The 72,089-nt window shown below is 41.1% G+C and overlaps 2 protein-coding genes and 1 long non-coding RNA gene across 7 annotated transcripts; 2 read left to right on the forward strand and 1 right to left on the reverse strand.

The window, feature by feature from the left end:
• Positions 1–4,772: 4,772 nt before the first annotated feature.
• LOC120954133 (uncharacterized) lies at positions 4,773–54,492 on the forward strand. Of its 5 annotated transcripts, XM_040374624.2 has the most exons (5): positions 4,773–4,942; positions 5,293–5,350; positions 52,201–52,473; positions 52,543–53,317; positions 53,825–54,492. In XM_040374624.2, the coding sequence occupies exons 1-5, from the start codon at positions 4,785–4,787 to the stop codon at positions 54,208–54,210; spliced, it is 1,650 nt and encodes a 549-aa protein (XP_040230558.2). In that variant the 5' UTR covers positions 4,773–4,784; the 3' UTR covers positions 54,211–54,492. The 5 variants fall into 5 exon arrangements, with proteins under 5 accessions (XP_040230558.2, XP_040230555.2, XP_040230556.2 ...); XM_040374621.2 differs by having other exon boundaries at positions 52,543–54,492; XM_040374622.2 differs by having other exon boundaries at positions 4,867–4,942; positions 5,271–5,350; positions 52,543–54,492.
• LOC125906804 (uncharacterized) lies at positions 45,116–50,499 on the reverse strand. The gene is made up of 3 exons (XR_007452156.1): positions 50,111–50,499; positions 49,950–50,044; positions 45,116–49,832 (listed from the first exon to the last, which is right to left on the reverse strand). It is a non-coding gene; the product is annotated as an uncharacterized LOC125906804 (long non-coding RNA).
• Positions 54,493–62,289: 7,797 nt separating the features above from the next.
• LOC120947616 (uncharacterized) lies at positions 62,290–67,225 on the forward strand. Its single transcript, XM_049611230.1, has 2 exons — positions 62,290–62,372; positions 66,215–67,225. The coding sequence occupies exons 1-2, from the start codon at positions 62,290–62,292 to the stop codon at positions 67,212–67,214; spliced, it is 1,083 nt and encodes a 360-aa protein (XP_049467187.1). The 3' UTR covers positions 67,215–67,225.
• Positions 67,226–72,089: the final 4,864 nt, after the last annotated feature.

Raw genomic sequence — 72,089 nt, forward strand, 5'->3', positions numbered from 1 at the left:
GGCAACATACATTGCCCACTACGTACGATTCAACATTTTTTTCGTGAAAAATTAGGTTATCGTACTGTTTTATTTTTTTAACATTATTCGTTATATACTTATAAATGTGCATTACCAAACTATGGAAAAATGAAAAATTTGCTTCAATAAAATAATACTTTTTTCCGAAAATGATTAAAATAACGCTAAAAAACTAATTCGTCCACTTTAATTATTAGAAAGAAAATATGTTTTGAACAAATATAACACCAATATAATAATTTACATGCATTCCTCTGGCATTCCATAGAATTATCTAGATAGCGGACAGGGCAAGCATGTGTTTTGTTATACAAGCATACAAGCATGTGTTTTGTTATGATCATCGTACCACCAGAAGATCTCGTCGACTCAAGGAGTATGTTTTCCTTGAGTATTTTAAGATTGATATTGTTTGCAAACCAGCGTTGGGTACAATACCATGTACGTTGGCTCAAAATTATGATATATTTGTGTTTTTATTCGTTTATGTCTGTAACACCGGGAAATATGAGTTAATGTAGCTTGTGGAAACCAGTTACGTTTACCATAAATTTTAATGAAACAGGTTGAATAGTTATATCGAACCGGTAACAGTGCAAGTGTGCTCCAGCATAACTTGTTTTGAATCATGACTGGTGCCGTCTGGTAGGAGTGTGTGTGAATCTGAGAGAGAGTGTAGAGGAACCTGGGGCATTACGGCCTGCTGGAGCAAAATGGTTACTTGCGATATTGGCAAATCCGCACGCTCAAACGCACTAATATGGGTGATTTTACGATACATAACAGCTTTTTCATACTTTTTTTAATCAAGGGCCTGCAAAACCTTCTCGAAATTGCTTAAATTATGTTATAGATAAAAGTTTACATACAATAAGACTGATAAGGTAAAAACAAACATTCAAATTTCATTAAGTTTCGACGCATTTTGAATATGTATTCAATTCTGCTGGGCTCGTTTTTATATGGATATTGGCCGTTGGCTGTTAAAATCATGTCAACACTGCATAAATAGCCAAACAACCAAATGCACTAAATTCATTAGAAAATTTCAACCTTGATTATTTTAGCTTGAAAGATATGTTTAAAAAAAACTGGCTCGAACAAGTTAGCTCATGACGCGTTGAATTTTTCAGCCCAAGCATGACTATTATATCAAGAATGGCTAAACATTTCGTGAAAAGGTTAACATTTTAAACTTTTAGATTTTGTAATCCGTAAACGTAGAATGTTTCCATTTTGCCAAAAAGCTGAAATCTGCACTTTAGAATTTTGTGTAGGTACGATTTACATTAATCCTGCCCTGGAGCATCATGTTCAGTTTTTTCATTTGATTATAATTATATTTAGGATGGAAAGTTTTTAAACACAGTTAAAATACTACATTTTGAAAATATTTGATTGCTAGAAATAACCGACATACTCATCTTGGGTTTAAGGTACTCAATAGGTCAGCTAATTAGTCAATAGCTTAACCAATTAGTGGTACATCTCGACAACGATTGTCACGCCAAAATTGAAGACGATTACAAGAATAATCAAGAAATGGAAGACCTGAAATTTTGATGCCTTAGGTATGATTCTCAATCACTCGCCTTTTCCTAATTATCTAATTGATGGTCTCCAACCTATGGGGGCCGACCAGTTATGGTCGGTGGCGCAAATAGACGTGGTCTGCGAAAGAATAGATTTTTTTAGAATAATTAAAATTTAAAAGCATTTTAAGAAATGCTCGTTCTTCTTCTATTTGGCGTAACGTCCTACACGGACATGCCGGTCTAAACAGGCTTTCGAGACTTAATTCATTACCACGCAGCCGGATAGTCAGTCCTTGCTACGGGAGGACAGTCCATTCTAGGCTTGAACCCATGACGGGCATGTTATTGAGACGTTCGAGTTGACGACTGTACCACGGGACCGCCCCAACTAGAAATGCTCATTACAAAACTTGTTGTACATATATTGTACAGTCTGCAAAATATACGTGCTAGATATAAGTGGGCCGCGAAAAACATTTATGTGATGCTAAATGGTCCGTGATCCTAAAAAGGTTTGAGAGCAATGCATTAGCACATAACTACAATATTGAATTTTAGATCGGAACCTGATATTCTATTATTATATGTTAATTTGGTGTAGGCAATGTCGACTCTTTCTTTTACTTCCAACGGTAAATTTATTGAAACAAAAATAAAAAAGCAAATAATTCGGATTTTTTATATAAAATAACCATAACAAATGAAAACAAACAGATTTTGGCCTCAGCGAAACATCGACAAAAATGGTCTGGCACTCAACGTGTTAAAACTTGTCCACTTGTATTCTATCAGAGACTTTAAGTTGGGACTCGAACCATGTCCTTTTTGATGGCCATTTTCCTTTTTTGATTGATGGTTCTTATTTTATGTACAGCAATTGTTTATCCGGGAGCTCCGCGAGTTGAAATCTCATCCGAAATCTTTTTGAAAGCAGCACGGAAACTAAAAATTACCGCTTGCTGGTGCTCAAATCGCGGCTACACGACACGAAATCTTTTAGACGTAAAGATTTCAGATTTTTGGGTTTACGCCTCCACTTTTCGGGTCCTGTACCGGTTTCTTAAGAATCGTCCATAATGCTGCTGGCGGAAGTGTTGCTCCGTCGCAGCGCCCAATGCCGGTGCTTTACACCGAGTAGGGTATATTTTTCCTTCGTCGACCGGTAAGTGCCTCCGACTATTAAGAAACGAGCGATTCTGAGGTTTGTGTTCGAATGCCCTTACTTTATTTAGGTTCTCATCTATTATATGCTATGTAGTTGCTGACCGCATATAGATCAGCTAACTGTAATTATAACTATTTTGATAACAAGTTTTATTTATACTTAATGCGACATGTACCTATGGTTTATGAATTGCGTAAAGTTACTTCCTCGTTTGAACCATGAGAACGGTTGACTACCTGTTTATGTTTGTTACGTTTCTGAAGCGCGCGCTATTGCTTGAACTTTGTTTTAACTTGAAGTGTTTTAATTTGAAGTGTTTTACTTCGCTACATCCGCATATATGCTTTTACTTCAAAATGAGGTCGTACGCAACAGCCCAAGTTTTCCTGGTTTTGAACATACCGTTCTGATTCAAATTACGGACCGCTTGATATTCCGGATATTCATCGCGTTATTATTTAATTTCTTTACATTTTGACCCTGGCCATGGTATTTTTACATTTTTAGATGATTACCATGATGTACTAGTTTCAATAAGAATGGTTTTTGACCCCTAGTAGGGCTTGATGACACAGTAAATAAATATATTTTCTCATTCAGTTCATCACTACATCACTTATTATCAGTTTTACTTCAAACCGATGCCATCGTTATTTCTTCGATAAGTCATTGAAAATAAATCCCATGAGTGGTACAGGCAGGCCTTGACCGACAACGGTTGTTGAGCCAGAAGAAAAAGAAGAAGAAGAAGAAGAAAAAGAAGAAGAAGAAGAAGAAGAAGAAGAAGAAGAAGAAAAAGAAGAAGAAGAAGAAGAAGAAGAAGAAGAAGAAGAAGAAGAAGAAGAAGAAGACGAAATTTGGAAGCTGTTTAGAATTTGAATAGACACGTTCGTAATTTGAAACATGAGCTCGATACTGTCCGGAATATGAATCAAAATATCCCTGTAAATTCATGAATTTTTGAAATGTTTGGAGTAAGATTGGAAAGTTTTTTTTTCCTCAAATGAAGAAAGTTTGTATAAATAAAGTTAGTTATATAGGGGTTTGACCGATAAAAATTTAATTAATACGGAAATATTACAGGCCTTAAATCTCTGTTATTTAAAGCAATACGGTTCATGAATTGTGTCATAACATGATTGTTTTTCATAAAAGTTTAATTAATCGATTATAATTTAAGATCAAAGTTAAGTATTTTACACATTTGTTCAATAAGTCAACAACTACAAGTCGCTTACTTTTGGATTTGAAAATATAATGCTCGTTATATTGCCGTGTTTTGCGAGCATTATTCTTACCAACTCTTTCAAATGCACCTTTCCCCCTTCGATTGCGCTCCCCTTTTTTCTATTCGTAGTATGGTTGTTTTTTCCTTTATCCTCTATTTCTTGAATTTAGCGCAACGCACTTGACATGATCCAAGTAGTCATGCTCAGAAAACCATGAACGTTACGTACAATTTCTGGAGATACGTTTAGTAAGCTGAGTCTATTTAACGAAAAACCTAACGTAGTTAAGTATTCAAAAATACGAAAAAAGGATATAAAAAAATAAAAACACTTTTTCTATGCACTAAAACCAAAATAAAATTTCATTGAAAATGTGTAAATTTTTCATTTTATTTTTTACTATGTGAAATATAGAGCAGCATCTTTATCATGGGCATCTTGCTTCACATTCTTGTAGCTATTTATGTCGTTGAATAGAAACGGAAAGAGATAAACAGCTTGGAAACATGGTCTCATGAAGCTAGTGCTATTCACTCAAGATGAAAAAGAAACGACGAAAACATAACAAGAAAACACAGAAAGAAGAGGCAAAAATGCTGAGAAACCATAAATGAAAAAAATATGAAAGGAAAAGCGGAAATAAGTGCACGAAACGGCAAAATCTTATGAGTTTAAAAAATTTAAAGTAGTCTCACAATTTTCAATCGTTTACCGGTTTGTATCCTAAAGCTAGTGATCGAGAAAACGGGGGTAGTTGAGTGCGAGCATATTGTAGAAGAAATAGGAAAAAATTGACGAGTAATAATAACATTGGTTTGGTAGGTTGAATAGGAAATGGTTAGCAGAACGGGTAAGCAGTATGGAAGCAAGGCTATAAAACCGATCGGAAGTGCGGAAAAAAGCTTAGTTTTGGTCAGATTACCATTCCATGCAGTGCAGGTGTCGGAGACGCTGAAGTATACAGTGCATACGGTGTTGAAATCAGTGCATCAGTGAGTAAAATCAATACTATTTGTGTAAAATGAAGAAAGTCTTAAACGAAAAAAGTCATCAAAAAAGTGGTGCAAAGTTATTCCAAATAAGAATAAGTAATCAATATATATATATATATATATATATATATATATAAATATATATTTATTTATATATATATATATATATATATATATATATATATATATATATATATATATATATATATATATATATATATATATATATAAATATATATTTATTTATATATATATATATATATATATATATATATATATATATATATATATATATATATATATATATATATATGCAATAAACTTACAGTCTACAAATTCAAAATCAACAGGCTTTCTTCAATCAACTCTATATCAAATCGTATCGTCAAATTTACGCCACCAACAAAGGTTCGTGTTAGACAACTATAACTATAGTGTTGGAAAAATCATAGTGTGCAAGGAGAATGACTTTGTGATTAAAGCATTAATGTGATTATTGTGAGAGTTTTTTATTTTTACTTTTAGAATCACTTTAATTATGTTTGTTTCAATTATTTTGATTAGTCCATTTTTTAAATATAATTTTAGCATTGATTCAAAATGTTTCTGGAGGGAATAAGCATCATGATTTTATTATATTATAATTTAAAAATAGATTTTATGTAAAATTAATATGAAAATAACAATCTTAATATTTTATTATTATTTTTGTAATTAATATTATTTTATTTTACTATTTCAATTATCTGTTTGTTTTAATATCTCATGATTTTATTTGTTTTAAAAAATTCAATTATTATGAATTTTTTTACTATATTTCTTACTTTTATTGTAACCATAACAACATTTTAGACCCTTTTCGACAACTTGCTTGTGCTTGTGCTCATGAAAGCTTGCTTGAAATCTTACAAATAATTATTTTGTGCGAACAAATATTGCTTAACAGTGGAATGTCCATCGTAACTTGTATCACTAACGTTTTTTCAATAACAAGCATATCTAAATGCTCAATAAATATCTCTCTTAACGAATTGGATCTCGCATAATAAGCAACATCATTTCTCTTCTTGATTCACTTGATGATGTTTATCCCAATCACGTTCGGTTATCTATGAGAATTTTTTTATTTTTGGTTTAGGCTGAGGCAGATGGGAGTTTGGTTATTATAAATCTATTTTAAATCGTTATCACAACACAATATATCTATAGTACGACAAATATAACTTCTGAATAAGATACTTTTCCTTGACATTAGCCGATGAAAGGCGATTTAACATTATTATTTTGAGGTGCAGCGATTTCAAACTGTTTTCTGATGTGTCTCATGACTTGAACGACAAAATGAATTTACTCATTTGCGAGATATGCTGAAAAAAATCAAAACAATTGACATTTCGACAATTTTTCAAAAATGGATGAATAATTATGGCGAACAAAAAATTGAAGTACATATATAGTCCCAGTTTGATAGCTGCTTATTATGTCCTTTAGCTCATATATATTCCTTATACTATATAATCTCGTATCATATATACTCTTTATACCAACACATTTGTCGTCCTGGAACCAATTATTAATCTTTTCATAGAAATTATATGGAAAATAACTTCCCGCATAATTAGATATGCGTATAACGAGCAAGTCACTGCAACGGATCAATCTCGATGATTTCTGGAATATTGAAAAGTAACTATTTTAATAAATCAACCTACTTATCAATTTCAAGAAATTAATTTACTACTTTTCAAAGAATAAGCAAAGTCTCCTTAGAATACCAACTACAATGCGTAATAACTTTTATACAAAATCAAAGCCTACTTTTTACACAGTAGTGTGAGAAACTTCTGAAAGAGGTAAAAATATTCATTGTGTTTTATAAATATATTCTCTACTTTCTACTTCGAAATAATAGGCAAAAAAAGATATTTGGCATGTATGCAACACATGTACTGAGTAAATACAAATCAATGAAAAGTAGGTTAACATGAGTAACGATTCTCAAGTTAGTAATCCATCGGCTCCATCCAGCTTCAAGCTATGTGAATCAAATACTTATAGTTTAAAAAACGTTTTGAATATGGTAAAGATGGCACAATTAGATAAGAAAAGTTTCAAAACATAATGGAAAAGGCCGATGGTAATCATTTGTGCTAGTTACATTGTTTGCTGTAATGGCGAAGACACCATAAATTGATAGAAAATGGAATCAACAATGAGCCAAGAAGAAAGTGCAGAGTGCGAGTTATCTGCATCTTCTTCAGTTGTTTTTTTTTATCGACCATCATATTTACTATAACCTTCCCCGAGTGCGTATTGTTCCCTATTTGATTTCGTTTTTGAAGAGGAACGATTAATTAGAGGAGGGTTTCTGGGTCACTAGTAACATCCATTTATTTTGATTTTTCTGCCTATTTGGGAAAAGTGTTTCACGTCGACGTTTGTGGGTCATCGTGCAGTACAAGGTTTTGTGTAAAACTTTCCTTTTCTACAATTCCTCTTTCGGAAAAAGCATTATTGCAGAGTAACTATACACATTGAGGAATCCGTTATTTTTAGCGCACTTGTGCCTATCTGTAAAAGTGGAACAGGTAAACAAGCAAAACAATGACTATCTTACTGAACCATTCTCTGGTCCGTAAAGTGTGAATAAGTATGTATATGGCCGGAAGAAATAGGAAGTGGAAGAATGTTTTCACTATCAATGAAATTTCGGTTGATTTTGAATTTACCTTGAGTAATACGATTATCATTGACAACACATACAGTGCCTACCACAACTATATGGACAGTCGTTTTTCGCGATTTTTGTAGTTAAACCTTTGTAGACTGTTATATTTATATTTTGGAACGATTCTTCCATACGTTAGTTAGCAAAACAAATAACAGTATTTCGAGGTGTCTTTATAGTTATGGTACGACCAGCACTTTTTTTTCGTAATAATTCGTGTAAAAACGTTTTAAAAACTTTGAAAAAAAATACACGAAAATGTGAAATAGTATTCTACACATCACATTCACTGTTTTTATCTTTTTTTATCTCTCACGGATTTTCCGCAAATCGCGAAAAATGACTGACGAAAAATGATTATAGTTGTGGTAGGTGCTGTATTACATGAACACTAATCATTATTGAATTCATAAGCAATTAATCTATATCAGGATTCGTACTGCTGTGAAATTCACGGTCGATATTCAATATGCAAAAAAATATTCAAAGATTACATGATGTTTTTCAACAGCCGTTTCATGGTGTATTTGCTTTATAATTAAATTTCAGTTTTTAACCATGATGATTAAAATCGATTTCCACCACATCGCAAAGAACTATCACACTCAATCCAGCTTGAGACGAGTTGAAACGAATGCTGAAGAAATCAATTATTATTACACCGTTCATCGCGATAAAAAAGTGATAACCGTTGCACGAGAAATTGTCGCTCTCTACGTCTAGCAACCAAATATGGGAACCAACCAAAAATTGATGGGAACCAACGAATCGTGGGAAACCCAGTATCTTGTCGTTTGAATTGTGATCAGATATCTATTAAAACTAGAATTTTATTTATTGCCAAAGCACTCCATTTACTATCACGTTATTGTTCATCAATTCATCAATAGCCGGTCTCGTAGCACAGTCGTCAACTCGTACGACTTAACAACATGCCCGTCATGGATGCAATCCCCAAATAGACCGCGCCGCCATACGTACGACTGACTATCCTTCTATGGGGGGAATCAATTAGTCACTGAAAGCCAAGCCCACAAGTGGGTACAGGCAGGCCTTGACCGACATCGGTTGTTGAGCCAAAGATGAAGAAGAAGATTGTTCATCGATTAAAAACAAAAGAACGAATATATTTATATATAAGCGGTAAAAGGAGTTGAGGTCCCCTGTTGGTGTCGAGGGGGGGGGGGGGGGGGAGAATATTACAATTGGCTATGAATCAAACTCACCGTAACGGTTTGCTGGCCGGGGGAGGGGGGGGGGATTCTCGAGATCGACATCTGCCTTAATCCGGTGTCGCCAAAATTGGAAATTAATAAAATATTCTCTTTAAATGTGTTGGTCGTTAACCCGTTAATAAATTAAAATCAAAGTGATAAAACCATATATTGCATTGCCTTAGCATAGCTAGTAATGGCTCAATGTATCCATATAATACACGCCAGCTCTCATCAACAAGCAAGTTACGAGAGCGAAGAGGTCTCGAAGGCACGCAGATGCTGCTTTTCTCTAATAGACAACGTATAATTCGTTTTTTTTTTTTATATTTTAGCATCAAACACACATTTCTTTCCTTAAAACGGTGCTCGAGCGTCTGTAGGCCATGCAGAAGGTAACGTGAGCGATAACTTGCCATGGTTGTGACTCCTCTGAATTGGTCGTATTTTACAGCAAGTCTTGTAAACTTCCGTTGTATTGCCTCTATTGTGTTAATCATCGTAGTGCAATTCGGGAACCAAAGTACTGAGCAGTACTTCACCCACGTGCGCACAAGACAAATAAACAACGACATAATGTGTTGAGTCGCATTAATTTACTTCGCGCCTCTCGCCAGCATCTTTAGCGTCCTTGTTATTGTTATTGTTGTTATTATTGTGTTATTGTAAAGCGTGTGACTATTTATGTTATATTCCTCTTGTACCCTTACATATATCGAGAGGGCTTATGAGGTCCGTCGATCATTAATAAATATACAAATATACAAATAAGACTTAAGACATTACTACATTATCGGAATTGTCGAAAAATAAAACCTAGCATCTTGTATGCCTTGTTAACAGTGTTGTCAACCTATAAACGGAAATTTAAACTAAAGTCCACAGTAACGCCTAGATCACAAACTTCTTGACGACGATCAAACACACTGCCTAACAACGAATTATGAATTAAACTTGATCGTTTGTTCAAGTCTATGAAACGATATAATAAAGGGCTAGCTCGATATCATTTTTAGACACCATGTACCAAACACCAAGTATGAGCTTCTTCGTCCATGGGGCCCCTATTGGACACAAAAGTTCTCGATGAGAGTACTGTACACATTGTTGTATATGCTGTAATTACCATCCACGAGGCCCCTAAATAGACGGGGCCCCCCGCGGCCGCTCAGTCCGCGTACCGTTAAATCCGCCACTACGTACGACACTGTTAAGCGAACGTGTGTACGTGTGTGTTAGCTAAGATCGGTTCGGCCGTTCGTCGTAACCGTTAGCCACGCTCTCTTTTGTGCGAACTGTGAACGAATAAAGACGTCATCGAGCCTTTACTCATCATTTATATAATATATAATATATAATATATCATCATTTATATAATTTATATATACGGATATATATATATATATATATATATATATATATATATATATATATATATATATATATATATATATATATATATATATATATATATATATATATATATATATATATATATATATATATATATTTATATATATTATATATTATAAATTATATAAAGGATGATTTATTATATATTATATATTATATAAATGATGAGTAAAGGGTCGATGAGGTCTTTATTCGTTCACAGTTCGCACAAAAGAGAGCGTGGCTAACGGTTACGACAACGTCCTCTTCTACGGTGCAGCGTTGATATGCCTACCTATTGGCATATAACTCCTCCGGGGCTAAGAACTTAAAAATATCAAATATCAAGAAGAAAGATACCTTTGTCAGCTGGTGTTCAAGGTTTTACTAATCGAAAAACGGAACATATTATAAAATCTTGGAATTATTACAACTTTATCGTAATTCAAATTAATTGATTGTAATCAAAATTCAACTGTAAATTTATAATTATTATGGAAAATTATTAAGTCGTTTAATTGTTTTCAGTTTCTTAATCGTTTGATCTTTCCTTTATGTCTTTTTTTCCTTTATGTCTTCTACTGTTTTCAAAACGCCCTTCTTTTACGTTATTGGCTGTAGTTTTGTTTGCTCGTGGTTGGGGTTTTGTTCTTATGTTTGGAATTACAAATACCTCCGTTGATTCATGAATGAGTGGTGGAGATGTTTTCTTGTTGTTTTGGTTCAATTGTCTCTTTACTGCATTTTCAAAGTTGCGTTTGGCTTCGGTAAAAAGTTGGTTGGATGTTTCTAAAATCTGTGCTGGATTATTGTTGTTTGTCTGATTAAATGTCAGTTCATTTGGAGTCAATTTAGTAGATGAATGAATAGTATCATTATATAACGCTTCTGCTATTCTTATAGTGGATTTTATGTCATAGCCTTCATATTTGTGTTTGTTGGTATTGTGAATTTCGGTAATTGTGCTATGTGTTTTTTCGATCAGCCCATTCGATTCTGAACATGAAGCTTATTTAAATACTACACATAATTTTTCAGTTGGGTTGATCTGAAAGCTGTTTCGTGGTCAGTTATAATCTCTTTCGGTATACCGTATTGAGCAAATTATTGGGAAAGCTTTCTCTGTACCTGTACAATATTTTTGTTCTTTATATGAAACATTTGAAGATGTTTTGAAAACGAGTCTATCAAAGACAAAAAGTTCACATTGCTAGTAATGTAAATATCCATTTGAATCCTTTCTAAGGATTTACTAGTTATTGGTCGCGGAAATATCTTTATGTTGTATGGTTTGCGCTCATACTTGTGAAATTTACAAATTTTGCAGTTGTTTATAAATTGTTTGATCTGCTTTTGCATACTCGAAGAAATAAGCACGCCTAAGTTTACTATCAACTTCTCAAATTCCGCGATGTGCTTTTTCGTGTTCTGTAGATATAAGAAAATCTTGTCTTTGAACATCAGAAACATCTTCGACTATAGTTTGTGTCATTACAAAATGGCCTTTGATTGAGAAATTATTTTTAAACGTTTCTTGTATTAGCTGAATCATTGTTTCTGGTGCTAGAATCGCTGTTTGTTTGCCATTATGGATATTTTGTAAATGAAATATAATATCTTCTGTTTCAAATCTACTTTTTGTTACTATTGTTCTTAGAAAATTCCGGAAGGGTGTTTCCGTTACCATCGATGCGCCTGCATCGGACATTTTGAAAATCAACTGATTTCTATAATAGTTAATAGGCCTTTCTGATATGTGGATGAAATGATCGCTTGAATCATCGGCTGAATGATTGGTCCCATCAGAAATAGTGCTTTCAGGTCTATTAGTTTCCAAGGAGTGCCTCTGAACAAACAAAGAATTTTGTGTTGATGTTTCATTAGCGTTAATTTCTTGTGGTATTCGACTAAGCGCGTCAGCTACAATGTTAGTTTTTTCTTGTTTGTACTTCACTTCATAATCGTAATCCTCTAACTCTAATCGCCAGTTGAGTATTTTTGAGTTTTTAAACGACGTTTTAATGAACACTAACGGTTTATGATCCGTTACTAAGGTAAACTTGTTTCCATATAAATATGGTTTATACTTCCTTATAGACCAAATTATAGCCAGGGCTTCCTTCTCCGTAGCTGAATAATTACATTCTGTTTTGTTAAGCGTTCTGCTGGCAAAAGCTGTCGGTCTTTCTTTACTGTCTTGAAATTGCGACAAAACAGCACCTAGTGCGTAGTTGCTCGCATCGGTGGTTAATATGAACGGTAAATCAAAGTTAGGATATGCTAAAACCTGGTCTGAAGTTATGATATTTTTAAGTTCAATAAAAGCTTTTTGAAAATGTTCGTTTTCAAAATTTACTATTGAGTATTTTTTTAAACAGCTAGATAAGGGTTTTGTAATTTTCGAATAGTCTTTAATAAATTTTCGATAGTAACCAGTTAATCCTAAAAACTGTTTTAATTCCTTTTGTGTTGTTGGCAATTTCCAACCCAAGATTTTATTTATAATTTCTGGATTACGCTTAACCTCTTCTGAAGTTATTATGTGCCCTAGAAAATATGATTCTCTTTTAAGAAATTCACACTTATCTAATTGTATTTTTAAATTGAAATTTGCTAACCTTTTGAGAACTACATCCAAATTTTTCATATGGGAATCTAAATTACTACCAATTACAATGATCTCATCCAAATAGACGAAACAAATGGAACCAATGAGACCAGTAAGAATATGGTTCATCATTCGTTGGAAGGTTGCAGGTGCATTTTTTAAGCCAAATGGCATTCTGGTAAATTCAAAATGACCCTGTCCAGTGGAAAATGCCGTCTTTGCTTGATAAGCGGGATCCATTCTAATCTGATGAAAACCAGACTAACGTAGTAAAATAGGTTGACTTTCCTAATTTGTCAAGAATCTCATCGATTTGTGGGATAGGGTACCGATCGCTTATAGTTTTTTCATTTAGTTTGCGATAATCTATAACGACCCTTATTTTCTTTTTCCCTGAGGCGTCGTTCTTTTTCGGTACCACCCAAATTGGCGAAGAGTATGGGCTAGACGAGTGAACAATTATTTCACTATCAAGCATTTCTTGAATGTGTTTATCTACTTCTGATTTGAAATGATGAGGAAATTGGTAAGATTTCGATTACGTTGGTTCGTTATCTTTTGTAACTATTTTGTGTTGGATTACACTTGTAGAGGAAAGCTTCTCACCTTCTTTCAATAACACCGAAGAATTTTGAATAATTGTATTCAACAAACATTCTTTTTCCAATATTGTAAGATGTTCTGTTCGGATTAAAGATGCTATTATGTGTTTATCTAATTTTTTACAATCGCGTATTGGAATAGGTGTAATAGTTTCGTAATTGTTTACTTTAAGATCGAATGTTCTTATGTCTTGAGGGTGTTTTTTACGTAAACTTAAAACGTTAACCGTTGATTTACCCTTTTCGGCTTTATATAAACCTGGCTTAATTAAACACCCTTTGTAAAGAGTTTGAAATGATGGTACAAACCATTCACCATTCTGTATTGTATTGATTGTAATTAAATGATTGTACATTCTTTGTGATGGAAAATATTTACTGAAAGGAATTGTAATGGCATGAATAATAATAGCTTCCTTTGGATAATCGATAACAGTATTATTTTCTGCAACATATTTGGACCCTATAATTCTATTCAAATTATGGAAATTCACTAAGTAATATTGTTACGGCAAGCGTAATGGTAACGCGTCACCCTTAGTACGCCTAGCGTAAGGTAGAGGGCGCTTTTCAGAAAATTGACCACGTGTAAAAAGAACTTAATCATAAATCTATTACGCCCCGCTGCGCAAAGCGACGGAAGGCGTTTGGCGTTCTGAGAATTTTATCATGCACAGCAAATTTTCTCATCCTGCTTCAGTAAAGTTTTTTACTGAAACGGTTCAGTAATAGAATATTTTACTGATTTTCAGTATGAATGTCATGTTTTTACTGACTTTCAGCAAAACAATTTACTGAATGCATTTCAGTAATACACATTTTACTGAAAATCAGTAAAATAAGTGTCAAATTAGTCGTTTCACTGGATATCAGTAAAACAAATTACTGAAAATGCAGCAATTCATTCTGTCAAATCGACCTGTCAGTTAGAACATCAAAACAAAACAATGCGGTACCTACTTGCTCGTGATGTGCAAAAAGTTGATTTTGTAGGCGCTTACAGGCACCCTGGTGAAATTTCAGGTGATATTTCGGCTTACGGGATTAATTTAAAAGAATTGGCAGTCGTGTTGGTGTGTAAAATGTTTGCTACAATCCACTGTGCTTGCTGAAATTGCGTGGTGTCTGTGAGCGCTTACTGAACCATCTACACTTGCGGTGGTGAAATACAGTATAAAAACTATATAAAACAACACGAAACATGTATTAATATGAACTGAGCGACTGGCAATATCTGTGCATCAATAAAAACTCAATTTAAAAGAAGTATTTCGTCATTTTTTAATCGCTACCAACTACTGAAAAATCAGTAATATGAGAATGGCTTTACTGGGATTTCAGTAAACGAGCTGTCATTTTGGTGACCACCGGACATTACTGAATGATTCAGTAAACATTCTTTTTACTGAAAGGATTACTGAAACTTCAGTTAAAAAAATTTCAGTAAAATTTTACTGAAGTTCAGTAAAAAAAGGTTTTTGTGTGCCTTTCTTTTCTCTCCAACGGTAAATTTGTCGACCAGCTCGTCGAGCTGCCCGCACCTGGCTCCGCCTCATACCCCTCGCCTGAGCGCGCTGTCGAAGGTTTGAATGTGTTGGTGCGTCAGACGGCCAATCGCTGTCAGCCGTCGTCCGTGCTTTTTCCCTCCATAGCGCTATCTCTTTCTCGCGTGTGGACAATGCTCATGAGTTGCTGTGGCGCTTAAAAAACCGTTCATACACATTGCGGCGATGAAGTTGCATTTTTACAAATCAAACCAAAAAAGCGCAATGAGTTTAATCGATGCAATGTAAAACTGATTACGAAATCGCTAGCGCACGATGGAGGGTTTGCTGTGCAACGCGCAGAACCATAATTCGCTCTAACACGTTTCTAACACTAAGCTTTTGCTTTCGTCTGTTGTGGATTACATAGATATGCAGAGCATCCTGCGCATGTGTGTATGCAAAACTGTCGCCAAAAGTAATTTCTTCCGGAATGTTATGATCCATCGGTCAAAGAAAGGAAGGTGTTCATGAAAGGCGGAAAGACGAATTGAGGCCCCTGAGGAGGGGGTACTGACACACAGATGTTGAAAGATTGGACAGTATACTTAAATTGCCAGCGGATGAGGGGAGGGGGTGGCCATGGGACTCCTACGATCATCGATCACAGGCCCTAAAATTGTAGTCGCCATAGGGGGAGGGGAGGTGCAAATGGTTCTCCAGCCACGGAGCCCTAACGACCATCTTTCCCGGGGCCCTTGTCGCTAATAATCTGTCCACTGATAGACATACGGCATACTACAGACTAGAGATCTTCGGCGACCGCCTAGTCCGCCTACCGTTAGGTCAACCGCTGGTTCATGACTGGGGTTTTTTTATCGTGGAGGTGCATTCTTCCCCCTGCCTGCAGCGTATGCATCGGGCAGGAGACAGTGTGGCAGTATGCAAGTTGCACGCTGGATAGGAGCGGTCCCGCGGCACCGCTATCGTTCCGCACATCTTAACAGCATGCCCGTCGTGGGTTCTAACCGCGTATGAACCGTCCACCGGAGCAAGGGGTTAGTCACCGGCTCCGGCTGCGTGGTACTCAAGTCCTGAAAAGGCCGGCATGATTGCGTTGGCTATTACGCCAATAATAATAATAGTAATAATAAAAAGAACTTAGCGTAGCAGTCCACACCCGGGGAAAAGTTTGTCTTGACTTTTTTGCTGCCAGGCTACCGCTGTGGCGCGACAAATGCACGGAATGCATTCGACCAAAACATGAACCTACCGATCCGAACCCATTCCAAGGCAATGCCGGTCAATCGGCGTCATGATAACTACTCCAAACCAACAAGCCACCAGATTCTGGACGGAAAGGTGCAGCACCATACGCGCACCGTAATAAACAAATCCAGAATCCTCTTTTGTATGGATTCAATTCAAAATGTTGTTTCCACTTGCGTCCGCTAGCTGAATTAGAAATAAATGTGCAACAAATCACACGCACGTTTGCTTAAATCATGTGTCTTTTTAATACCCCCAACAGCAGAGCCGATCGCAAAGATGCCAATGCCAATGGTTGTGTTGTCTCTCGAGATAGCGAGATCGAAAATGCGTGGTATTTTGTAGCCGCAGCGGATGAAAATGTACGCATCAGAATCAAATAGTTTTGGGGTTTCCAAACGCACGCACACACACAAACACACAAACACGCGCGCGCAAACTCACACACAAACACGCCCGCGCGCGCACACACACACACACACACACACACACACACACACACACACACACACACACACGCGCGCACACATGCATGAACGCGCGCACACCAGCACGCACGCACGCACACACACACGCACGTACGCGCGCCCGCGAGCATGAAAGCGCGCACGCCAGCACGCACCCACTCATGATCGATTACGACTACCTTATCGGTAGAACGGTTGGTTCAGCTTTCTTGTAGCATCCTCATCCCTAGCGCCGGGCGGGGTGGGGGATCGCGACATGATAGACACTTGTCACTTGTCACTCAAAGCGGCTGGTTGTGCTCTCTCACTCTCCTATTTCCAAGATAATTTTTTACCGCGATTTTCTTGTTGATTAAGGCTTGAATTGTTTTAGTTCGGTTAATTTACACTCGCGCGTTCACGTATCACAAATTTGTGCGGCACCTGTGAATTGTACGGTTCAACATATAAACATTGCAATCCGCCTGCGGTTGTTGTGATCACTCACTGTTCAGTCGAACTTTGGTCTATTTTGCGATGGCGTCTGTGATCTGTAAGAAATGTGAAGGTGCTATTAGCAACGATCCAATTCCGTGCTTCGGTCTTTGTGAACACTATTACCACGATAAGTGCATTGGACTTTCAACCCCGCTCCTGCGTGATATTAAGAAGTCACAAAATTTATTCTGGGCTTGCGCGGATTGTGCTCAGCGTTTGCGGGCCGTTGACGCTTTACGCTTCTCGCACGGCCTTTCTCGTGACGTTGCCTACCTGTTGGAATTGTTGCAGTCCGATTTCCGCGATTCCTCACGTTCTGTGCAGGCGGCATTAGCTGGCTTGCGACTTGAACTTTCCTCTTCACAGGATTGTTTTAGAAACGAGATAGCTTTGATGAAACAGGAATCAGCATCGTCAATTCGTTCCGTGAAAGATTTCATCGACTCACTTACTGCTTTTCACTCAATGGAACGCAACTACTCACAGGCTCCACTACTCACAACGCTTGATGAAGTTAAGCATGGCATCAAGGAGCTTGATCTCATGCACCGTGAGCTTCTCACTTCCTTCAACTCACTAATGAACAAGCTCAACTCTCATCTTGCCACGCATACCACTACATCGAATGCTCACCATTCTGCGATTCCTGCTACGCACTCAACGACCACGATTCCAGTTGCGGCCTCTAAGCTCACCCATCAAGCTGTTGGTGAGAATTCTTCTAAACGTCGATTGTTGGATCGCTCTCCCGACCCATCGCCTACCAATACCGTTACACGCGCTATGCTTTCATCGGGCACAGGGTTGTCCTGCAATAATATTACGACCGTTCCTGAACGCCCACCCCGTACTTGGGTCTTTATCTCCCGTATTGCTCCTGATACTCCGATTGAAGCGATCCGCGAAATGGCCTGTTCTAACATAGGGACAGACGACATCTTGGTATATAACCTTGTACGATGCGACCGGGATCTTTCTACGCTCTCCTACGTATCTTTTAAAATTGGTGTACCGGATTCGCACCGGGCTATTGCTTTGGCTGCTTCAACCTGGCCTCGCGGGATCTCTTTTAAGGAGTTCATCGACCTAAATCCCCGCTCCGTCAATGTTTGGCGACCCACTACTGCAGCATCCCTTGCACCTTCTGCGCCTATTAATCGTGAATCGGATCATCCTTCCTCGCCACCTTCTATCAACCACACGACACAACTGCGAAACGCTGATTTCACTATTTCGCCAGATCATGGCCCTATGAGCTTGCCTTATACGCAGTACTTTCAGCAAGCGTAAACCGGCTGATCCGGCTGAAGATTCTCATGAACTACCGACTTTACCCGAATTGATGGAAGCTAACCCTGCATCTAATACACATAATCCGTCCGACTCTCTTTCGCCGTTAATAACTTGCAGCGAGAGCACTCCCGGCGCATCTCGCTCTCTCATCCCTTCGATCGATCAACTAAACATCTACTATCAAAAAGTATGAGGATTGCGCACAAAACTAGACGAGTTACGCCTCTCTGTCTATCTGAGCTTGATATGGATGTGTTTGCATCGTGCGTTAATCACTTCATTCCTACTGGTGTATCTCGTGAAAATGTTTCTCTGCTTGATGGAATGTCGGTAAACGGTTTGCCGCATTTATCTGGCATAAAAAATATACGCGGAAGTCAATTTGACCTTCTATTTGCCAATGATGCCAATGCTATGCCTTCTTGGAGCGCTGCTCCCCCGTCATAGCTTCACCTGTTCCACTCGTCGCGCTAGACAATCATCATCCTGCTCATGAGACAAGTGTGCTCCTTACGCACTCTCGCCCTGCATCCTCTCAACGAATACCTACGGCTCGTACAGTAACGGACATTAAGATAGGACCCTTTTTTTTCAATGCACCGTGCACTTGTTTTGCCACGTTACTCGTGTTTGTGTGTGTGTATGTGTGTATTTGTGTGTGTATGTGTGTGTGTGAGTGTGTGTGTGTGTGTGTGTGTTTGTGTGTTTGTGTGTGTGTGTGTGTGTGTAGTAGTAGAAAGTGAATGTGCTTTTTAATGTGTATTTGCAAGTGCGCGGGTTTGTGTCTGAAAAACATAGCTTGCCATGATGTCATATTGCGTTGAAATTATTCTTATTATGTGTGTTATCATGTGAAACATTGTGCGTTTACACTTGGATAAAAACTAAAGTTTGCATCGACAGCAGCCCTTGTTCCTCGGACGAAAACGCAGGTGTGCTGTTTCATGAATGTGAATGCGACACCGGTGCGAAATGGACACACGCACAATAGCAATGAACTCGGCATTCTCTCACAGGTGTTTCTCCAGTGCACACCATTGAAAGGCCTTCGTGCATCTCTGCGTTGCACGTTGTGTGCGAATGGTAAACTTTGTGCGTGCATTGAGCTGGCGCGCAGTTGTTCTTTTCAATGGGCGTTTTGTTTCATGAGCGCGGCAGTATTCTTTTCTCGATTTTGAAGGGAAGACGCTTACTCGCGTACTCGTTGATAGTTTTTATCCATGCGATGTTTTCGCTGCTCGACAACGATGTAATTCATCGCGTATAGAAGTAGAACGCAGGCAGAGCACAGGATCAGCCGTGTCCAAGTTTTTAACCAGCGCGTTCTTGACGGTCCAAGCAAGCAATGTTAGTAACAATGGGTCGAGGTAAACGTTGTACCGATTATCAGCGCCATATGTAAAAGCGAATGGCTGCTGCTGGCATTAAGCGCAAAGGGATCGAGTTCGTAATGGAACGATCGCGCACTTTTGTGGCAAACGCGCTTCGGACAACCGAAACGTGCTTAGACAACTGAAACGCGCTTGGACAACCGAAACGCGCAAGTCAACCGGATGTCCTCAGAAGACCACGGCGAAAGAAGACCGTAACATTGTTAATATATCGAAAACACACTGATCGCGAGGGCGGTGGTCCTGCTTATCACACCAAAAACCTAACCCAAAACACAAAAAAGCTACTTACAAATCTATACGAAACGACCTACTTGTGAAACAAACACACACATCACTACACATTCAAACATACATCCACACACACACACACACACACATGCACACACACATACACACACACATACACACACATACACACACACACAAACACATACAAACCACACATAAACTTGGCCCAACGGGTGCACGGTGCGTTAAAAACCCAATGCCCTATCTTTCTGTCCGATACTGTATGTTCAATTTTAGGAAACTGGACTACCAAAAGCTTCATCATATTTTAGCCGGTACCGATTGGTGCTTTACTGATGATGACATAAATCAAGCTGTAGCAGCGTTTACTAATGTAATCACTTCCGCCTTCCCTTCCTGCTGTCCTCTCCTATCCTGTCTACCGATCCCGTCTTCGCTCCTTTTCCGTACCATAAACTCCTTCCTACTCCTTCGTGAATAATTGTATACTATAGTCAGTAAGTACTATTGCTGTAACCCAACGTGGCCGAGCAATTAATAAAATAAAAATAAATAAATAAATAAATAGAATGAATGGTCACTTTCCCCGCGCTGTGTGTGTGTGTGACGAGACCCAAAAACTCGAGACGGATTTCGGCACATTAAAAAAATATTTTATTGCCACTATACATCGTGGTACATGATGCTTAGAAGGTCGTTGAAGCATCAAACATGTTCAAATAAAAAAATATTAGATTAGTGTTGGACGTTCTCGTACGCTTGCTTTTAAATAGGCTTCTTCACCCTCAATTGGCAGGGGCATCGAATGGTCTCATCAGCAGCGGCACGAAATAAAATAAACCATCAATACACCGATAACACTTTGAATCCCAATCCAGCTTCTCCCGCGTCGTCTCAAGGTCACACACAAATTAATAAATGCTAACACCCACCAATAACAATACACAACCGCAATGCACATATGAGTATCAACGCATACACCGCAACAGCCAATCAGCTGGCGGCGGAAGGCACGGGCTGAAGCGCAAGTAAGGCAAGGCAGGGCGAGGGAGGGAGGAGAAGCGGACGAAAAAATGGGCGCCAATTTTTTTAAATTGTTTGACCGGGTTTTTTGCTCCGCCGTCATAAATAGTTCGTCCATTTCGCCAGCAGATGGCGCTAAACTTGCTCGACCCAGCGCAGGAATCGCTGAAGTCCAGCGCGGGAGACCAGGCCAAATCTGCGCTGGCCAGCGCAGATTTTGGTGCATTTTCTGCGCTGGAAACTGCTCGAATTTGCGCAGCGGGGCAGTTTAAACTGCTGTAGATTGGTATCGTGCAGCTCGAATTCCCGCAAGAGCAGCTCGAATTCCCGCAAGTGCAGCTCGAATTCCCGAATTTCTGCAGTATATAAGCAACCCGCTGCGCAAATTCGAGCAGTTTCCAGCGCAGAAAATGCACCAAAATCTGCGCTGGCCAGCGCAGATTTGGCCTGGTCTCCCGCGCTGTTCTTCAGCGATTTCTGCGCTGGGTCGCGCAGTTCGGGCAGTTCGGACAGTTCGGACAGTTCGGGCGGCGGCGGAGCAAAAAAAAAAAAAACGGTCAAAAAATTTAAAAAAATATTGGCGCCCATTTTTTCGTCCGCTTCTTCCTCTCCTCTCCCTCCTTCACCCTGGCTTGCCTTACTTGAGCTTCAGCCCGTGCCTTCCGCCGCCAGCTGATTGGGTGTTGTGGTGTATGCGTTGATACTTATATGTGCATTGCGGTTATGTATTGTTATTGGTGGGTGTTAGCATTTATTAATTAGTGTGTGACCTTGGGACGATGCGGGAGAAGCTGGATTGGGATTTAAAGTGTTATCGGTGTATTGATGGATTATTTTATTTCGTGCCGCTGCTGATGAGACCATTCGATGCCCCTGCCAGTTGAGGGTGACGAAGCCTATTTAAAACAAGCGTAGGAGAACGTCTAACACTAATCTAATATTTTTTAATTTGAACATGTTTGATGCTTCAACGACCTTCTAAGCATTATGTAGCACAGTGTAAAGTGGCAATAATTTTTTTTGTTAATGTGCCGAAATTTGTCTCGAGTTTTCGGGTCTCGACACACACACGCACACAGCGCGGGGAAAGTGACCGTTCATTCTATCATGTCGTGATTCCCCACCCCGCCCGGCGCTAGGGATGAGGATGCTACAAGAAAGCTGAACCAACCGTTCTACCGATAAGGTAGCCGTAATCGATCATGCGTGGAGGGGGGGGGGGTGGTCTAGTGGGGGGGGGGAATGCGTGCTTGCGCGCTTTCGTGGGTGCGTGCTGGCGTGAGCGCTTTCATGCTCGCGGGCGCGCGTACGTGCGTGTGTGTGTGCGTGCGTGCGTGATGGCGTGCGCGCGTTCATGCATGTGTGCGCGCGCGCGCTTGTGTGTGTGTGTGTGTGTGTGAGTTTGCGCGTGTGTGTGTGTGTGTGAGTTTGCGCGTGCGTGTTTGTGTGTGAGTTTGCGCGCGCGTGTTTGTGTGTTTGTGTGTGTGCGTGCGTTTGGAAACCCCAGAACTATTTGATTCTGATGGGTACATTTTCATCCGCTGCAGCTACAACGTCCATGCATTTTCTATCTCGCTACCTGAGAGACTACACAACAATTGGCATTGGCATCTTTGCGATCGGCTCTGCTGTTGGGGGTATTAAAAAAACACGTGATCTAAGCAAACGTGCGTGTGATATATTGCACATTTATTTCTAATTCAGCTAGCGGACGAAAGTGGAAACAACATTTTGAATAGAATCCATACAAAAGAGGGTTCTGGATTTGTTTATTACGGTGCGCGTATGGTGCTGCACCTGTCCGTCCAGAATCTGGTGGCTTGTTGGTTTGGAGTAGTTATCATGACGCCGATTGACCGGCAATGCCTTGGAATGGGTTCGGATCGGTAGGTTCATGTTTTGGTCGAGTGCATTCCTTGCATTTGTCGCGCCACAGCGGTAGACTCGGCAGCAACAAAGTCAAAACAAAAACTTTCCCCGAGTGTGGACTGCTATGCTAAGTTCTTATTATTATTATTATTATTATTATTATTATTATTATTATTATTATTATTATTATTATTATTATTGTCATTATGGCCTACGCGATCATACCGGCCTTTTCAGGACTTGAGTACCACGTAGCCGGATAGTCAGCTCTTGCTACGGCGGACGGTTCATACGCGATTAGAACCCACGACGGGCATGCAAATGTCCGGAATGATGGCGGTGCCGCGGGCCCGCTCCTATCCAGTGTGCAACTTGCATACTGCCACACTGTCTCCTGCTGGATGCATACGCTGCAGGCAGGGGGAGGGATGCACATCCACGATAAAAAAAACGCCGTCATAAACCAGCGGTGGACCTAACGGTAGGCGGACTGAGGGTCGCCGAAGATCTCTAGTCTGTAGTATGCCGTATGTCTACAAGTGGACAGATTATTAGCGACAAGGGCCCCCGGAAAGATGGTCGTAAGGGCTCCGTGGCTGGAGAACCATTTGCACCTCCCCTCCCCCCATGGCGACTACAATTTTAGGGCCTGTGACCGATGATCGTAGGGGTCCCATGACCCCCCACCCCCCCCCCCCCCCCCCCCATCCGCCGGCAATTTAAGTATACTGTTCAATCTTCCAACAGCTGTGTGTCAGTACCCCCTCCTTAGGGAGTCCTCGCCTCAATTCGTCTTTCCGCCTTTCATGAACACCTTCCTTTCTTTGACCGATAGATCATAACATTCCGGAAGAAATTACATTTGGCGACAGTTTTGCATACACACGCACACTCACAATCATGCGCAGGATGCTCTGCATATCTATGTAATCCACAACAGACGAAAGCAAAAGCTTAGTGTTAGAAACGTGTTGGAGCGAATTATGGTTCTGCGCGTTGCACAGCAAACCCTCCATCGTGCGCTAGCGATTTCGTACTCATTTTTACATTGCATCGATTAAACTCATTGCCCTTTTTTGGTTTGATTTGTAAAAATGCAACTTCATCGCCGCAATGTGTATGAACGGTTTTTTAAGCGCCACAGCAACTCATGAGCATTGTCCACACGCGAGAAAGAGATAGCGCTATGGAGGGAAAAAGCACGGACGACGGCTGACAGCGATTGGCCGTCTGACGCACCAACACATTCAAACCTTCGGCAGCGCGCTCAGGCGAGGGGTATGAGGCAGAGCCAGGGACGGGCAGCTCGACGAGCTGCTCGACAAATTTGCCGTTGGAGAGAAAAAGAGGGCATGATAAAATTCTCAGAACTCCATGATTTCTTCCGTCGCTTTGCGCAGCGGGAAGTGTTTTTCCTGAATAAATTTAGTCAAATTCCAGCCACTCTCTTGTGCGAGCGGTTCAACCGGACGGACGTGTTTTTGTTCAACTCCACCCTACTAGCAATGAGAATGTAAAAGTGTGCGTCTTTCAGGCGAGGGGCATGTAGAAGCAGGGGGAGACGATTGGAAATACGCGGAATTACGCGGCGGCGAGAGCGTGTTTTGCTTTCTACACAGTTTTCGCACTCTGACAGCATGTTTGTCACTCTCACCTTGCACTGCACCCCGTCCATAGTGGCCCGAAACAGTCGTACCAGCTTCCCAGGGAATCCGTGCTGCTGCATGGTGTTCCATAGTTCGGTCCGATCTATGGTATCGTATGCCGCCTTGAAGTCGATGAACAGGTGGTGCGTAGGGATCTGGTGCTCTCGGCATTTCTGGAGGATCTGCCGTAGAGTAAAGATTTGGTCGGTAGTTGATTTGCCTCCAACAAATCCAGCTTGATAGCTGCCGACGAAATCTGTAGCAAGAGGCGAAAGTCTGCAGAAGAGTATTCGGGACAGGATCTTGTAGGCAGCATTCAGGACTGTGATGGCCCGGAAGTTAGCACAATCCAGCCTGTCGCCCTTTTTGTACACTGGGTGTATGACACCCAGTTTCCACTCGTCCGGTAGTTCTTCCTGATCCCAAATCCTAACAATCAGCCGATGCATGATGACGGCAAGCCTCTCCGGACCCATCTTGAACAGTTCGGCCACCAGACCATCGCTGCCAGCTGACTTGTTACATTTCAGCTGTTTGATGGCGCTGATGACTTCGTCCAAAGATGGCGGGGGCACTTCGTCATTGTCATGCTGGCTGTCGTAGGGTTGCTCTCCTCTGCTTCCTGCGTCTGCTCTGGTATCTGCTCCGTTCAGGTGTCTGTCGAAGTAGCACTTCCATCTGTCGATCACCTCTCGCTCGTCCGACAGGATATCTCCCTCCTCACTGCGGCATATAGCGGTCATGGGAGTAAAACCGCTCCGTGCCGCATTCAGCATCCTGTAGAACTTACGAGTTTCCCCCGACTGGGATAGCTGCTGCATGAGTTGCTCGTCCGACTCTTCGAAGCCGCGCCTCTTGTCCTGGAAGAGTAGGGTCTGCTGCCTTCTCAGTCGTCTGTAGTCTTCCACGTTCTGCCGGGTCTCGCGCTGGAGCATGCGGGTCCGCGCGGCGTTCTTCTCGGAGAGTGCTCGCCTGCACTCATCATCAAACCATTCCTTCCTCTGGTTATGGGTCACGCGGCCAATTGTTCGCTCGGCCGTGCTGCTGATGGCTTGCTCCACCATGCGCCAGTGGTCATTGAGAGACATCGCCTCGGTAGTGGTGTCCTCCGGCAGCGCTTCCCCAAGCGCGATTGCGAAGTCCCTCGACACAACAGCTTGTTTCAGCCGGTCTGTGTTGAGCCATGGGGTGGGCTGATAGCGCAGTTTGTTGGCCACGCACAGTTTCTGGCGTAACTTAACCATAACCAAAAAATGGTCTGAGTCGACGTTTGCTCCTCTATAGGTCCTTACGTCGATTATGTCCGAGAAGTGCCTTCCATCGATGAGAACGTGGTCGATCTGGGAAAGTGTTTGCTGCGGTGATCTCCAGGTGTAACTGAAGCGAGGTGCGTGCTGGAAGAAGGTGCTGCGAATGTTCATGTGCTTGGAGGAGGTGAAGTTTACGAGCCGAAGCCCGTTGTCGTTGGTCAGCCGGTGGGCACTGAAACTTCCTATCGTCGGTTTAAATGCCTCCTCCCGTCCGACCTGAGCATTAAAATCCCCGATGACAATTTTAACGTCGTGTTGTGGACAGCGGTCGTACTCCCTCTCCAACTGCGTATAATAATTGTCTTTATCGTCATCGGTGCTTCCAAGGTGCGGACTATGCACATTTATGATGCTCAGGTTGAAGAACCTGCCACGAATCCTCAACCTGCACATCCGTTCATTGATCGGCCACCACCCGATCACTCGCTTTCGCATCTCACCTATGACCAGGAACGCCGTACCGAGTTCATGCTTTTCACCACCGCTTTGGTAGATCGTGCAATCGCTACGATAGGGGCGCTCCGTCACTCCTTTCCAGCGCGTCTCCTGAAGTGCTACTATTCCGAAGCCACGGGCCCTCACCTCGTCCGAAAGAATGCGGGTACTTCCGGGTGCTGTGAGAGATCTGCAGTTCCATGTTCCGAGTTTCCAATCGTTTGCCTTGTTCGGTTGCGTGGGTCGGTATCGGTTGGTCCGGTTCGAAATTCTTTGGTTTCCTTTCGTTGCGTTTATGTTTTTCCAGGGGTGGCTTGCAAGGCCTCTCCCCCAACCTCCAGTCTCGTCGTAGGGCCTACGCATCCTAGCTGATTAAAGTCCCGTAGGATGCCAGGACAGAAGGGGCAACCAGCCGCCCCTAACATGGAGAACAGACGCTGGTCATCCCCCCCCCCGCTCAATTTAGCCATATAGCCCATCTTCCCAAGGGGTTGGGTTTCCCCGTATACCCAAGCTCAGATATTTGGAGAAATATGTTACCGTTCTGTACGCCGTGGACGTATTGAGTCGGAGTAGGGTATGGAGATCCTATATTAGCCTTCGAGAGGCGTCAGACCATACCCGTATCAGTGCGGTATTGCTACAAACACTGACAACAGAACTAAGCACGGCGAGCACGGCGTGTGGAGAAGGAGGATGAACCACGAGCTAGCTGAGCTGTTTGGCGGTGCAGACATCCTGACGGTCATCAAAGCCGGAAGGATACGCTGGCTGGGGCACGTGATGAAGATGCCGGACTCATGCCCCACCAGGAAGGTGCTCGTCAGCGACCCGTTCGGCACGAGGCGTAGAGGAGCACAGCGAGCTCGCTGGTTGGATCAGGTGGAGTCGCACCTGTCGGAAATCGGATGCAACCGTGGTTGGAGGACTGCAGCCCAGGACCGAGTTTCCTGGAAACGAATTGGCGACCTGGCCATGTCTACGAGACGTGCTCATTGAGCAGGCCAAGAAGAAGAAGAAGACAGTTTTCGCACTCACACAATCACACATGTGTGAATGTGTGCGTTCACTTTCAGCCTGCGCGCTCAGTTTGGTTTTCTCGCAGCGGCTTGCTGGTGTCGGTGTCTCGCTCGCACTAGTGCAGCGAGTGTTCCTCGTGCGTTCCCTTTCTTGCTACCACACAAAATCGTCAGTACAGTTCAAGCCTTCGCAGTGTGAGGCCGCGCGCGTTTTAGCCTAAGTCCCGGGCGCTCGATGTAATTTGAAGTGAAGTGTTGAAGTGTTATTTATATCAATTCACATTATTACGGCCTCGGTCATATTTTCAAGTGTTGAAGTGTTGTGCACATTGAAATAAAGCAGCGTTAATCTTTCATAATTCAACATGAATATGTAAATTATGCTGCTTTATTTCAATGCTTTTTTTACAGTATTCAACATACACAACATACAGGCAGTAAGGCGGGTGCTTGAAGTGACGATTTTTTTTAAATATTTATAATAAAAAATATGTGTGGTTTTGTGGCAAGATTGTGGTTAGCGATGTGTGGAACTGTGCCTTAAGTTTCAATAAAGTGTAAAAATATCAAACGAGTTTGATGTAATTTAATTTATTTCGATGCATGCGATTTTATTACGCAGCAAATCAAAGTGAACGAAAGCGCACAGCGCACAACGCGCAACGAAAGAAACGAGGGGGAGGGGGTGTTCAGCGCAGCGCGCAAGTGCGGCAACAGCGCAGCGCAAACCGAAAGAAATGCGAGAGAGCAAGAACAGCTGATCCGCGCTTCCAGCGCAGCGCGAGAGGAAAAAACGGGAGGGAGGGGTATCAGCTGATCAGCTGTTTTGTATCGCGAGAGCGCCCCGTGTAATTTGAAGGCATGCGAGAGAGCTGCGCGCGCTCACTCTCAATTCGGAAAAAAATCGCTTCCGCTCGACTATGGCGGCCAATACAAAATCGACCGAACCCCTTCCCTCTGTTTCTACATGCCCCTCGCCTGTAAATTTCGCTCTCTTTGTCTGTCGGGCAGTGTCTACGCCAACGGTCTCGGGAGAGAACGTTGGTAAGAAGTGAATATACCCCCTACTAGCAATGAGAATGTAAAAGTGTGCGTCTTTCAGGCGAGGGGCATGTAGAAGCAGGGGGAGACGGCAGGAAATACGCGGAATTGCTCAGAGGCGAGAGCGTGTTTTGCTTTCTACACAGTTTTCGCACTCACACAATCACACATGTGTGAATGTGTGCGTTCACTTTCAGCCAGCGCGCTCAGTTTGGTTTTCTTGCAGCGGCTTGCTGGTGTCGGTGTCTCGCTCGCACTAGTGCAGCGAGTGTTCCTCGTGCGTTCCCTTTCTTGCTACCACACAAAATCGTCAGTACAGTTCAAGCCTTCGCAGTGTGAGGCCGCGCGCGTTTTAGCCTAAGTCCCGGGCGCTCGATGTAATTTGAAGTGAAGTGTTGAAGTGTTATTTATATCAATTCACATTATTACGGCCTCGGTCGTATTTTCAAGTGTTGAAGTGTTGTGCACATTGAAATAAAGCAGCGTTAATCTTTCATAATTCAACATGAATATGTATATTATGTTGCTTTATTTCAATGCTTTTTTTACAGTATTCAACATGAACAAGATACAGGCAGTAAAGCGGGTGCTTGAAGTGACGATTTTTTTAAATTATTTATAATAAAAAATATGTGTGGTTTTGTGGCAAGATTGTGGTTAGCGATGTGTGGAACTGTGCCTTAAGTTTCAATAAAGTGTAAAAATATCAAACGATTTTGATGTAATTAAATTTATTTCGATGCATGCGATTTTATTACGCAGCAAATCAAAGTGAACGAAAGCGCACAGCGCACAACGCGCAACGAAAGAAACGAAGGGGAGGGGGTGTTCAGCGCAGCGCGCAAGTGCGGCAACAGCGCATCGCAAACCGAAAGAAACGCGAGAGAGCCAGAACAGCTGATCCGCGCATCCAGCGCAACGCGAGAGGAAAAAACGGGAGGGAGGGGGTATCAGCTGATCAGCTGTTTTGTATCGCGAGAGCGCCCCGTGTAATTTGAAGGCATGCGAGAGAACGCTGCGCGCGCTCACTCTCAATTCGGAAAAAAATCGCTTCCGCTCGACTATGGCGGCCAATACAAAATCGACCGAACCCCTTCCCCCTATTTCTACATGCCCCTCGCCTGTAAATTTCGCTCTCTTTGTCTGTCGGGCCGTTACTTTTTGTGTGTGATCTCGGGAGAGAAAAACCCACAGTGCCAGCTGCGCGCGTTGATATTTTTTTCAGTGAGAGTGACACATACACACGCACACACGACACAGTTTGGAACGTGCGACAAGCACAGCGCTTTGGCGCCAAAAAACGTCGCTCGCAGCGTAAGCAGTAAAGCCGGTGTTTTCGTGCCATTTTACCCCGCTACTCGGGAGAGTAGCGAGTGAAATTATCTTATTTGTCTTGAAATTAAAATTCTTTTATTTTACTATTCCGAAATTGTAAATATTAATCTTAAGATTAATTGAACTTTCGCTTTTCAGACACATTTATTTACATTATTTCATACTTTTATTCATAACTTTAGATACACTATATACATTGCATTGAACTAAATAATACTAACCAACCCGGCAAAATGCCGGGACCCTCGCATCCTGTACGGGATGCACTTTCACTCGAGCCTCCTCAGAGGGCTCTATCACTACCACCATGGATGGATCGTAATAAGGGGGCGTCCATAAATTACGTAACGCTCAAAGGGGGGAGGGGGTTCCCTGTAGTGTTACGGTTTGTTACATAGGGGAGAGGGGGGGTTCACATTCTGTTACGTAACGTAATACAATGTTGATGCAAAACCAAATTAAGGGGGGGGGGTTCGATCATGCGTTACGTAATTTTGGAAGGGGGGTCTCCTCTTACGTTACGTTATGTTACGATAGGGGGGGCGGGGGTCGAAAAATCCCAATTTCAGCGTTACGTAATTTATGGACGGCCCCTAACGAGTTTGGGGACATGAAGTTCCTCGTTCTCGAGCCGTTGAAAGGCTTTAAGCTTCCGCAAATCCCATGGATAATTTCAAAGAGCATTACCAACGTGGTTGGAGAGCTTACCGAAAGCAGCCACTCGATGGAATTCGGGCAGAAATATCTGATCAAAACCCGAAACCTTGCGCAGTACACAAAAATGCAAAGCATCACGCAACTCATCGATGGTACAAAAGTATCCATCACCCCTCACGCTACGCTGAACACAGTCCAGTGCGTAATATTCGCCCCGGAGCTGAAAGGACTAAAGGACGAAGAAATTTTGCTCAACATGGAAAGTCAAAACGTCAAGCAAGTCCGACGATTCACCCGAAAGGTTAATGACGAAATACAACCAACGAACTCTTTCCTGATACGCGTAGAAGCTGGAAAAATACCGGAATCCCTTCGCATAGGGCTGTTGCAGGTGCGAACGAAACCATACTACCCAAAACCAATGCTGTGCTACAAATGCGCCAGCTATGGGCACACAAAAGTACGCTGCTCAAAGGGACAGGTGTGTGGAAACTGCGGAACCGCAGCACACGGAGAATGTTCAACCCATCCCGCTTGCGTGAACTGCAAAGGCGAACACAGCGCATTTTCTCGCGAATGCCCTGCGTTCCAATTTGAAGAACAAGTCATCAAAATAAAAGTCGACCACAACTGCACCTACAAGGAAGCTCGGCAAATGGCCCTCCAACAACATCAGCGAACAAGTGCTGTACAGCAGCGAATCACATTTGCGCAACAAACTACAACGGTGGATGATAAAGACATGAAAATCAAGCGGCTCGAAGAAGAACAAAATGAACTGAAGAAAACGATCCAAGAACAGATGAAAAGGATGGATACCCAGAGCAAGCTCATCGAAGCTCTTCTAAAGAAACTGAAAGAACCAAATGGAAATTTCCATAACAACAAGAATAACTCAACGAACGAAGCCACTACACAAATCGAAGAAAACCTAAACTCAACCCAATCCAACAATATCTGCGAGAGCAACAACAATGCTGAAGCAACGGAAAACCTCGAAACCGACAACGAAACAAATGACCAGGAAACAATGTCTACATCCGACACAGAAGCAGAAAATTCGGCCACATCAGTCATCTCAGCACAATCCCGCAAACGAAACCACAACCTGGAAAACGTCTCATCGGAAGAAGAAGAATAAAGAAATGCAGTGAAAAACATGCCATCTAACGAGATCACAGTCATCTCGCCCATCGCTTCTCCCACTCTTCCCTCCGAACAACGATCGCCAACTGCCAAACCATCGAAGAAAAAACATCGCCACTGAATTTGTTCTCCTTTCCTCTTACCCCAATAGTTTACTAACCTAAACCATTATCATGCTCTCCACAACCAATAATACTAATGACATAAACAAACCATTCCTATTAAACTGGAACATAAGAGTAATGAACACTAACCTCTACGAACTTCAACTACTTATTAACGAATACAAACCTGCCGTCATAACACTTCAAGAAGTTTACAATCCACCTAATACCAACCACTCTCCACTTAATCTCTACAATTGGTAATACAAGCTCTCTCCAACTAACCTACATCACAGTGTTGCAATAGGTGTACATAAATCTATTCCCTTCAAATTAATAAAAACTAACACCAATCTTTCCGCAATAGCAATAAATATTAAGTCTCCCATAGACAAGACCATCGTTTCACTCTAGCTACCCCCTAGACCTACCTTCAACGAATCCGAGCTTAACTCATTTCTTAATCTTTTTTCACATCTCTTGCTAATAGCAGGAGAGTCTCCTGAGGAGACCTTAATGCAGAAGACAAGAACCTTAGAATCTCCCAAACTAACAGAAAATTTAATAAACTAAATAACATTTTTACTAACCATAATCTTTCTCTCATTTCTAACCCCAACCCTACCCGACTATGTATCTCTTCAGGTACAGAATCCTTCCTTGACTACACCATCTCATCCTCCTCCCTCCTTAACGAACTTAAACTTTACGTGTTGGCGGACACACATGGCAGTGATCACTATCCGATCATTGTCAAAAACAAATCATCTCTTCCGGAAAATAAACAACGACCGAAATGGAAATACGAGAATGCCGATTGGGCATCGTACCAAGTAAACATAATAAAACATCTACATTCAGACCCTCAGGCAAGAGAAGAAAACATCATCAAGATCATAAACGATGCAGCAGCGAAATCGATCCCAAAATCAAAGGGCAAAACAGGCAAGCGAAGTGTTCACTGGTGGAACGACACTGTCGCAAAAGCCATAAAAAGGAGACGCAAGGCGCTCCGAAAACTACAAAATGCCAAGAAAAACCAAGACCACATCCATATCCCTAACTTCTCCGAGGAATTTCAAATTGCCCATCGCATTGCAAGAGAAGAAATTAAAAAGGCAAAACAAGAATCATGGAACAGATTCAAAGATCGCATAAGTCCCGAAATGTCAGGAAGACATGTGGAAAAACGTAAAATGCCTAACAGAACGCAAGCAAGACACCGCTCATATCATCATCAAAACCTATGACGACACAATAGTGCCAGTTGAGTCAACACCAGAGGTACTTGCCACTCATTTTGCCACCATATCCGCCACAAATAGTTATTCGCCAGAATTTAAAACCATCAAAGCAAAAACCGAATCCATACAATTACAGTTCAATAGCAGACCCAACATACATTACAATAGATCCTTTTCCATAGCCGAACTGAGTTGGGCTCTTGCCAAGTGCAAAGGCAACTCAGCAGGACCAGACGACATTGGCTATCCACTGTTGAAAAACCTTCCTTCTGAAGGAAAAAACCTACTCTTAAAGCTTTACAACCACATATGGCAGAGTGGCAAAATTCCCCCTCACTGGAAGAAAAGTCTAACAATACCCATCTTAAAGCCCAATAAACCTAAACACAGCCCAAATAGCTACAGACCAATTAGTTTACTAAACTGCATCGGAAAAGTGTTGGAAAGAATGGTAAACCGGTGTCTTATTCAAGAACTGGAAGGCAGGAAATTCCTCAGCATTAATCAACATGCATTTAGATGCGGTTTAGGCACGGAAACTTACTTTGTGCAACTCGAAGAACTGCTGGCCAAAGTAAAAACCGATAAACATCATGCCGACTGTGCTATCATCGACTTGGCTAAAGCTTTCGATCGGACATGGAAATATGCAATCATGCACCAGCTAGCCAGATGGAATTTCGGAGGTAACATGATCACATTCCTCGATGATTTCCTCTCAGACCGTACCTTCGAGGTTCTGATTGGAACGAACAAATCTAGCACTAAAACACTCGAAAACGGAGTTCCTCAGGGAGCCATCCTTTCTCCAACATTATTTCTGATCAGCATCGAAAGTCTTCTACCATACATTACTCCATTGGTGTACGCTGATGATATCGTTCTGATCTCGAGCAATGTAGATAATGGAGTTGCGCGATACAATCTGCAACAGGGACTGAACATCTTATGGGAATGGTCAAAACGTATTGGTTATGACATCGCTGCTGAAAAAAGCAATATACTGCACATCTGCACCAAACCGCACCCAACCGTACCGCTTTGCCTTAATCAATCACAAATTCCAAACTGCAAAAAAGTAAAGATAGTCGGGATCACAATAGACCAAAAACTCACATTCCAAGCCCACATTAAACAATTAAAAACTACAGCTACCAAGAAAATCAACCTTTTCAAAATGCTCAGTACAGGAACCCACAAAGCTTCAAAAGATACACTTATCTTCATTATTAATCACATTCATTAATCAGAAATAGTATCGATTAAAAAGGAACAGTTTGAAAAAGCAATAAGCCCCATCTACCATGCCGTTCTAAGATATGCCATAGGCGCCTTCCGAACCTGCCCCATCGTCTCTATGCTAAGTGAGAGCGGACTTCTTCCACTTAGCCATATAATAACAACTAAATTAGCCGCAACAGCAACAAGAATTAAAGAAAAGAATATCCAAGCACCATCATTCCTCAATAGAGCCAACTCAGAACTTTTCACTATAACAAACTGCAATATCCCGGATATCACAACACTGTTACATCTTGGCACTCGGCCGTGGGGGTTCATGGGCCTAACATAGAGTGGCATTTTAAAAACATCCTTAAAGCAGGCTGCAACAGTACAATAGCACAAAAACATTTCATAGAACACATCAACAACAAATACATTAAGCACAACCACATTTATACCGATGGATCCGTCGATGAAGCAGCAGCAGGATTCGGGATTTACTTACACATTGATAAAGTAGCGTCCAAACTGCCGGATCATTCTTCCATCTTTACGGCAGAAACGTTGGCATTAATCCAGGCAGTTGAAGATACCCTTCGCTCTGACCTGGAAAACGTCATCTTTACCGACAGTGCGAGTGTCCTCTCGGCACTAGAGCATGGAACATGTAAGGACCCAAACATCCAAAAGCTCTACCAGGTCACTAGCCCACACATAAACCAGGATCAACAACTCACCATCTGTTGGATACCTGGTCACACTGGTATCAAAGGCAACGAGATCGCCGACCGCCTCGCCAACAAAGGCCGAAGAAAAACATCAACCTACAACACTTCGTTGCCTAAAAGGGACGCAATTATCTATATAAATGGAAAAATAAGAGAGGCGTGGGAAAAGGAATGGTTTAAAACCAAAAACAACTTCCTTCGGCTAGTGAAATTAACAACTACACCATGGCCATCAGTAATAAAACATCGAGACCAAAAGATCCTTACTCGAGTAAGAATAGGCCACACTAGACTGACCCACAGCCATCTCATCGAACGATCCAGTCCTCCTCTCTGCCAATTCTGCGGTACCACTATAACAATATTCCACCTCTTAACAGAATGCCACGGATACACATAACTTCGTAATACTTGCCATCTTGACGCCAACATAGACTCAATACTTTCACGCCACCCACAGAAACAGGAAAATCTATTAAAATTTCTAAAACTATCACATTTATTCCATCAACTATAACAATCTAATAATCTGACTTTTCCCCACAAAGAGGCGACAGAACTCCGCAGGAGCCAAAGCCTCTCTAAACCATACTAACAACAACAACGTCAAGTTCCATAGTTCAAAGCAACAACATCGTGTCTTCATCATTACCAAACTTCCTCTTCATCATTAACAAATATGTTTGATTACGTAAGCAAAAACCAAGGAGGATAATGTGTCCCATATTGCAAACATGATGTTCATTAGTTATATTTTTGACACTTGTATTATTTATGAGTACCAACAAGTGCCCTGGGATTATACCATTCCTCGAAATGTTTTTGTTTGATCCACTGTCTATTAGAATATTTAAACTTCTATTTGATTTCAAATTTTTACAAGTTGAATATGGAAGAAAGTCTAGGCTGGATTGGTTGTTTTGGTGACTTCCCAAAAAAATGTCAAAATGGCATCTTCTTCATACTCTGAAGCTTCAGCAACAAGTGAAGGTATTTCATTATTGTTCATAATATTCCTCTAAATTGTCAGCCGACTTTTAGTTTGTAGATCAACTTCAATTTTTCTGTAAAAGTTTGGTATTTTATTTGTTCAACAGGATTGACTTGTGAATATGTTTGTCCTGTCCTATGAGTATTTGTATAAGTTTTTTTTTGTATTCACATGGATTGGAAAGTTGTTCGATGCTTTGTTAAAAGTCTCTGTCTTTTGAAATTTTGGTTGTGTTAATTGTGACGCTATTTTTTCGTTTGCGGTGAATTTGCAAAGGAATGCGTAAGCACTTTCAATTGTACCTGGCTTAGTAGCTTGCGCATAACCAAAGTAAGGATGCATGAGCCCTGCAAAAAATGTGGGTAATACATCTTCTTCTATAAATTTACAAATAGCTGTCTAACTTTCATTGTAAATACTATTCTGCTTTGCGATAGTTTTAATGTTAAGTATTAATTCTTTTGTTTTCTTGTAATACACATGAATACTCATATCATCACTTTGTTTGTTCGACTAAAGCTGGGCTTTATATGTGGCCAGTTCTTGACGATCACCAAAGTCTTCTATGTAAACATTGTTGTAGCGTGCAGCGGTATAGTGCGCTATTACGAGCGGATTCCACCCCGGAAAAACCAGTAACAAACCATATTGCGATACAGTTTTTGATGGAAAAGGGTTCGTTGGTGACTCAAGACATGTAGGAAAAAATACACTAGTGCCTCAAACGTAACAATTTCCAATAATCTAAGAAATACGTAAAATACTGAATAATGAAATGCTTACGATGGCACACTTGCCCCAAATTCCGCTCTACACATATATATATATATATGTATATATATATATATATATATATATATATATATATATATATATATATATATATATATATATATATATATATATATATATATATATATATATATATATATATATATATACATATATATATATATATATATATATATATATATATATATATATATATATATATATATATATATATATATATATATATATACATATATATATATATGTGTAGAGCGGAATTTGGGGCAAGTGTGCCATCGTAAGCATTTCATTATTCAGTATTTTACGTATTTCTTAGATTATTGGAAATTGTTACGTTTGAGGCACTAGTGTATTTTTTCCTACATGTCTTGAGTCACCAACGAACCCTTTTCCATCAAAAACTGTATCGCAATATGGTTTGTTACTGGTTTTTCCGGGGTGGAATCCGCTCGTAATAGCGCACTATACCGCTGCACGCTACAACAATGTTTACATAGAAGACTTTGGTGATCGTCAAGAACTGGCCACATATAAAGCCCAGCTTTAGTCGAACAAACAAAGTGATGATATGAGTATTCATGTGTATTACAAGAAAACAAAAGAATTAATACTTAACATTAAAACTATCGCAAAGCAGAATAGTATTTACAATGAAAGTTAGACAGCTATTTGTAAATTTATAGAAGAAGATGTATTACCCACATTTTTTGCAGGGCTCATGCATCCTTACTTTGGTTATGCGCAAGCTACTAAGCCAGGTACAATTGAAAGTGCTTACGCATTCCTTTGCAAATTCACCGCAAACGAAAAAATAGCGTCACAATTAACACAACCAAAATTTCAAAAGACAGAGACTTTTAACAAAGCATCGAACAACTTTCCAATCCATGTGAATACAAAAAAAAACTTATACAAATACTCATAGGACAGGACAAACATATTCACAAGTCAATCCTGTTGAACAAATAAAATACCAAACTTTTACAGAAAAATTGAAGTTGATCTACAAACTAAAAGTCGGCTGACAATTTAGAGGAATATTATGAACAATAATGAAATACCTTCACTTGTTGCTGAAGCTTCAGAGTATGAAGAAGATGCCATTTTGACATTTTTTTGGGAAGTCACCAAAACAACCAATCCAGCCTAGACTTTCTTCCATATTCAACTTGTAAAAATTTGAAATCAAATAGAAGTTTAAATATTCTAATAGACAGTGGATCAAACAAAAACATTTCGAGGAATGGTATAATCCCAGGGCACTTGTTGGTACTCATAAATAATACAAGTGTCAAAAATATAACTAATGAACATCATGTTTGCAATATGGGACACATTATCCTCCTTGGTTTTTGCTTACGTAATCAAACATATTTGTTAATGATGAAGAGGAAGTTTGGTAATGATGAAGACACGATGTTGTTGCTTTGAACTATGGAACTTGACGTTGTTGTTGTTAGTATGGTTTAGAGAGGCTTTGGCTCCTGCGGAGTTCTGTCGCCTCTTTGTGGGGAAAAGTCAGATTATTAGATTGTTATAGTTGATGGAATAAATGTGATAGTTTTAGAAATTTTAATAGATTTTCCTGTTTCTGTGGGTGGCGTGAAAGTATTGAGTCTATGTTGGCGTCAAGATGGCAAGTATTACGAAGTTATGTGTATCCGTGGCATTCTGTTAAGAGGTGGAATATTGTTATAGTGGTACCGCAGAATTGGCAGAGAGGAGGACTGGATCGTTCGATGAGATGGCTGTGGGTCAGTCTAGTGTGGCCTATTCTTACTCGAGTAAGGATCTTTTGGTCTCGATGTTTTATTACTGATGGCCATGGTGTAGTTGTTAATTTCACTAGCCGAAGGAAGTTGTTTTTGGTTTTAAACCATTCCTTTTCCCACGCCTCTCTTATTTTTCCATTTATATAGATAATTGCGTCCCTTTTAGGCAACGAAGTGTTGTAGGTTGATGTTTTTCTTCGGCCTTTGTTGGCGAGGCGGTCGGCGATCTCGTTGCCTTTGATACCAGTGTGACCAGGTATCCAACAGATGGTGAGTTGTTGATCCTGGTTTATGTGTGGGCTAGTGACCTGGTAGAGCTTTTGGATGTTTGGGTCCTTACATGTTCCATGCTCTAGTGCCGAGAGGACACTCGCACTGTCGGTAAAGATGACGTTTTCCAGGTCAGAGCGAAGGGTATCTTCAACTGCCTGGATTAATGCCAACGTTTCTGCCGTAAAGATGGAAGAATGATCCGGCAGTTTGGACGCTACTTTATCAATGTGTAAGTAAATCCCGAATCCTGCTGCTGCTTCATCGACGGATCCATCGGTATAAATGTGGTTGTGCTTAATGTATTTGTTGTTGATGTGTTCTATGAAATGTTTTTGTGCTATTGTACTGTTGCAGCCTGCTTTAAGGATGTTTTTAAAATGCCACTCTATGTTAGGCCCATGAACCCCCACGGCCGAGTGCCAAGATGTAACAGTGTTGTGATATCCGGGATATTGCAGTTTGTTATAGTGAAAAGTTCTGAGTTGGCTCTATTGAGGAATGATGGTGCTTGGATATTCTTTATATATGTATATATATGTATATATATATATATATATATATATATATATATATATATATATATATATATATATATATATATATATATATATATATATACATATATATATATATATATATATATATATATATATATATATATATATATATATATATATATATATATATATTAGAATATTTAAACTTCTATTCTATATATATTCTATATATATTCTATATTCTATATATATTCTATTAATATTTAAACTTCTATATATATATATATATATACATATATATATATATATATATATATATATATATATATATATATATATATATATATATATATATATATATATATATATATATATATATATATATATATATATATATACATATATATATATATATATATATATATATATATATATATATATATATATATATATATATATATATGTATGACACTATCGGCTAGTGGCACTTCTAGCTGTTCGTTTAACTGGTCGTTGAGTAATTCATCAAAGTACTGAGCCCACCGCGAGAGGGCCTCTGGCTGGTTACTAACCAGATCTAAATCCTTGTTGCGACAGCAGGTTACCTTAGCTACAACGTTGTTTCGGTGACCTGCTATCGCTTGGTAAAACTTTCGTGTTGGTCCGTACGCCTCTCTGGTTTGCTCGAGTTCCCGCATGTTTTGCTCTTCCAAAGCATGCTTCTTGGAACGGTGAACTCGTTTCTCTTCGCGTCTGAGCCGTGAATATTCCTCTGCGCATGCCCGCGTTCTTTACCGTTGCTGCATTGCTCGGTATGCAGTATTCTTACGTTCGGTCACTTGTCTGCATTCATCGTCGAACCAGCCAGATTTGGTGTTGCCACGACGTGGTGGGAGTATATTTCTTGCACAGTTTATTATTTTTGTTTTTAGAGCGTTCTACCTTCCGCTCGTAGTTTCATATCTGTTTTCTGGTAGTAGAGACTCGTCTAAAGCGGCTTTGAATTCCTGTTGGACATTCGTGTCACTTAGAGAGTCCGTGTTGAGCCGAAGCTGCGTGTTTTCTCCGCCCCCATTGGCGCGGGGGCGGGCGATTCTACAACGTATCACTAAGCCAACCAAGTAGTGATCGGAATCGATATTGGCTCCTCGATAAGTTCTTACGTTTAACAGGCTCGACTGTCGTCGGCGGCTTATTGTATCCTTCTGGTGCTTTCTGTAGTCATTTGTTACGTGAGACTGGCCCTGCGCCCAAGTGGCCGTTTTATTTAGCGTCAGGTTGCCCCCCCGACGTTCAGGCACCCAGTTTCCCGGGATACCCACCCCCTCCTGGTTCGCCATATTCCACCATCCGCCCAAGGGGTTGGATCTAGCCCGTGTACCCAAGCTAGGATATATGGAGGCACATGTTACCACTCTGCACGACGAGGACGTGTCGGAATAGGAGTTGGATGGGAGAGCCTATGTTATCCCTCGGAGGGCTTCGGATCCCATTACAGGGCTTTATATATATATATATATATATATATATATATATATATATATATATATATATATATATATATATATATATATATATATATATATATATATATATATATATATATATATATATATATATATATATATATATATATATATATATATATATATATATATATATATATATATATATATATCACACACTAAGGACTGCTATCGAGCAGTGTTATGAGCAGGTAGCGAGCAGTAACGCCTCCATACAAAAATCGCGAAACGTAACGCTCCAATGCTATTTGGGTTTCGATTGCTTCCCGCACAACAAAATCGAGCTTTCTAGCTCGCATTCCGCCGAAACCGATCGAGAAAGCGAGCAGAATCGTCCGAAGAACCGATCGAAGCTCTTAATCGATTGAAGCGTTTACGGTCGTTCGAGAGAGCGCGTTGTATGTGTTTGTCTCTTTCTGACAAAAAAGCTCCGGGACGCAATCGTGTTGGCGCAAAAATCATAATGGCCGAAAAATACTTCACTCCGACGTTCTTCTTCTCCCCTCCTCCTCCCTTATACCGCTTTATCATTATTATTTCTTGTTCTCTAGCTACATTGAGCGAGCGGCTGAGAAGTTTTCGATCGCTTTGCGCAGCGGGTGGCAAACAATGACGCCAAAACTCAAAGCGTTCATATGAGTTGAATTTCGGCAGAATTTCGACATTAAACTTTATTCCGGAAACTGGTACAACATCCCTTACATCCCGCACAACAAAATCGAGCAGTTTTTGAGCTCGGTTCGTAGCTCGCTTTCCGCCGAAACCGATGGAGAAAGCGAGCAGAAACGTCCGAAGAACCGATCGAACGTCCTCTTCATCAATTGAAGCGTTTACGATCGTTCGAGAGAGCGCGTTGTATGTGTTTGTCTCTTTCTCACAAAAAAGCGACCGTGTTGGCGCAAAAATGATAATGGTCGAAAAATAGTTTACACCCACGTTCGCTTTCTTCCCTTTTTCCCTTCTTCCCCATCTTTTCATCTCGCTTTTTCATTATTGGTTATTGCTCTCTAGCTACATTGAGCGAGAGTTTGAGAAGTTTTCGATCGCTTTGCGCAGCGGGGTATTTATAATTAAAAATGCAGCCTTGAAAGCAGTAACATTCTGTTTTTGCATTAAAATGTTGATAACATTAAACATGATATTTAAAAAAAAGGTAGTTAGCTCCAATTGAGCGACTGACCCGACCTGACTGACTGATTGACCATCATACTGAACGAACTACATCGCACGCGTTCACTGAAAAGAATCAAATTGCCCTAGATTGTACGCAAGATCCAATTAACACCGCGCTCTAGCAGCTATCAAACATGACATCAAGGCACGGGTACATTGATCGCTAATATAATTTCAATTATTACAAGCGCATCTGGTAGCAGCTGTCCAAAGCATTTTGCCATATCATTCTAGACATTTTCAGAAAATATGTTATTTTTCCATTTTACATGCGCACTGCGAATCAAATGTCGTTTTCATTGCGTACGGATGCTGGAACTAGCCGGTGTGCTGGGGAAGTTCAAATACATAAAGTAGGCGAAAGCGGGGCAAAATGGGCATGTCGGGCAAAATGGGCATCCTCTATTTAAGCATTTTTTGACTACAAAGATTCTTATCAATGCTCAAAATGTATTCATTAGAGTGTTCTATGAACACCATGTAAGTTTCATAACCCAAACAAACAAATAACCAAGAAAAATGCAAAATAAGGTTTAGTCGCATATTGATGTAATTTTAGCCACATCGAAAATAAGCTAAACCAGTGTTACAGGGATGGGTAGAAGTTTTGGATGATATATTTTAGAAGATATGATATTTCTATACAATTTGTCGAAAGAAAGCAAGGCGATTGAATGCGTATTTTTACGAATATAACAAAAAATACAAAAATGATTCACGTAGGGAAGGTGTGTGTGTGTGTGTGTGTGTGTGTGTGTGTGTGTGAGAGAGAGAGAGAGAGAGAGAGAACTGACCTCAATTAATTACATGTAGTCTTCGATACGCGCCGTACCTTTTATACGCAGCCTGCCATAACAGTCATACGCGGGCTGAGATGCCGCAGCTGACATCTATTCAATCGAAGTTGAGAATCTTTCAATTAATATGGAAAGTGCACCAAAAACGGTGGTTGACTATCGGCTTTTTAAATCGAGTCAATCTTATAGGCTGTGCCCAGTTGTTAGTTGGAATTGAAACCCCTCTACGTTATCAAATGCAAAATAAATTCCCTACTGGTAAAATATAATATTTTCTACAGGAAGATATACGATAGTAATATTTTGTTAGCGCTATCACATCAAATAATTAATTTTGTGACTAAACCCTATAAAAACAGGACAATTAGTAATAATTTGGTTAGAAACGGAGATGTTCGACTAACGAAAAAAGTATTAGCATTCGAATATTTTGGGAACACTGTGTACAATGTAATTTTACTGCTTTAACACTTTAACCGCCGGCCTGACGTCACAGTTTTACGAGTGACAACGTATATATATATATATATATATATATATATATATATATATATATATATATATATATATATATATATATATATATATATATATATATATATATATATATATATATATATATATATATATATATATATATATATATATATATATCTATATATATAGAAAGCAAGGCGATTGAATGCGTATTTTTACGACTATAACAAAAAATACAAAAATGATTCACGTAGGGAAGGTGTGTGTGTGTGTGTGATATATATATATATATATATATATATATATATATATATATCACACACACACACACACACACACCTTCCCTACGTGAATCATTTTTGTATTTTTTGTTATAGTCGTAAAAATACGCATTCAATCGCCTTGCTTTCTATATTTATAGATATATATATATATATATATATATATATATATATATATATATATATATATATATATATATATATATATATATATATATATACGTTGTCACTCGTAAAACTGTGACGTCAGGCCGGCGGTTAAAGTGTTAAAGCAGTAAAATTACATTGTACACAGTGTTCCCAAAATATTCGAATGCTAATACTTTTTTCGTTAGTCGAACATCTCCGTTTCTAACCAAATTATTACTAATTGTCCTGTTTTTATAGGGTTTAGTCACAAAATTAATTATTTGATGTGATAGCGCTAACAAAATATTACTATCGTATATCTTCCTGTAGAAAATATTATATTTTACCAGTAGGGAATTTATTTTGCATTTGATAACGTAGAGGGGTTTCAATTCCAACTAACAACTGGGCACAGCCTATAAGATTGACTCGATTTAAAAAGCCGATAGTCAACCACCGTTTTTGGTGCACTTTCCATATTAATTGAAAGATTCTCAACTTCGATTGAATAGATGTCAGCTGCGGCATCTCAGCCCGCGTATGACTGTTATGGCAGGCTGCGTATAAAAGGTACGGCGCGTATCGAAGACTACATGTAATTAATTGAGGTCAGTTCTCTCTCTCTCTCTCTCACACACACACACACACACACACACACACCTTCCCTACGTGAATCATTTTTGTATTTTTTGTTATATTCGTAAAAATACGCATTCAATCGCCTTGCTTTCTTTCGACAAATTGTATAGAAATATCATATCTTCTAAAATATATCATCCAAAACTTCTACCCATCCCTGTAACACTGGTTTAGCTTATTTTCGATGTGGCTAAAATTACATCAATATGCGACTAAACCTTATTTTGCATTTTTCTTGGTTATTTGTTTGTTTGGGTTATGAAACTTACATGGTGTTCATAGAACACTCTAATGAATACATTTTGAGCATTGATAAGAATCTTTGTAGTCAAAAAATGCTTAAATAGAGGGTGCCCATTTTGCCCCACATGCCCATTTTGCCCCGCTTTCGCCTACTTTATGTATTTGAACTTCCCCAGCACACCGGCTAGTTCCAGCATCCGTACGCAATGAAAACGACATTTGATTCGCAGTGCGCATGTAAAATGGAAAAATAACATATTTTCTGAAAATGTCTAGAATGATATGGCAAAATGCTTTGGACAGCTGCTACCAGATGCGCTTGTAATAATTGAAATTATATTAGCGATCAATGTACCCGTGCCTTGATGTCATGTTTGATAGCTGCTAGAGCGCGGTGTTAATTGGATCTTGCGTACAATCTAGGGCAATTTGATTCTTTTCAGTGAACGCGTGCGATGTAGTTCGTTCAGTATGATGGTCAATCAGTCAGTCAGGTCGGGTCAGTCGCTCAATTGGAGCTAACTACCTTTTTTTTAAATATCATGTTTAATGTTATCAACATTTTAATGCAAAAACAGAATGTTACTGCTTTCAAGGCTGCATTTTTAATTATAAATACCCCGCTGCGCAAAGCGATCGAAAACTTCTCAAACTCTCGCTCAATGTAGCTAGAGAGCAATAACCAATAATGAAAAAGCGAGATGAAAAGATGGGGAAGAAGGGAAAAAGGGAAGAAAGCGAACGTGGGTGTAAACTATTTTTCGACCATTATCATTTTTGCGCCAACACGGTCGCTTTTTTGTGAGAAAGAGACAAACACATACAACGCGCTCTCTCGAACGATCGTAAACGCTTCAATTGATGAAGAGGACGTTCGATCGGTTCTTCGGACGTTTCTGCTCGCTTTCTCCATCGGTTTCGGCGGAAAGCGAGCTACGAACCGAGCTCAAAAACTGCTCGATTTTGTTGTGCGGGATGTAAGGGATGTTGTACCAGTTTCCGGAATAAAGTTTAATGTCGAAATTCTGCCGAAATTCAACTCATATGAACGCTTTGAGTTTTGGCGTCATTGTTTGCCACCCGCTGCGCAAAGCGATCGAAAACTTCTCAGCCGCTCGCTCAATGTAGCTAGAGAACAAGAAATAATAATGATAAAGCGGTATAAGGGAGGAGGAGGGGAGAAGAAGAACGTCGGAGTGAAGTATTTTTCGGCCATTATGATTTTTGCGCCAACACGATTGCGTCCCGGAGCTTTTTTGTCAGAAAGAGACAAACACATACAACGCGCTCTCTCGAACGACCGTAAACGCTTCAATCGATTAAGAGCTTCGATCGGTTCTTCGGACGATTCTGCTCGCTTTCTCGATCGGTTTCGGCGGAATGCGAGCTAGAAAGCGAGCTCAAAACCGCTCGATTTTGTTGTGCGGGAAGCAATCGAAACCCAAATACCCGCTGTGCAAAGCGACGGAAGACGTTATGGCGTTCTGAGAATTTTATCATGCCTTCCTTTTCTCTCCAACGGCAAATTTGTCGAGCAGCTCGTCGAGCTGCCCGTCCCTGGCTCCGCCTCATTCCCCTCGCCTGAGCGCGCTGTCGAAGGTTTGGATGTGTTGGTGCGTCAGACGGCCAATCGCTGTCAGCCGTCGTCCGTGCTTTTTCCCTCCATAGCGCCATCTCTTTCTCGCGTGTGGTCAATGCTCGCGAGCTGTTGTGGCGCCTAAAAATGCCGTTAACAAATATTGCGGCGATGAAGTTACATTTTCACAAATCAAACAAAAAAAGCGCAATAAGTTCAATTGCTGCAATGTAAAAATGAATAAGGAATCGCTAGCTAACGCTGGTTTGCTATGAAACGCGCTGAATCCTAATTCGCATTAACATGTTCATCCCGCCGCTGATTTTCATCAACTTTCCTTTCCACCAGCACCTAGAACGCAGGCTGGAAAGTTCACTGGCAGGCAGTGGGGCCTGCCATCGATCTGAACGTGTGAAGCATTAAACATAACTTTGTTACACTAAGCTTTTGCTTTCGTATGTTGTAGATTACACAGATATGCTGAGCCGTCTGCGCAAGGGTATGAGCGTACGTGTGTGTGCAAAACTGTCGTCAAATGTGTTTTTCCGAAATGATATGATCCATCGGTCAAAGAAAGGAAGGTGTTCATGAAAGGCGGAAAGACGAATTGTGGCCCCTGTCAATGGTAACTGATGACAGGGAGGAGGGGGTAGTGGCACACAGCCATACTACAGACTAGTATACTTAAATTGCCGGCGGGAAGGGAGGTGGCCATGGGACCCCTACAATCATCGGTCACAGGCCCTAAAATTGTAGTCGCCATAGGGGGAGGGGAGGTGCAAATGGTTCTCCAGCCACGGAGCCCTAAAGACCATCTTTCCGGGGGCCCTTGTCGCTAATAATCTGTCCACTTGTAGACATACGGCATACTACAGACTAGAGATCTTCGGCGACCCTCAGTCCGCCTACCGTTAGGTCCACCGCTGGTTTATGACGGTGTTTTTTTTATCGTGGATGTGCATCCCTCCCCCTGCCTGCAGCGTATGCATCCAGCAGGAGACAGTGTGGCAGTATGCAAGTTGCACGCTGGGTAGGAGCGGTCCCGCGGCACCGTCATCATTTCGCACATCTGCATTCCCGTCGTGGGTTCTAACCGCGTATGAACCGTCCGCCGTAGCAAGGGCTGACTATCCGGCTACGTGGTACTCAAGTCCTGAAAAGGCCGGTATGATCGCGTAGGCCATAATGACAATAATAATAATAATAATAATAATAATAATAATAATAATAATAAGAAGAAGAACTTAGCATAGCAGTCCACACTCGGGGAAAGTTTTTGTTTTGACTTTGTTGCTGCCGAGTCTACCGCTGTGGCGCGACAAATGCAAGGAATGCACTCGACCAAAACATGAACCTACCGATCCGAACCCATTCGAAGGCATTGCCGGTCAATCGGCGTCATGATAACTACTCCAAACCAACAAGCCATCTGATTCTGGACGGACAGGTGCAGCACCATACGCGCACCGTAATAAACAAATCCAGAACCCTCTTTTGTATGGATTCTATTCAAAATGTTGTTTCCACTTGCGCCCGCTTGCTGAATTGTTGCTGAATGAAGAAATAAATGTGCAACATATCGCACGCACGTTTGCTTAGATCGTGTGTCTTTTTAATACCCCCAACAGCAGAGCCGATCGCAAAGATGTCAATACCAATGGTTGTGTTGTCTCTCAGGTAGCGAGATCGAAAATGCATGGACTTTGTAGCCGCAGCGGATGAAAATGTACCCATCAGAATCAAATAGTTCTGGGGTTTCCAAACGCACGCACACACACAAACACACAAACACGCGCGCGCAAACTCACACACAAACACGCACGCGCAAACTCACACACACACACACACGCGCAAACTCACACACACACACACACACAAGCGCGCGCGCGCACACATGCATGAACGCGCGCACGCCATCACGCACGCACGCACACACACACGCACGTACGCGCGCCCGCGAGCATGAAAGCGCGCACGCCAGCACGCACCCACGAAAGCGCGCAAGCACGCATTCCCCCCCCCACTAGACCACCCCCCCCCTCCACGCATGATCGATTACGGCTACCTTATCGGTAGAACGGTTGGTTCAGCTTTCTTGTAGCATCCTCATCCCTAGCGCCGGGCGGGGTGGGGAATCACGACATGATAGAATGAACGGTCACTTTCCCCGCGCTGTGTGCGTGTGTGTGTCGAGACCCGAAAACTCGAGACAAATTTCGGCACATTAACAAAAAAAATTATTGCCACTTTACACTGTGCTACATAATGCTTAGAAGGTCGTTGAAGCATCAAACATGTTCAAATTAAAAAATATTAGATTAGTGTTAGACGTTCTCCTACGCTTGTTTTAAATAGGCTTCGTCACCCTCAACTGGCAGGGGCATCGAATGGTCTCATCAGCAGCGGCACGAAATAAAATAATCCATCAATACACCGATAACACTTTAAATCCCAATCCAGCTTCTCCCGCATCGTCCCAAGGTCACACACTAATTAATAAATGCTAACACCCACCAATAACAATACATAACCGCAATGCACATATAAGTATCAACGCATACACCACAACACCCAATCAGCTGGCGGCGGAAGGCACGGGCTGAAGCTCAAGTAAGGCAAGCCAGGGTGAAGGAGGGAGAGGAGAGGAAGAAGCGGACGAAAAAATGGGCGCCAATATTTTTTTAAATTTTTTGACCGTTTTTTTTTTTTGCTCCGCCGCCGCCCGAACTGTCCGAACTGTCCGAACTGCCCGAACTGCGCGACCCAGCGCAGAAATCGCTGAAGAACAGCGCGGGAGACCAGGCCAAATCTGCGCTGGCCAGCGCAGATTTTGGTGCATTTTCTGCGCTGGAAACTGCTCGAATTTGCGCAGCGGGAACAGAGAATAACGCATCGCGTAGAAACAAACACACCGTTCGTTGGTATGTCAGGGGTGGAAACAACGGGAAAAGCTCAATTCTCTCTCAGCGATGCCGCTTGCCCAAATAGCATTGGAGCGTTACGTTTCGCGATTTTTGTATGGAGGCGTTACTGCTCGCTACCTGCTCATAACACTGCTCGATAGCAGTCCTTAGTGAGCAGGTAGCGTGTAACATTCTATGTAAGCTCAATGAAAGCTCAAAGCTCAAGCGTTACTTAGCGAGTGCTCGAACCACAGTATAGCGTTGTGGGTTCTGTATTCGGATGTAAACAAAAACACAAACACTTTTTTTTTAATTTCGATGCACATTGTCCAGTACAACGATAAAATGTATTTTATTTAGCTATTATTCAATACTTACATGCCCCAATACATGGTTTTACACGTTTAAATACGATTTCAACCATCACTTTGGATGGTATCAACGGATGCCGACGGCGTTGTTGTCTCTGCGTCAGGCACATTTATTGTTGCCGCTTCTAATGCTCGGATCGTTTTTTCGTTAGCAGTAGCACAACGATTAAACGCACTAATTGTACCACTTGCAAAGCGATACAAATAAAGTAAAACACATAATACACCGTACAACACACTTCTTAACAACACTTGCACATAAAAACCACTTGTCGATGCGGTGATCCAATATCCTGTTTGTAGTGGAAAAATAACAATGAAAGATTAGAATGCTTTCAAATATGACATTATTTTATAATACTTTCCTTTCCATGCTATTTTGTGGTGTATGGCAACGTTGGTTTGGTTGAAGATACACAACGACAGGTGTGTTGGTCCAGTTGAGAATGTGCCGATCACGATCACAGCCGGCTTTAGTGATTGTTGTAGAAGCTGTAACAAAGATCAATATCATTAAATCTGCATTATTTTTACCATTCATTGTGATTTCATGAAAAAGTAAAGTGAAAAAGTAAAGTAAAAGTGAAAAAGTAAAACATTTCATCTTACCGGCGTCGTATTTCGTCGGCATACACACACACACACAGCTGCTCGATCATACTCGGACGAATGTTGCCAAATTTCGGGATGAAATGATGTTTTTCCTGTGAAATAATGTGTTCAAGCATTAAAAGATAGTTTATTTACTGAAATATGCACAGAACACTTACCTTTTCTCGAGTTTTCACATAAAATTTCACGATTATTCTGCACACAATCTTTACGGGCAGTTGTCCGTGTTTGTTTACGTTTCTAACTTGACAGATATGCGAGCTGCCATGTGACGAAGCGAAATACATTCAAACCTCGCCAATTGCAAGTCTGCTTTTTCAATTGAATACAAAAAAATCCGAGTTGTTCATATAAATATGAGGAAAAGTCAGTAAATCCACATTGTATAAAATAATAAACATGAAAAAATACGCAGACATTAGTCGTGTTGCATAAAAAATGTCTTTTTAATAAACAAAATCTATCTTTTTTTGTAGACATATGATATAAATGCAATTGGCGAGTTCTAATTGTATCATATATATTGCTATTTTCAATGCGGTTTAAATTAAAACAATCAGTGTTTTTTTAATAATCAGAAAAATAATTATAAACTGAATAATGATTAAAATGTATTTTTTTTACATTTACTTACAACGATAACCTAAGTAGTAAGCATGTACATGCACGTGTATAATTAATAATTCTTCAAGATAATGTTGTTTTTAATATACACATGTAAGTTTGTTTCAAAAACATATTAAAAAATAGTCAAAAAATAAGTCACATGTTCAGATATATATATATATATATATATATATATATATATATATATATATATATATATATATATATATATATATATATATATATATATATATAACGCATCGCGTAGAAACAAACACACCGTTCGTGGGTATGTCAGGGGGGTAAACAACGGGAAAAGCTCAATTCTCTCTCAGCGATGCCGCTTGGGTGGGTTCCTAGCCTCTCGCTCTCGCAGGTTTCTCAGTAGTATTCATGAGTGCTTGAGAAAATGAGCGTTGAGAAACCCCATGGCTCCGCGGTCTAAGGTGCCTTTGAGAAATGGTGAAAATAATGCTCTCAAAACATAGCTAAAAATTGACTTTGGAAGCTTGCGTCTGAGAACTTATGTTGAGAAACGTTTATGAGTGATTGAGTATATTTTATCGGGATGAGAAAGCTACATGGCACCATGGTTATTTGGACTAATTTTGCATATATGTAAATACCTACGCGGTCATGTAGGCCTATACTGGCTTTCAGCACTTTTTAGAACCACGCGGTCCTTGCTACGATAGGATGGTCCATGTTAGGCTTTAGCGCATGATGGACATGTTATTAAGTCGCACGAGTAAGTTCTTTATATGTTTTAGCGACCAATCGTTAACTAATTTACTTCTTTTTAATACATTTTATACAGAGATTGACAGCAAATTCATACGGTTTAATAAAAAAAAACTACCTTTAACGATCGATTTTCTTATTTGTTCCGTGATACCACCTACTGTCATGGTGTTTTGCTACAATATTTACACCCGTGTGATGGATACTAGTAACAGTTCATACGATTTAGTGCACAACCTGACCCGTCCTGGAAACGGGTGCGAGCTTGTTGGAATCGATTCTGACCCGTGGGTGCAGCGAATGCGCTAGTTCGGAGTCCGGCCCGTAAGCGTAACGAGTTCGAGTCATCGCTTCTGACAGGCTAGCATCCAATTCCGGAACAGGTAGCGAAATAAATCGCATGACCCACCACTAGGCATCTCACTGCAGTGATCAAGTTTTGCGATGACCTCAAATCTGTCGCATCGAAATTCTCGGAGCTACATAGTGTGCGTTTTGCGTTTTGAAAGTTAATACATACGTTAACGACGAGGAAGAAATAAGTGAGCACACACAACCTTTCAGTTTGAGTACCAAATAGAAAGTCAAGAAGATCCAGATGGCCTTACTGGATGCGTGTCTTATTCTTAGACTTTTGCTGTTTATCGCGCCAATGCACGTCGCCAGGGAACTTTAAAAGGGTCATAAGCGTTTTGAGCGGTTTGCTCATTTTAAATTCGAAAATACTATCCGTTCAGTTTAAAAACTATGATCGTCGTGGCGATCGCTCTTAAAGAGAAATTGAATTAAATGAATTTCATAAAATAAAGGTGTCCCGTTTGCAACAAAATTTGATTAACATGCCAACACAATAATCTATCAATGAGTAGTACATTTCCTCCCTTTCATTCTAATGTTTTAGGAAATATCTCGAGATATGGCGATATTGACGGTAACGATTGCAGCTTTGCTCGTTATGACATCAGCTGAAAGTATCGAACGTCGTCGTCCTTTTCATCGCCGTGGTTCTACAACTACGACCAGCTATCCCTTGACAATTGACAACGAAGGGTCAGAGAGCAACTTCAAACTTCGCGGAAAAGATCCATTTTCAGCAAAGGATTCAACTCCAGTAACGAAAATTATCGGTGATAGTTCTTCTGGGAATTTTAAATTAGAAGGCAATAAATTAACGGTAAGCATGATGAAAACATCGCTATGTTCCAGTGTAGTTATATATATTTTTTTATCTTTTCAATGACAGTCGTTCTCCGAGTACACATTTGGTAGCAGTAAACAAACCTATAGTGGTCCAGATGGTAACATTTCAGATGGATCTATATCCGATGAAGACAAGAACTTAAGCAGCTACAAAAATCATAAAAAGATATCATTGCTTCCTACGACGAACGCTAGCAGTAAAGATCGGAAACCAAACAGTGGAGCATTTGATTTTCTGAATGGTGATTTCGTAAAACCTAAAGTGACAGCTGGTAAAGCACACATGCTAGAAGCAACCTCAATAGCCGCTCAAGTTGGCAAGACAAAAACTTCATCTGCAATCTCTAGCAAGTTTTCAATTTCACATCCCTCGCCTAGTAGTAACAAGGCATCTGTCAAACTGGCCCACTTAGATGATTCTGCCGAATATGAGGTGTATGCCAGTCTTGACCACTCTTCAGGAAAGACCAAATTTGGCACATCTCCTACTTCTTCGGCAACTACAGGCTCATATAGTTTCGAAGGCAATATTAAGAAAGTACCTCTAAAATATGAAGAGGGTGTTACTGGAGGAGTTGCTGGGAATGGCAGACAGAAATCAAAATTGTCAACAGACACTTTTGGTAGCGGTTCACTTGTATCTGCGAGTAATTTCCATTCAAGTCTTGGGAGTTTCGACAGTGACAATTACAGTACGGGAAAGAAGCAGCAGCAAAGTATCTCAAACTCACCTATTAACAAGTACAACTTTGCTGAACCGCCATCATTGGTCAAGTCAACTTTAAATACTCTCAAACACTTTGGCGCAGGATTAATAGGTAATGATAAAGGGGCTGTCCGTGTTCGATACGATCTGGAAAACAAAGATAACTATAAAATTGGATCCAATTTTGGAAAGGGTCGCTATGAAACTGACGAAAACTATGAAAATTCGGAAGAACCAGCACATAGTAAAGGAAAGTTTTCCGGGAGTGCTGGGTCAGTCAGTGTCGGAGCAGTGGAATTGAGAAGCAAGTTTGCCTCAGATTTCGACGTAAAAAATATTAAACTAGTTAGCGACGGTGTCGGATTCAGTAATATTGGCCACACACTTTCTGGCTCACTGAAAAACCACATTTCCCCACATTATAAACATTCCCAGTCAATACTTAACATGCAACATCATAAACAAAAGCAAACACATCATCAGTCGGCACAGTCACTTGCGCAACTACACACAAATACACTCGGCAATACTGGTAGCCTAGACAATCCTAAGCCACTCGACTTCCGACCAAAATTTAAATTACAAGATGTCCCTAATTTATATCCCGCCGACCATCTAGGTGCTGGAATAGAAGCTAAGGGCCAGATTGAGAACTTGCTGAACGCTGAGCATGCACCGAAGGACGAGTCTCTAGTGACACAGCTACTTGGTGACGGTAGTCCAACCAGTCGACCTCATTACCATCACTTTTTGAAGTCTCAGGAGGATAACAAACTGGAGAAAGAGGCTCTACGACAGCAGATTGAATTTCTAAAGGCCCAGGCAGCAAAACGACCCGTCGATCACAGTAATGTTAACCAGCCGGCGATTGTTTCAAACGCGCAGAAATTTCGACCGCTTCATCGCATTCCTTCTCACGTTCGACTTGGCGTAAAAGCTCCTTATCCACTTCCACGTATTCCACATTACAATGATCGTCCGTATAGCATCAGTTTCAAAATATAAATCTGACTCACAACTGGCGTAATGGTAATGGTATTGCCAGAAGTATTTGTTGTTTTAACTCTCCAACTCTTATTCCCCTCTACTCCTAAGATTGCGAACATTTATTAACATGTGTTACATTTCTTGGTAAATTATTATGTTCATATTATTTATTATATCGTTGGATACAAAGTAATAAAAAGTAAATAGTATTTAGAACAGTTTGCTAAGCAGCACGCAACATATGCAAATTCAATGTTATGAGAATTATGTTTAATAATAAATACAAATCTTCAGACAGGACGATGTATCTATGATCTTTTCAAACAAAAGATGAGCAAACAAAAGATAACCATTCACAACGATGGGTGCTGGAAGAAAAATGCTCGTTAGCACGATTGAAGCATCACCATGATCATTTCTCGACATGAATTAAAACATATTTTTCTAAACCTATAACTGAAATGTAATCATCAAATTATTCCTAAAGCTCTGAGACTATAGAAAATGATAACTTAGTACAGGCTGTACAACAATCAATTTGCAATATAAAAAACGAAAAGATTTCATCATTCAACGAAAGGTGTTTTATTGAATTTTCAATAACAATATATAAAAAACGAATACAATTTTGGAGAGCAAATTAATTCAACGACTATTCCGCCATTAGATTCTTCACATTTCATCTATCGTCTGATCTGGCTGTTTTGTACATTAATATACTCTTGTTAAAAGTCGTTTAGTAGATTTCTGATTTGTTGTACAATTTTGGTTGAATTGTTTTCAAAACATTTACTTTGGACCAAAATGTAACACAGTTCATATTTTGTATATAATTGTTACCATTTCAACAATTTTCGTCAGCAATGACAGCTGGTCAGTGAGGATACTGAGCCGTTATGACGATTGATAGTAGAAAAAAATCCAACCAGGCATATTATTTATCTTTTCATAAACATACAAATTTATTTATTAATTTATTTATTTATTTACTTTTTTATTTATTACTTATTTGTTTGTTTATTTATTTATTTATTAACCTATTTTTTCAATTCATTTGATAGTTCTTTTACTTAGTAACACCTTGTAATAGTAACAAGATATAATGATATGGTGGTATTTTAATTATTTCAGGCACCATTCTTTATAAATATTTGACAATGAAAGTATGTGTTTTTGCTTCACCTGACATTTATTAGTCACATCATCAATTTGGCGGCAAATTTCTAGGCAAAAAAGTATTTATATTTTTGGAGACATCGGATCATGTTTTGGTAATATAGCATTTTGCAGTAGGAACCTCAGTGATATTTTGTTTTCTTCCCGGACTATGTTGGACTTTCATAGATGTTCTACTCCTTTTTTTTGCAACACTGTTATTCCATCAGTAATAACTGTAACAATTTAAGTAGGTACATATGAAAACAGCTGCGTAATAGGAAAGGATGCTCTGATACCATAAAATAACTATGAATAAAATCCATATCGCAACACTACTGAACCTAAACTACTAACCAAAAATACAGGGTTTTTCAAGTGACTATCGAATGTCAAAGTTGTGATTCACCGCGTGTTAGATGTTAATCCACATCAATCGGATATTTCATTTCATTATATGAAATTTATTCAGCATGATTCACGAACACTTCAACACTTTAACGATCAAAGGGGTAATGAGATCCAGCTGCAACCTCCGGAAAAAACGATTGCAAAAGATCGTTGAAGCGTTAAAATCATGCTGAAAATATTTAAAAATTATTATGATAAAGGGGCTCTTTCCGTTTTAAGTTCGAAGGCTAAAATTTCAGCCTCCCGCTGTGCAAAGCGACGGAAGAAATCATGACGCTCGGAGAATTTTATCATGCCTTCTTTATCCCTCCAACGGCAAATTTGTCTAGCAGCTCGTGGTGCTACCCGTGCCTGGCTCCGCTTCATAACCCTCGCTTGAGCGCGCTGTGACAGGTATCGATGTGTTGGTGCAAAGTGAGTGTAATATACGGGTGGGCCAAGGTGGATTTAAAAATATCAGGTGGTGGACTTTAGTGCATTTTGAAAATTCGTCACTTGACGTAAGGTCACCAGGATTCAAACTTTGTTAACATTCATTTAATTTGTTCATATAATTTATGTACCCCATTTTTTCGATTAAATATTCTTTAAAAATATATTTTGGACTTTGCGAGTTCTTATTCAATATTAAAACATAGATTATAGCGTGTTACTTTGTGTTATTCCGTGAATTTATTCTATAATTCATTGGATTTTCGACTTTTCCAATAATAAAAACTAAGAAATAATTATTTTTTCAATTTTCATATTAATTCCTCATTATCTACGAGCCGCATGGACAATTTACGTGAGATTAGAACTCTTACTCCGCATACGAGCCGCATGGACAATTTACGTGAGATTAGAACTCTTACTCAAATGGTTTTAAATTTTGTGCATAAACAAATCATCAGATCTTGTGTTAATATATCTCATTTTTTCGATAAAATCAAAATCAATAAACACACAAAAATGCACGTAATAACAAAGAAATCTGTTCTATTTGCTAAACTATGTGTGCGGAAACCAATTGTTAACGGTTTTAAAATGACGTAAAGTCCCTCAACTATGGCGACCATCCAAAGGCCCTAATCCACCACCTGATATTTTTAATCCACCTTGGGGTGGGCTTATTCCGAACAATTTGACAGCCGTGCTGTAGAAAAATGAAAACGAAATGACAGGAGGGGATTCGATCATTTGTTGATGTATGCATGTGAATTCCGATGGCTGTTTAGGATGATGTGTCGTAGTGTGGGTGAAAAACTACGTGTCAAAATAGAACCCTACTAGCAATGAGAATGAAAATGATGACGCGTTGGCGCGAGCGTGTTTTGGTTTCTATACAGTTTTTGCACTCACAAAATCACACATGTAAATGCCCGCTGTGCAAAGCGACGGAAGACGTTATGGCGTTCTGAGAATTTTATCATGCCTTCCTTTTCTCTCCAACGGCAAATTTGTCGAGCAGCTCGTCGAGCTGCCCGTCCCTGGCTCCGCCTCATTCCCCTCGCCTGAGCGCGCTGTCGAAGGTTTGGATGTGTTGGTGCGTCAGACGGCCAATCGCTGTCAGCCGTCGTCCGTGCTTTTTCCCTCCATAGCGCCATCTCTTTCTCGCGTGTGGTCAATGCTCGCGAGCTGTTGTGGCGCCTAAAAATGCCGTTAACAAATATTGCGGCGATGAAGTTACATTTTCACAAATCAAACAAAAAAAGCGCAATAAGTTCAATTGCTGCAATGTAAAAATGAATAAGGAATCGCTAGCTAACGCTGGTTTGCTATGAAACGCGCTGAATCCTAATTCGCATTAACATGTTCATCCCGCCGCTGATTTTCATCAACTTTCCTTTCCACCAGCACCTAGAACGCAGGCTGGAAAGTTCACTGGCAGGCAGTGGGGCCTGCCATCGATCTGAACGTGTGAAGCATTAAACATAACTTTGTTACACTAAGCTTTTGCTTTCGTATGTTGTAGATTACACAGATATGCTGAGCCGTCTGCGCAAGGGTATGAGCGTACGTGTGTGTGCAAAACTGTCGTCAAATGTGTTTTTCCGAAATGATATGATCCATCGGTCAAAGAAAGGAAGGTGTTCATGAAAGGCGGAAAGACGAATTGTGGCCCCTGTCAATGGTAACTGATGACAGGGAGGAGGGGGTAGTGGCACACAGCCATACTACAGACTAGTATACTTAAATTGCCGGCGGGAAGGGAGGTGGCCATGGGACCCCTACAATCATCGGTCACAGGCCCTAAAATTGTAGTCGCCATAGGGGGAGGGGAGGTGCAAATGGTTCTCCAGCCACGGAGCCCTAAAGACCATCTTTCCGGGGGCCCTTGTCGCTAATAATCTGTCCACTTGTAGACATACGGCATACTACAGACTAGAGATCTTCGGCGACCCTCAGTCCGCCTACCGTTAGGTCCACCGCTGGTTTATGACGGTGTTTTTTTTATCGTGGATGTGCATCCCTCCCCCTGCCTGCAGCGTATGCATCCAGCAGGAGACAGTGTGGCAGTATGCAAGTTGCACACTGGATAGGAGCGGGCCCGCGGCACCGCCATCATTCCGGACATCTGCATGCCCGTCGTGGGTTCTAATCGCGTATGAACCGTCCGCCGTAGCAAGAGCTGACTATCCGGCTACGTGGTACTCAAGTCCTGAAAAGGCCGGTATGATCGCGTAGGCCATAATGACAATAATAATAATAATAATAATAATAATAATAATAATAATAATAATAATAATAATAAGAAGAACTTAGCATAGCAGTCCACACTCGGGGAAAGTTTTTGTTTTGACTTTGTTGCTGCCGAGTCTACCGCTGTGGCGCGACAAATGCAAGGAATGCACTCGACCAAAACATGAACCTACCGATCCGAACCCATTCGAAGGCATTGCCGGTCAATCGGCGTCATGATAACTACTCCAAACCAACAAGCCATCTGATTCTGGACGGACAGGTGCAGCACCATACGCGCACCGTAATAAACAAATCCAGAACCCTCTTTTGTATGGATTCTATTCAAAATGTTGTTTCCACTTGCGCCCGCTTGCTGAATTGTTGCTGAATGAAGAAATAAATGTGCAACATATCGCACGCACGTTTGCTTAGATCGTGTGTCTTTTTAATACCCCCAACAGCAGAGCCGATCGCAAAGATGTCAATACCAATGGTTGTGTTGTCTCTCAGGTAGCGAGATCGAAAATGCATGGACTTTGTAGCCGCAGCGGATGAAAATGTACCCATCAGAATCAAATAGTTCTGGGGTTTCCAAACGCACGCACACACACAAACACACAAACACGCGCGCGCAAACTCACACACAAACACGCACGCGCAAACTCACACACACACACACACGCGCAAACTCACACACACACACACACACAAGCGCGCGCGCGCACACATGCATGAACGCGCGCACGCCATCACGCACGCACGCACACACACACGCACGTACGCGCGCCCGCGAGCATGAAAGCGCGCACGCCAGCACGCACCCACGAAAGCGCGCAAGCACGCATTCCCCCCCCCACTAGACCACCCCCCCCCTCCACGCATGATCGATTACGGCTACCTTATCGGTAGAACGGTTGGTTCAGCTTTCTTGTAGCATCCTCATCCCTAGCGCCGGGCGGGGTGGGGAATCACGACATGATAGAATGAACGGTCACTTTCCCCGCGCTGTGTGCGTGTGTGTGTCGAGACCCGAAAACTCGAGACAAATTTCGGCACATTAACAAAAAAAATTATTGCCACTTTACACTGTGCTACATAATGCTTAGAAGGTCGTTGAAGCATCAAACATGTTCAAATTAAAAAATATTAGATTAGTGTTAGACGTTCTCCTACGCTTGTTTTAAATAGGCTTCGTCACCCTCAACTGGCAGGGGCATCGAATGGTCTCATCAGCAGCGGCACGAAATAAAATAATCCATCAATACACCGATAACACTTTAAATCCCAATCCAGCTTCTCCCGCATCGTCCCAAGGTCACACACTAATTAATAAATGCTAACACCCACCAATAACAATACATAACCGCAATGCACATATAAGTATCAACGCATACACCACAACACCCAATCAGCTGGCGGCGGAAGGCACGGGCTGAAGCTCAAGTAAGGCAAGCCAGGGTGAAGGAGGGAGAGGAGAGGAAGAAGCGGACGAAAAAATGGGCGCCAATATTTTTTTAAATTTTTTGACCGTTTTTTTTTTTTTGCTCCGCCGCCGCCCGAACTGTCCGAACTGTCCGAACTGCCCGAACTGCGCGACCCAGCGCAGAAATCGCTGAAGAACAGCGCGGGAGACCAGGCCAAATCTGCGCTGGCCAGCGCAGATTTTGGTGCATTTTCTGCGCTGGAAACTGCTCGAATTTGCGCAGCGGGTGGCCAATCTGAAGTTCGAGCAAGAAAAGATTCGGCTTCAATTCGAGTACGAATCGAATGTTCGATAATGTAATAATTATATTTTAAAAGACGTAAACAATATAGATATTCAAGATAGAGTAGTTGTGGAATCTTTGGAAATGTGTGTATAACGGTTATTAGCCTAGAAATTAAAAAAAACATCAATTTCTTATCAATGAGAACTTTTAACTGTCAAAATCAAAATCGTCGTATCTGCGAATCGTCGTAACTCGAGGGGGTCGTAACTCGGGGGACGCCTATATGCGTAACAGGGTTTTCCAAGTCACTTTCGAATGTGCACATAATTATTCACTGCTTCCAAGATGTTGCTACAGATGTAGCTATTTATTTATTTCGAGTAGCTTGATAGACGTTTTTAGAACTGGCTTTGTTTGTTTCTATTTATTGCGCAGTTTAAAAATTCGTCTGTCCTTTCTAGCTTAATATTTGCTACTGGCCTAACTTGGCCTAATGATGGCGCCTATTTCCCGAACAGCTGATCGGTCTTGACCGCATTTGACTCCTTTTCGCGACCGCTGCCGAACTTTACCCTAATTGGCCCTATTTTTGATAAGCTAGCTGTTTCGCCTTAAGGGTTATCCTTCTGTCCTTGTCTGTCTAACAGCGCCATCTGGTGTTTTTTGCTACATCTATTCGAGCTGTCCTTGACAGCTCGTTGTTGTTATCAACACTCGCTTGGCTAATCCACACGAGGTCGATATCGTGCCAACAGCAGCGGTGAATCGTCCTATAATAGGAGCTGACTTTATTCACAAACACGGTTTGTTAGTTGATCTTAAGGAACGGTGCCTAATTGATCCAACCACAAATCTTGTGTCAAAAGCTACTATAGCGACAGTGGACACTCCCACACCAAAACATTTTTCTGTGGAAGCAAATGAGTTCGGTGAAGTCTTACGACAATACCCTTTTTTGATCGAGCCCCCTGACTACAACACACCAGTCAGTCATTCTGTTTCACATTACATTGAAACAAAAGGCTCTCTACCATTTGCTAAGCCTCGTCGTCTGGAACCGAAGAAACTTAAGATTGCCCAGGCAGAGTTTCAGCATATGCTAAACTTAGGTATTTGCCGGCCTTCTTCTTCTCCAGCTTCTTCGCCACTGCACATGGTTCCCAAAGCAGATCACGACTGGCGACCATGTGGGGATTATCGACGACTGAACGCCATAACCACACCCGATCGGTATCCCATACCACACGTGCAAGATTTCACCATGAACTTGCATGGGTGTACATTTTTCTCAAAATTGGACATTGTACGGGCGTACTACCTTATTCCTATTGCCGAGGAAGATGTCCACAAAACTGCTATTACCACTCCATTCGGATTGTTTGAGTTCCTTAGAATGCCATTTGGTCTTAGGAACGCGAGCCAAACTTTCCAAAGATTCATGAATAGCATTTTTAGAGATCTGGAATTTGTGTTTGTCTATATTGACGACATCCTTATAGCTAGTCCGACGAAAGAAATGCATATTGCACATTTACATAAAGTGTTCCATCGGCTGGCTAATCATGACATAAAAATAAAGTCATCTAAATGTGTTCTTGGCGTATCATCGTTGGATTTCCTTAGCCACAACATTTCTGAAAAAGGAATAGCTCCTTCTTCTTCTAAGGTAGAGGTCATTACAAAATTTCCCTCTCCGTCATCAGTTAAACAACTTCAGCGATTGGTAGGAATGATAAATTACTACCATCGATTTATTCCACAGGTTTCCGATAAGTTGAGACCCTTGTATCAACTCATCGCTGAGCACAATGGCAAAAAGAGTAAACAAAATTTTGAATGGTCAAAAGAATGTGAACAAGCAGTACTTCAAGTAAAACATGACCTATCAAATGCAACCATGTTAGCTCATCCACAGAGTAATGCCAACTATTCTCTCACTACCGACGCTTCTAACTATGCAGTTGGTGCAGTACTACAACAACATCTTAATGGTGAAAGTCAACCATTGGCGTTTTTTTCAAAAACACTAACTCCAACCGAACAGAGATACTCAACCTTTGATAGAGAACTACTTGCCGTTTTCCTAGGAATCAAACATTTTCGGCATTTTCTCGAAGGGAGAGACTTTACGGTATTAACAGACCACAAACCCTTAACAATGGCGTTAAAATCCAAGGCTGAAAAGTCTCCGCGACAAAGTCGACATCTCGACTTCATCTCCCAGTACACATCTGATATACAGTACATTCGGGGAGAGAGCAATGTAGTAGCGGACGCCTTATCTAGGATTGGGGGCATGGATTCCATAACGGTGTTAACGGATCAAAATTTCTCAAAAGAGCAAAAGAAAGATTCACATTTAAAAATATTGCTGGAAAAACAGAACAGAAAAACTAAATATAAACTGACACAAATATCTTCAAACAATGTTAAGCTATTTATTGAGTCTTCGACAGGAAGACAACGCTTGTATGTTCCCTTGTCTCTGCGCAAGCTTACATTCCAAGGGATCCACAATAACTCACATCCTGGCATTCGGGCTACTGGAAAGCTTATAACCGATCGTTATTTTTGGCCTTCCATGAACAAGGACGTGGGAGATTAGACACGTGCCTGTATTGGATGCCAAAAGGCCAAAATAACACGCCATACTCACTCGCCATTGGAAACTTTCGACATTCCAAAAGGCAGGTTTGACCACATCCACATGGACATCGTTGGTCCTCTACCTCCTTCGGAAGACATGTGTTACCTACTCACTATAGTAGATAGATTTACAAGATGGCCAGAATGCTATCCAATGGCAGATATGTCAGCAGCTACCATCGCAAAAACATTTGTCGACAATTATGTCTCGCGTTTTGGATGCCCTGAAACCATCACAACAGACCGTGGAAGACAATTTATCTCTAAACTATTTCAGGAGCTAACCAAGCTCCTTGGGGCCCATCACATTAAGACCACAGCATACCACCCACAATGAAATGGGATGGTCGAAAGATTTCACCGACAACTAAAAGGTGCTATCATGGCAAGTGAAGACTCCATTCGATGGATGAGACGATTACCATTGGTCTTGTTAGGTATTAGGCTGTCTTTTAAAGACGACATTAAGGGATCACCAGCAGAGATGGTGTACGGCCAGAGCCTTAGGCTCCCAGCTGAAGTATCTGTACCATCCTCTAAAAACAACTCAGAAGATCTCCCTGACTTCATCGTCAATCTGAAAAAGGCATTTCAAACTTTGAAGCCGACAGCCACTGCACAAAAAACGTCGATCACTCCCTATGTTCCTAAAAATCTAAATGATTGCGAACAAGTTTTTGCACGAGTGGACAAATTTAAAACTGGACTGCAAGCTCCTTACGAAGGACCATTCGACGTAGTTCGGCGTTTCAGAAATTTTTTTATAATCAATAGGAAAGGAAAAAACGAGTCTATCTCAATAGATCGCTTGAAACCAGCATACCGCTCGTCAAGCATACCAAAGATCAGGCAGAATGGAGCGGTGGTTGGAGAGGTGCGATTCCGCCTTTAACGCTCATATCAATTTCATCTCGTGACTCCGTCACTGGTGGGGGGTTCTGTAGTGACCGTTACGGCGTTAGACCAGTTCTAACCGTTCGATTCGCGTTAGACCAGTTCTAGCGATCTTCGCCTAGCAGGCAACAAATTATAGCAGGTACGCCACCTGTCGCTGTGCACCTCAACCTTCCAATGAATCGAGTTAGGCCATGGTTGCCAACTGCGTTGGCAACCGGAGTTAGAATTAGGGAACTGAGGACATGCGGCCCTTAGCTCGATCTCTTTGCTCGCTGACCGTTATTGAGAAAGGACGCAATAAATGTTAATTGATAACTCACACACGAGAAATATACGCTTTTTTGGTTTGATTTGTGAAAAATCAAATGCAACGCCGCAATGTTTGTTACCGGTTTTTTTTAAGCGCCACAACAGCTCGCGAGCATTGACCACACGCGTGAAAGAGATAGCGCTATGGAGGGAAAAAGCACGGACGACGGCTGACAGCGATTGGCCGTCTGACGCACCAACACATCCAAACCTTCAGCAGCGTGCTCATGCGAGGGGAAGGAAGCGGAGCCAGGGACAGGTAGCTGGAAACGCTGCTCGACAAATTTGCCGTAGGAAGGAAAAAGAAGGCATGAGAAAATGCGAAATTGAGCGAGAGGCTGAGAAGTTTTCGATCGCTTTGCGCAGCGGGTGTGTTAATCTCTTTCTGACAAAAAAGCTCTAGTACGCGACCGTGTTCTCGCAAAAATGATAATGGCCGAACAATAGTTCACACCCACGTTCTCTTTCTCCCATCCTTCTCCTCTTTCCCATCCTTTCACATCGCTTTACCAATCCTTTCGATGTAGCTAGTTCTTGCTCTCTAGCTACATTGAGCGAGAGTTTGAGAAGTTTTCGATCGCTTTGCGCACCGGGGACATTGCGGCGATGAAGTTGCATTTTCACAAATCAAACCAAAAAAGCGCAATGAGTTCAATTGCTGCAATGTAAAAATGACTACGAAATCGCTAGCTCACGTTGGAGGGTTTGCTGTGCAACGCGCAGAACCCTAAAACACATTTACATGTTCAGCCCGGCGCTGATTTTCATCAACATTCCGTTCCGCCGGCATCTAGAACGCAAGCTGATTGTAAAACCGGTATATTGGAACGTTCACTGGTAGTCCCAGGGGTCTGCCATCGAACTGAACGTGTGAAGCATTAACCATAACTTTGTTACACTAAGCTTTTGCTTTCGTATGTTGTAGATTACACAGATATGCTGAGCCGCCTGCGCAAGGGTGTGAGCTTGCGTGTGTGTGCACAACTGTCGCCAAATGTGTTTTCTTCCGGAATGTCATGATCGATTGGTCAAAGAAAGGAAAGTGTTCATGGCAGTGGCGGATTAGGGGAATCGGGGGACCTAGGCGGAAAGACGAGTTGAGGCTTCTGTAAATGGTAACTGATGAACGGGAGTAGGGGGTACCCTACGGACAAAGAGCGGGATATTTTATCATGGTGTGCATAAAAACCTAGAGTTAAGCGGAGAAACGGTGTGAAATACAAGGACGCGAGAGCTATACGAGATGTACGGCGACCTCACTGTCGTACAGCGTATTAAGCTCGCCAGGCTCTGGTGGGCTGGCCATGTTGTACGCATGGAAACTGACGACTCAGCCCGTAAAGTCTTTTTAGGCCGTCCACAAGGACAGAGGAGTCGTCATAGGTCCAAATTGAGGTGGCAAGATGGCGTGGAGGCGTCCGCCATTAAGGCCGGAATAACGGACTGGCAGACGAAGGCGCGAGACCGTGAGCGGTTTCGGACACTCCTGAGGCAGGCCAAGACCGCAAAGCGGTTGTAGCGCCGGAGAAGTAAGTAAGTAAGTTGATGCGACGCTATCTGGATGATCTTTTCGCCATTTCTCCCGCAAAACGTGGAAGTTACGAGTCCCACACCATTTTGCTAGACGGTTTCGAGCGAACGATCAAAATGGTGGAGAAGGTTGGTATCTGTACGAATGGTTGGAATGTGGTTTTGGCGCACATGTTATGCGACAAATTGGATTCTAACACTTGAAAGGAATGGGAAACTCATCATCGAAGTAGTGAAGTAGCAGATTATGAGGAATTGGTGAAATTTCTGCGACACCACGCTATGGTCCTACTAGCTTAGCCCAGTGCAAAAGAAACTGCCCCTCACGCACACACTAACCACGGTCGACAAAAATGGAAGCAAGCGTGTGCAACCGTAAACCCCATGTGACATTTGCTCGAAATTGTTTTCCCATAGCTGCTCAATTAGTACTCGATACGCCTGAAATTGTGGATTTGTGTGTGATCAAGTGTGTTGAAAGCGCTAAAATTTGGTGAGTTCGAAAATAAGACTTGCTTCTATCGATTGACGATGCCGTCGAGCTCATTTTACACACATAGCTTAGATTTTTGATGAAAAACAAAAGCTAATTTTGCGTGACGTTATTCGATAAAAAATCAATATTATTTAAGTATAAATTGGCTACCTGACCAACTATAACGATAGGAAACATAATTTTTGAGCGAATCTAGAAGAAAACAACGAACAAGCCGCATCACAGTTGATTTTAAAGGCCTTTTTCTAAATTCCCTTAAAGTGGTGCACTTTAAGGGAAGTTTAAGGCTCCAGTTTAAGGGAATTTGCTCGAATTCCCGATTATTCGTGCTCGAAAATGTCAATTGGGACGTTATAGAAAAAAAAAGAACATTCTGCAACCGAGAGAACCATTCCGCCTTTCAGTGTGACACCTTTCGAAACCTGCCTGTAAATCAACGGTACGACAAAGTGAAAGACAAAGCACTTTGCATAAATTGCTTGGCGCCAGACCATCGCGTACGAGAATGCACCTCCAGCACGTGTCGTGTGTGTAAGCTGAAGCATCACACTATGTTACATCGGACGCCGATTGAACCATCGTCTACGGTTGCCGCGAGTGTTCCTGAGAGTACGGTGACAACATCAACGAGAGCAACATCTTTTATCGAACCGAACAATACAGTGATGCGGACCCCGACCGCAAACCAACCGGTGCCTACAACATCTATATTGTTGCCAACAGTCCTGCTAACTGTCATCGCATCGAATGGCAACAAAATGATCGCACGTGCATTACTGGATGGAGGAGCGCAAGTGAATCTCATCACCGAACGTTTAGTGCAAGGTTTACGAGCACAAAGGCTAAGAGATCATCTCGCGATTGGAGCAGTGGGCAGAGGCAGCCAAACATCAGCTCATTCGGTAAATGTGGTGATTCATTCGCATTGTACTAATTTTTGCTTTCCTTTAAGGTTGCACGTACTACCTGAGATCATGTGGAACCTTCTGTCAGTTAAGGTTGATCAGCAACAATGGGAACTACCACCGAACGTTAAGCTAGCTGACCCAACCTGTGCAGAGATTGGCGCAATCAATATGCTTCTCGGAAGGGAGATGTATAATGAAATATTATTGAACGGATTAGTTAGGCTACGATCGGGAGAAAATTATGTGTTTCTGCAAGAGACTTCGTTTGGATGGGTAGTGTCGTGTCAAAATCTATGATATGCAGAAGTTTAAATCAACGAAGTCTGGTTAACGTAGCGTGCATCGATGAATCGTTAGATGAGAGGCTAAAGCAGTTTTGGGAGATAGAAGCGTGCCAGTCAGAGAAAATGTTTTCGCCTAAAAAATCGAAATGCGAAGCGATATTTGAAAGCACTACAAAACTGGGAATCCATGGGAAATTCATAGTAGTATTGCCAAACGATGTGGAAAGGATTAGGAGGATAGGAAACTCTTACGAAATAGCAAAACGTCGACTCATCGTCTAAGCGCCAACCCTGAGTTGAAACAACAGTATCAGGAATTTCTAGATGAATATTTAGAACTCAATCACATGGAAGAGATTAGTTCAAGCTCTAAATTCATAAACGAACCCACGTATTACATGCTACAGCATTCCATTATTCGTCCGGACATCCTTACGACCAAACTGAGGGTTATTTTTGATGCCTCTTGTGCAACTGAGTCTGGAGTTTCACTAAACGATGCTTTGTTAGTTAGCCCTGTGATTCAAGACGATTTGATTAGTATCGTCCTGCGGTTTCGCATCCCGAGATACGCATTGACTGCAGACATCGAGAAGATGTATAGGCAGATATGGATAAGAGAGGCAGACCGTCCACTTCAACGTATCCTGTGGGGAGATGAATATGGTGGTGGAATTCGAGAGTTTCAGATTAAGACTGTAACGTTCGGGACATCGTCAGCTCCGTACCTGGCGACAAAATGTCTTCAAGCACTGGCAAAGGATTTGACAATTTGACAATTTATCATACCCGATAGCTTCAAAGACTTTGAAGTCAGAGTTCTATATGGATGATATGATTAGCGGAGAGGACACGGTAGAACAAGGGAGGCTAGTTTGCAATGAGCTGTCAGAATTATTGCATTCTGCGGGATTTCATTTGAGGAAGTGGGCATCAAATTCCGTAGAGATAGTGAATTCCCTTCCACAAGATCTTCGATAAATTCAGCATCCCAAAATGGCATAAGGAGGATAACATTACTAAACGGACGGTTGTGTCAGACGCAGCGCGCTTGTATGATCCTTTGGGGTTAATCGGGCCAGTGATTGCAATGGTAAAATGCTTCTTACAAGTCCTGTGGGAAAAAGGTCGGCTGGGATGAACCATTAGAGGAAGAACTACGCGTAAATTGGAAGAAGTTTAAACAAGGCATAGAAGACGTTGAAGGGATCGCGGTCCCACGAAGGGGGATAAGAGATTCAGCAAACAGCATAGAGCTTCACGGCTTTAGCGATGCATCAGAAAGGGCCTATGGTGCCTGCTTGTACATGCGAACGATTTCGGCGAATGGTACCATCACAGTACAGCTGCTATGTGCTAAATCAAGAGTAACACCAATAGAAAATGGCAAAAGGCAAAAAAGAGTAACCTTTTCAAGACTACAGCTTTCAGGTGCCTTATTGCTCCCATCTGTGGCAGAAGGTTAAAGCAAGTTTGAAGTAAGAAACGAAGGGAGTATTTTGGGTGGACTCTACAATTGTGTTGTACTAAATAGCAGCCAATCCATCTCGATGGAAATCATTTGTAGCGAACAGAGTTTCAGAGATCCAGCATACCACGGATCGGCCACAATGGTTCCATGTATCTGGTGAAGACAATCCGGCAGATATTCAGTGGCGCGTTAACACTAGAACCGCCGATGAGACTTTTCTGTCCCATCGCACTAGAAAAAGGTGTGTTATTCCGCTTGCCGCCGTGACAAACCATTGAAGTTTTCTGACTTTTATTTATTTTGAACGATCTTTCGAATGCGCTTGTAAGTTTCTACAATTACATTTACTTTATTGTCTTTAATCGTGCGCAGGAGAACAATATTGTCGCGGTATACCGGAGTATTAAGAAAGAGAGCTTATCCGATCGGATGCTCCTTTTTATACCTTCTCTCTCTCGCCTTACGCTCGCGCGCCTATTCCTTCTCGCGCACCTGTCCTTTCTCATGTACCTACGCACTCTCGCGAGGCTACGCATTTCTCGCGCTCATTATGCGTGTCCTGCCCGACTCTCCCGTTATCTTCTAAGCTCTCTAACTATCTACTTGAGACCCTAATTAACCCTTAATATCGCAGACCTCAAGTGATGAGAAAAAGCTGTCCTTCCCAATTCACTTAATTTGAACAGGCGAACACCACAGAACCCCCCACCAGTGACGGAGTCGCGATAGAAAAAGAATTGTGATAGTGTTCGTCTCTTAAATTGAGATTTCATTTAGTTTTTCGCAAAGCGAAAATTCTTTTGGCTATTTGTGGTTTTGCCTGTTTTGGAGACACCCTCCATTTCGAAAGCAGGTTTGAGGCGGTCAATCGAAATAGATTCATTTTTTTCTTTGATTTTAACCGTGAAAAATTTTCTGCACCGTCGAACTACCTCAAAAGGTCCTTCATACGGTGCTTGTAAACCCGTTCTCACATTATCTAACCGTACGAAAACATGTTTACAGGTTTGAAGGTGTTTTGGTAAGTAAACCGGTGTTGTATCATTTAGTTTTGGTGGGCATGGGTCAATGTGCCTTAGCGCTTTTTTAAAATGCTGAACAAATTCGAGTACGTCCTCGACGGATTTTGCACAGAGGGTAAAAATACTTCGGAAGGAAGTCGCAGACTTTCTCCATATACCATTTCTGCTGGAGCACCTTTTAATGCGTCTCTGTATGCTACTCGAATGCCCAGCAGAATCAGTGGCAATCGAGAAATCCAATGCGTATTGTCTTCACAGGCTTTTAACGCTCCTTTTAAGTGTCGATGGAATCTTTCAACCATTCCATTGGATCGAGGGTGATACGCAGTCGTTTTAATGTGATGTGTTCCTAACAACTTTGTTAGTTCTTCAAACAGTTTTGACTGGAACTGTCTGCCTCTATCTGTTGTGATTGTAGATGGACAACCAAACCTTGGAATGTAATTCCTTACAAATGTTTCAGCTAGCGTTTTAGCCGAAATATCAGGCATCGGATAGCATTCCGGTCAACGTGTAAAACGGTCAACAATGGTCAGTAAGTAGCTCATTCCTTCGGATGGTGGCAATGGACCAACGATGTCCATGTGCACATGTTCAAATCTCCCTTTTGGAACGGATAATGCTTCCAAAGGCGAGCGAGTGTGACGACCAATTTTAGATTTTTGGCATCCAACACACGAACGAGTCCAGTTTCCCACGTCCTTGTTCATTGACGGCCAGAAGAATCTTTCGGATAACAGCTTGCGTGATGCGCGAATACCCGGATGGGATAGGTTGTGTAGGTTGGCGAAAGTTTTTTTTCTTAGAGATTGAGGAACATACAACCTATTCTGTCCAGTCGACGACTCGAATACTAGTTTGTTTTTATCCAATATTAATTGATTTAATTTGAATTTGGAGTTTGCCTGACTATTTGAGTCTTCAAATAGTTGTTTTAGCTGTTCGTCTTTTTGTTGTTCCTTTGCAATTGCTTCATATGTGAAGTTTGTGATTTCGTTGGTTTCTCCTATTCGAGATAACGCATCTGCCACAACGTTGCTCTCGCCAGTAATGTACTTTATATCCGTTGTGAATTGTGAAATAAAGTCTAGTTGTCGGCATTGTCTTGGGGATTTTTCTATTTTTGAATTTAGGGCATGGATCAATGGTTTATGATCTGTATAAACCGTGAACGATCTACCTTCTAAAAAATGTAGGAAATGTTTTATCCCAAGAGTAATAGCGAGCAATTCTCTATCGAATGTGGAATACCTCTGTTCCGTGGGCGTCATCGTTTTAGAAAAAAACGCAAGAGGTTCCAAAATGCCTTCGCTAGTTTGTTGTAATACTGCCCCTACAGCAACACTAGAAGCATCTGTTGTTAGTGTATAAGTAGCATTACTTTTCGGATGCACGAGCATGGTAGCGTTTGAAAGTTCATCCTTTATTTGATTTAGTGCTTGTTCACAAGCGTCAGACCATTCGAATTTGATTTTTCTATTTTTGTTGTGCTCTTTTACTAACTGGTGAAGCACTCTTTGCTTATCTGAAATGTTAGGAATGAAGCGGTGATAATAATTCACCATTCCCAAAACTCTTTGAAGCTGTTACACCGAACATGGTGAAGGAAAATCTCGAATGGCCATTATTTTTTCTGGCGATGGTGTTATCCCTTTCGCCGAAATGGTGTGGCTCAGGAATTCTATTTGATTCACACCAAGAATGCATTTTGATGGCTTAAGTTTTATATCGTGATCCGTTAAACGTTTTAGAACAATGTGCAAGTGTTCTAAATGGGATTCACGCGTCGAACTAGCTATCAGAATGTCATATATGTATACAAACACAAAATCTAAATCATGAAAAATATTATTCATGAGTCGTTGAAAACACTGGCTTGCATTTCTGAGGCCAAACGGCATCCTTAGAAATTCAAATAATCCGAACGGCGTGGTTATCGCCGTTTTGTGGATGTCTTCCTCGGCAACAGGTATGATGTGGTACACTCGAATGATATCCAACTTAGAAAAAAATTTGCAACCATCCAAGTTCATCGTAAAATCCTGCACATGCGGGATCGGATAACGATCAGGTATTGTGATGGCATTTAAACGCCTATAATCGCCGCAAGGTCTCCAATCTGAATCAGGTTTGGGTACCATGTGTAGCGGTGACGAAGCTGACGACGAGGACACTCTGCAGATTCCCAGATCCAACATGTGTTGAAATTCTGCCTGAGCAATCTTGTGCTTTTTCGGATCCAGACGTCGTGGTTTAGAAAATGGTAAACTTCCTTTGGTTTCGATGTTATGTACTATCGAATGGCTTTTTATAATCTGGTGGATCCACTAAAGTTGGATATTTTTTAAAAATTTCACCAAATATGCTCGATTCAATCATCCAGTTTTTGGGGGTA

This window comes from Anopheles coluzzii, chromosome X (genome assembly GCF_943734685.1).
Source record: "Anopheles coluzzii chromosome X, AcolN3, whole genome shotgun sequence".
NCBI lineage: Eukaryota > Metazoa > Arthropoda > Insecta > Diptera > Culicidae > Anopheles > Anopheles coluzzii.

Coding starts and splice junctions, on each gene's coding strand:
- LOC120954133 (XM_040374621.2), top strand. CDS start 4,785: ATGGTTAGCAGAACGGGTAAGCAGTATGGAAGCAAGGCTATAAAACCG. Junction 5,351..52,200: donor AATTTACGCCACCAACAAAG/GTTCGTGTTAGA, acceptor CTAATGTTTTAG/GAAATATCTCGAGATATGGC. Junction 52,474..52,542: donor TAGAAGGCAATAAATTAACG/GTAAGCATGATG, acceptor TTTCAATGACAG/TCGTTCTCCGAGTACACATT.
- LOC120947616 (XM_049611230.1), top strand. CDS start 62,290: ATGGCGTTAAAATCCAAGGCTGAAAAGTCTCCGCGACAAAGTCGACAT. Junction 62,373..66,214: donor CAGTACACATCTGATATACA/GTACATTCGGGG, acceptor TAGAAGAAAACA/ACGAACAAGCCGCATCACAG.